The 72,089-nt window shown below is 37.4% G+C and overlaps 1 long non-coding RNA gene and 1 pseudogene across 1 annotated transcript; one reads left to right on the forward strand and one right to left on the reverse strand.

Annotated features, from left to right (window-relative positions):
- Positions 1 to 3,618: 3,618 nt before the first annotated feature.
- LOC118351981 (uncharacterized) lies at positions 3,619 to 12,041 on the forward strand. The gene is made up of 3 exons (XR_004808321.1): positions 3,619 to 3,954; positions 6,753 to 6,845; positions 9,920 to 12,041. It is a non-coding gene; the product is annotated as an uncharacterized LOC118351981 (long non-coding RNA).
- Positions 12,042 to 37,737: 25,696 nt separating this feature from the next.
- LOC125753371 (60S ribosomal protein L31-like) lies at positions 37,738 to 38,152 on the reverse strand (annotated as a pseudogene).
- Positions 38,153 to 72,089: the final 33,937 nt, after the last annotated feature.

Here is a 72,089-nt window from a genome sequence, read left to right on the forward strand (position 1 = left end):
AAAGCTTTTCAAATTATTTTAATTTTCAGCCATGGTTCAAAATCACTGATACCAATAGGGCTGTCATCCAGTTTCCAGAGGCCAAACAAAACTTCATATATCCTTTTAAAATCCAAAAGAATCACTTTTCAAATACCTTGTGTATATGAGCATTAATGATATAGGGATGACTAGTAAACAGCCCTGGCCCTAAATAACCAATTTGGTGCAATTGCTGCTCTTAGAAAGATGTATGCCAAGTGACTGAGCAGTGGAGAGTAAATCAGCATTAAAGGGAACAAAGTGGAGTTTTTTAAACCTGAATTTTGACTAAGAAAAAAAAGCACAACTACACTGTTTCTTGTATTCATTCATTCATTGATTTATTTAAATTCTTATCCCCACCAAAATGTATTAAATGACTATCATTTTTTAAATATTATCTTCCATGGACTGTGGAAGGTTTTTGAAAATAAGGAGTGTGTATCAGCTAGCTATTGCTGCATAACAGACTACAACAAACTTCAAATGACTTTAAACTAGAATTATTTATTTCCTCATGTTTCTGCAGATTAGCAATCTAGGTGAGGCTCAGCAGTTTAATCAGAAAAGCATGTCTGAGTTACCTCTTATGATCTTTAAAGAAAGTGAGGTTTAACAACAATGCCTACACTTGCTGGAGAAATTAAATCTGTTTAGTAGAGTGAATTGATTCTTAAAAAAAAAAAAAAATCCAATCTATATACTGCAGAAAGCTTTGGGTGGGGGGGACATACAAGTAAACTACCAAAGTTGGGATACCAATTTTCTGCTCAGTCTTTATCCATTATTGTTTCCCAGCCCTGTAAGTAAGAGGCAGGGATCAGTTATCCCTTTTTGCCTAAGACCCTCCCAATTGCAGACCCCTTCTTGCTTTCAACAACAAGCAAGGACCAGGGTTAAAGAGTCTTACAAACTAATATTGGTCTCCAACTTCTACTAAACAGAGTCCCGAAGAAGGAACAGGAGCCCTATGAGGTGTGGATTCTCACAGCTTTCCCACTCTCCTCTGGAGTCCTAACACTTCCACAGGTAGACTGAAGATTGGGGAGGAGATGGAAAAGCACTGTACTTCAACACAGGATTACTGAGGACAGCGCGCTGAAATTTGAGGCCATGGGTTTTTGTTTTGTTTCATTAGTATTTAGCCTTACTATCCTTTTTATTTGTTTGCTCATTTGTTTCTTTTACAGATAAGAAAACTGAACTTAGAAAAATTTTGCTATACCATAGACTCATTTGTATGTTAGGAAGTTATTCAAAATAAGACAAGTACTAAGTACATTCAAGTAATTCTCCTCATCTTGGCTTTCTCTTCATTTGTTCATTTGTTTGGTTGGTTAGTTGGTTGGTTGTGGTAAGAACGAGTAGCATGAGATCTATATTCTTAAATTTTTAAGTGTACAATAAAGTATTATTAACCAGGGATGCTTGGTGGCTGAGGTGGTTAAGCATCTGTCTTCGGCTCAGGTCATGATCTTGAGGTCCTGGGATGGAGCCCCACATTGGGCTCCCTGCTCAGCAGGGAGTCTCCTTCTCCCTCCTCCTCTGCCCCTCCCTCTCTGCCTCTCCCCACCCTTGCTCATGCTCACTCTCTCTCAAATAAATAAAATTTTTTTATAAAAGTATTATTCATCATAGCTACAATGTTGTAAAGCAGATCTCTAGAATTTGTTCATCTTGCATGAATGAAATTGCATACTCATTGAATAGCAACTCCCCATTTCCCCCTTCTCCAGTCCCTGGCAACCACTATTCTGCATTTTGCTTCTATGAGTTGGACTATTTAAATACCTCATATATGTGAAATCACCCAGTATTTGTCCTGTTATCAGCTTATTTCACTTAACATAATGTCCTCGAGGTTCATCCATGTTGTCACATATGGCAGGATTTCCTTCTTTTTTAATGCTGAATAATACAGTTCATTGCACCTGTATACTACATTTTCTTTATCCATTCATCCGTCAATGGATGTTTGTTTATGTTGTTTCCATATCTTGCCTACTGTGAATAATGCTACAGTGAATATGAGAATGCAGGTATCTCTTCAAGGGCCCAATTTCAATTGTTTTGAGTAAATATCCAGAAGTAAAATTGATAGATTAAATGGCAGTTCTACTTTTAATTTTTTTGAGGAACTTTCATACTATTTTCCATAGTGGCTGCACCAATTTACATTTCCACCAATAAAGTACAAGGGTTACATTTTCTCCACATCCTAACCAACATTATGATATTTTTAATCTGAACTCAAAACTATGGAAAACAATATACCTTGAAATAATCTCAGTGAAGAAAATTCCCAAACAGCTTAAAAGAAAAAAGAAGGCTTGCATAATTGACATGAGCAATCATGTGTTTAATGGAAGACTAAAAAAAAAGCCACTAAACACTACAATTCTCCCCAAATCTATTCTACATTAATGCATTTCCAGTCCCAGTAGGAACTGTTAGGAAAATAATTTCATAAAAAACAAATTTGACAAACTATTCTGAAATTCTTCTGGGCAAGTGTTTCAAATACTGCTAAAAGAAAAAGAAAACTGGGAATAAGAATTTTTTTCTCTATTTTTTGAAAGCTTTTGTGCTTTAAAAAAAATTTTAGGATAAAATTGTATTTTAATTTGTGAATATTTGATCATTATATGTTCAAAATAATATCAAAGACTTAATACATGCAAATCTACTGTTGAACTAAAAATAATATTTCCTATTCATTAGTTTTTTTAAATGGATTCACTGAGTGTCAATCTTGAAACAGGAATTGTGCTAGTTTCTGAGGATTCAGAGATAAATGAGATACAGCCCCTGCTCTCAAGGGAGTTCACAGTCCTGTGAAAAGAGAGGACAGTAAATATACAATTACCATGTAGTGTCCTCTATGCCGAGATGGAGACACTCACAGGGTCCTGTGGGAGGATACAGGAGGGACCCTTGGGGACAGGACATTGAGAGGGATTTAGCAGCTAAGGAGGCAAGTTGCAGGAGGGAACACTGACCCATAAGGCTGCAGAAGTAGACGACAGCAACATCATACCAAGCACTCAGCATCTCTTCTCCATTTAAGCATCAGAACTTGACACAGGACACTGGCAGCCCAACAAGGTCCCTAACCCTCAACAGCTCTAGTTCCAGGATGACTGTCTACCTCTAATAGAGATCTACACAGGTGAACATTCCTCAGGGGCATTTTCATCTAGGACAGATAGAGTTTGATCCAAAATACCATTTAAAACTTAGGGCATCAAAAAATAAAAAAATAAAAAAATAAAACTTAGGGCATCAATCTTAAAAAAAAAAAAAAATCAATATTGAGGCACCTGGGTGGCTCAGTGGTTGAGAGTCTGCCTTTGGCTCAGGTCCTGATCCCAGGGTCCTGGGATTGAGTCCTGCATCAGGCTCCCTGCAGGGAGCTTGCTTCTCCCTCTGTCTATTTCTCTGCCTCTTTCTCTCTCTCTCTCTTTCTGTCTCTCTCTCTGTGTCTCCCATGAATAAATAAATAAAATCTTTTGAAAAATCAGTATTCACTGCTGAAATCTTATTTCATAAAAGTGCTGACTCATTCACCTTTCTTTTAACCACCCAGTCATCACATTGAAGACACCTAACAACTACCGCGGGCCTGAAATGAGGAAGTGCATACCAAGGTGAACTGATGCAAGTGCCAGTTCAAACATCGCTTTGGAGCTGTCACAAAGAACCCCCTTGCTCACCTTGCCCAGAGCCATGAAGCATTACAAGCAGACACACAGAACTGCAAGTAAGCTGCCTGAACAGAACAAGAGAGAACTAACCACGGCACCTGAAGTTGGGGTGTTATTTCTTACAAAGATGGCAAACCTGCCTTATACAGAGCAGCTATTCCTCCATATAATGACTGGAGATCACCAGGGAAAGGAAGAAAAGAATGGAAGAAAAGAATGGAAGACAGGGGTAAGTGTTATAGAGTGGGGGTGCTGGTTATGATAGGAAGGGAAACCGAAGAGCAAAGCAAAGTGTGCAGCAGGCAGCAGAACTAGGACCTGGGCCAGCAGGCATGACCTGTCTGGGTGTGATAATCCAGATCAGCTCAGAGAGTAAGTGCATCAAACACCAATGGCTGAAGGGAGATCTCTTTGTTCTGGTAAACGGGTCTCTTTATCATGTACATGTCACACTGATCCCAAACTAGGTCCTCTAATTCATTTTCTAGGTGCTCTCAGAATCCCTTATAGTCAATAAAAAAACCTGTCTGTCCTCCCCCCCGCCCCTCACTTGGATCTAGAAAAATTCATAGCTAGTACTTTTCTGATTTATTGGAGTAAGAGGAGGCTTCCTAAGGCCTAGCTAAAGTCAAGAAGCCCTGTGGAGGAACGCCTGGGTGGTTCAGCTGTTGAATGTATGCCTTTGGCTCACGGTGCGATCCCAGGTCCTGGGATCGAGTCCCGCATCAGGCTCCCCATGGGGCCCTCCCTCTGCCTATGTCTCTGCCTCTCTTTCTGTGTCTCTCATGAATAAATAAAATCTTAAAAAAAAAAGCCCTGTGGAGATTGTTACTCTTATTGTTACTGCTGCTAGCATTTGATATTAATTTTGTATATTATGTGCTAGCACTAGATGCAGACCCATCTTTCTCTTCAGTTTGTAAACTCAGCCTGAGTTCTTTTTTTTTTTTTTTTTCTCAGCCTGAGTTCTTGACAATGACTTTAGAAAATATTATCTATATTTCTCCTGGGTCAGACAATTCTGCTGGGGACACAGAGAATATACAAGGCAGAGTCCTTGCCCCAGTAGGGCATACAGATGAATAAAATGGCAATAATGATATATTTCATAAGTCTCATGCCATGGAGATATAAACAGGATAGTTTGAGGGCACTAGAAGGGGACCCTAACCCTGTTCTATAAGGAGGGGAGGCTTTCTAGAGGATGAGCTAGGTTAGCCAGGTGAAGAACAATGAAAGAGCCTTTGAGAGAGGGCTAAAAGCAAATGCAGTCATGTGGGAAGAGCACATGGGCTGTCCAGAGAATTTGAAACAGGTCAAAACGGTTGAATCACAAGGCATGAGAAGGGGAGCAGCAGGACATAAAAATGGAGAGATAGAGACAAGACTATGAAGCCATTTTAAGAAGGCTGCATGATATCCTTAAGTCAAAGGGAAATTATCAGAAATTCTAGGGAAACTTAAGTTATATCAGAGAACAGATGGTGGTTGCCAGAGATGGGGGGTAAGGGGTGGCTGAAATAGGTGAAGGTGGCCAAAGGTACAAATTTCCATTATAAGATAGATAAATCCTGGGGATATAATGTATAATATGGTGACTATAGTTAACTATACTGTATTGTATATTTGAAAGTTGCTAAGAGTAGATCTAAAAGTTCTAATCATAAGAAAAACATTACAACTATGTGAGGTGGTGGATGTTTACTGACTTTAACAAGGTGATCATTTCTCAGTTTGTACATGTACAAAATCATTATGTTGTGCTTCTAAAACTAATATTGTACATTAATTATAACTCAATAAAAGGAACTTATTATTTCAGCCAGAAATTGGATCTGAAAAAATGATAAAAACAAATTGGTAAAATCAATTATCTAACTAATTTCCAGAATTCTCTGAGCCCAACATGGTAAAAATACCAAAATGTCCTGCCTTCAGTTCCACCTCAGAATTTCTGAGTCTCAATTATTTAACTCTCTTAGAGTAGAATGCTTTTAGAAAATATCAGTCAAGCTTTCACTTGAGGAAGTTAAGGAGTATTAATTCTATATTGGCTACCTGCATGGTGCTGGGGCTTCATCCTGAGACCTGTCACCACCATCTTCAGTGCACATTAAAGCCAAGCAATCCACACCCTATTCATAATTGATCAAGAACTTCAGCATTAGCTTTGGGCATTATGAGACCTGTCTAATTTTAATAGGTACAATGCCCACTTCAATGATAGCCAGTAAATTCACAGAGTGAGTCTTCACCTCCCCCTTTTTAATTCATATAACTGTAAAAGAAAAATTGTACCAGACATTTGTAATAAATGGTGAGGATGACTTTATTCAAGACTATTGCAATAGGGAAGAGAGATTGAACTCAACTCTACTGAAATGAAAGATGGGAAGATTTTTTAACCCTGAGATGGGCTAATGGAAAAGTACTGGAGAGCTTTTAGTGGGGAGCTTGGTCAATGTGGTTAGGCTACCTGCATTTGCTAACTGGCCAGTAGTGAAGTGAGGCTCTGTCCCATAAAGCCTGGGACACAGGGGTGTCTCCTCCAGTGACTACATTCCAAAGAGATGGATCTCAGTCCTTAAGAATTTTCTGGGTTGTGGAAGATTTACATCTCAAAGGGGTAGAGAAAGAATTTACAACTATAATTTTTTGTAATACATTTTTTAATTTGAGTATAGTTGACACACAATGTTACATTAGTTTCAGGTGTACAACACAGTGATTGGACAAGTCTATACATTATGTTATAGTCACCATCAGTGTGGCTACCATCTGTCACCATGCAAGACTAGTACAATACCACCCAGTGGATTTCATATGCTGTACCTTTTATTCCCCTGACATATTCATTCCATAACTGGAAGCCTATTCTCTCCCACTGTTCTTCATTCGTTTGATCATCCCCTCACCCCATCCCCCATCCCCTCTGGCAACTATCAGTTTGTTCTCTGTATTCTTAGGTTCTACTTTTCGTTTGCTTGTTTATTCATTTGTTCTTTTTTTTTTTTTTTTTTTTTTTAGATTCCACATATAAACAACCGCAAGGTTTCTAAAGTACATGCTGTAAGAAAAGAGAGATCAAGGGCCAAAAGTCAGGAAGGAGCCTGTCTAAAGGTTAGTCAAGCTAAACAGAATATTAGGCCATCTCAGTTAAAAATCACTTCAAATTTTATGTCCAATGTTATTCTTAAGGCAGCATATTTAGAGGGAATTATTGCATTTCTTAGATGAGTAAAATAACTCAGCCTCTCAGACTGTGGGATTGTAACACAGCATGAGCTATGTTATAATTGCCAAGTCCTGTATTGCCCCACGTCCTTTTTACTTATGAGGAGCCCCACCTCTGTCCTGGTTTCACCCAAGATATCGCTGGAAATGAAAAAAACAAAGGTGATATTGGCTGATGTGCATGTTAACAAACTACCACCCTTTAAAAGGACAATAGCCATTTATTTTTGCCTTATTTTGATATTTACAAGATATCTTGCCTATAAAGCTTATTAAAGCTTATAGGACAAAATGTCATCAAATTGCCCTAGATCAGCTCACCTCTTCTTCCAAGACTTATTCATCTGTCCATTTATTCATCAAATGTTTGTGTGGCAGGACCTGTGCTAAGCAATAGATAAACATTCTCCCAAAGCAGACACAAACTTTCAGTGGTCATAGCTAGCATGATATTAGTATGATAATAATAAATATTTACTAAATATTTCTGACAAGCCCTATGCAAAGTACTCTGCATCATTTGTATTATCTCATGGTCATAAGAGGCTCGTGAGTTCAGTGCTTTTATTTGCAGATCTCTACTTTACAGATGAGGACCTGAGTCTCAGAGTGGTTACATGAATTATCCAAGATTAAGTGGCTATTAACAGGTAGAGTAGGGACTCTAAACCTGTGCTCTTGATCATTTATTATAATTCCCTGCTGAATACTATTCAGAGCATTATGCACCTTCTTCATGAATTCAATGTAAATTCAGCAAGTACATATTAAGAATTTAGAATTCACATTGTTAGTGGAAATGCCTCTGTTTCAGGGCAGGGAGAGCAAGAAATGATCTCTAAGATGCCAGTAGCACACAGGGCTTGATGCTAAAACTCAATCAAAGTGCTCCCAGAGCACCAGCAGGACACTTGGTTTGGTGAAACAAATAGGTCCCTGCCCTGGAGAAAGCCACATTCATTAGTGCCACATGCCCCCAACGTTAAACCATACTCACAATTTTTGCTAGATTCATGTGCCACTTGCACTGTTATTTATGTAATATTTATCTTTAAATAGACCCACTTGATACCATCACAAGTGAATGGAAGTGAAAGAGGTGGATTTAATTATTGTTGTTAAAATAAATACAGCATTATTAAAAGGTAAAGATTCACCTGTGTCCCAAGACCTCCTCAAATGCCACTTTGGGAAGGACTACTTGCCCTCAATCAACCTTTGGTTTCCTCTTTCTCATCCCACTCTGGGCATCATTCTACAGAATTCAGACCCAACTTTCACTCTGGGAAAATGCTTTAGACTTTTCTTGTTTTTCTCTACCCTCCATCCACCTGCCACCCCACTGCACACGTCAGTGAGTGTCCAAACCCCATTTACTCAGCGCCTTCCCAGGTATCTCATGAGATAGTCTGATAAAGTAACTCTCTAGAGGGTGTTCACAGGGTAATAGCCATCAATAATTAGGAATTTGCAATGACAAGCATGGGACAAATGCATTGCATGGACTATGTTATCCAGTCTTCGCAAGAATGTGATGAACATATTATTAACCTCTTTTTGTGTATGAAGAAACTGAATGCAGGCTATGCATTTGGACTATGTGAAGGGTGACCAAATGGTTTGCCCGAGGTCCCACAGCTAGTATGTCACAGGCCTGTGTACCTCCCAAATCTAAATACCCTTCCATACTAAGGATTAACATTTCTATACTGCTGCTAATGGAAGGCCTCTGCTTAGGCCAATGTTATATCTCATGGAAGGATCGCCTCCCCCCCTCCCCATCCCACACAACGGCCACCCACTGCCCTCTGTTCATCCAGCACATGGTCACTGCGCGCACACACACGCACACACACATACACACACACACACACACACACACACGATTCAAACTTCCATGGCTGGTTTCCCATTGTTTAGGGGATACATGGTGAAGTTCAGACTTCTTAGAGCATTCACGGCTCAGCACACTCTGGCCACAACTTGGCTTGCCTGAGCCCTTTCCCTCCCACCTCACAGCCGTATTGGATCTCAGCCTACTTCAGCAGTCCATGTCCCCTTACAGCTGTGCAAAAGGACAGCCATGAATGCTGCAAGAACAAAGCAAGGGCATGAGCTTAGGAATATATAGACCTGTTTGAATCCCCAAATTGGGCAAGCTATTTAACCTCCTCTGTTTTTTCACATAAAAACAGTGATACTATGTTTCCCGTGTTAGAATTGGGCTAGATGATATATCTAAAGCATGCCACACAGTGCCTGGTACTTTATACAGCAACTGGCACCTGGAAGGCCTTCCAATACAAATTGCTATTATACCTGAGCCCATGTTGGTTCCTTGAAAACTACCTGGAAAAAAAAAAAAAGAAAACTACCTGCAAATATTTTTTCTTCTCATTTTGGTAAGCATGTATCCATTATTTAAGCTCGAATATCACTTCCTTTATGAACGCTCTCCTGATTTCTTCAGGCAATGTTAATTCCTCTTTCCTTTACATTTCCCTAGTACTCAGAACCCACCTCAACTATAGTACTTTCATTTGGCTTATAATTGTCTATCACTTGTTTATCTCCTCCATTAAATCATGAATTCTTCAGGAGCCTATATATCTACCAAGTGAAATACTCAGCACATGGTAAGCTGACCAATGTTTGTTGAATGACTTAATGTGTTTTCCCTTCCCAGATATCATTTGTATATGAATAATGCTATAAAATTAGACTGAAATTTTAGGCACTGAAGCAGAAGCAGTGAGGTAGGTGGGTGAAAAGTGAGATATTTCTCCAAAATCCCTAAACAAATCTATTCTCTATGCATAAAGGCATTTCAGCTCCAGAATCATTGCCTGTAAATTATATTGGTCTTCCCTTAGAAGCATGAGGGAATTTTTGTGACAGGAAAAGATAATGCTTACAAAACCTTTTCATTGTAAACGTTGATTATTTATGAACTCTTATAGGAAAGGGACCCTCTGGATGCTGGCACATGGGAGAAGCCATACCCCCCCCAAATTTATAATAAATGAATGTTGGAGTAAATCTCTTCATTAACCAGATAGAGAAAGGAATTTATGCTCCAAAGTAATCACTCGTCTCTTCAGCCACAAAAGCCCCAAAGACTTCGCTTCCTGAACGTTCTGTCTAATGGGACAGACCTTTGGTGACCTGCTTAACACAAAGATGACTTCAGCAGGTAGATTCTACAGAGCTAGCAGCCCAAAGCAAACACACAACAACACTGCCTGGAAACCAGTGGGTGGCCTTGGCTGGTGAAAGCCCGTCCTTCAAGCAACTGAGGCAGGAGCCCATTAAAGGTGTTAATTTTACATGATGTGGCACGGCAAGTTTATAAATAAATAACAAATGAACATTCCCCACGGTTCCTCTCCTCTGAATTTCTGTGTACCTGCTACAGGCCTGGCAACAGCAGGAGCTGCTCAGATGCCAGATCCGGAATTGCTCTTCAAAAAGTGAGGGGGGGAGGCATTTCTGTCACCAAGACTTGATAAGTTTTGACTCTTACATCACTGGATCCAGACACCTTTAAAAAAATAACCAACTAATCCGTCCTCTGTGGTTGGATGTGCTCAATTTAAGATTATTATCATGAGCTACAAGAACAAAACACAGATGTTAGAGTTTCAGAAAAATGTACTGTGGGGGACTATTAGTAAAAAATACTGTTTAAAATATATAACATATGTAACTATTAAATACATAAAAATCCCATGTACCAAGAGGCAAAACATGATGAAAGTTGTTGAATATTTTAAGTACCTATATTGCTGCATAAAATGGTTCTGTGCGGTAGAATTTTCTATTGCAGGAGATTTATGAAATTTTGTCAAAGTGGTAGATCATGCTGAAGTCAGGGGAAATACTAGCACACTTTAGGTTGCTTTCTATTTTTAATTAAGTTTGAAACTGCATCTTTGCACTTGTGAGTGTGCATATAAATATATGTAAGTGCAGATGTGATTAACAATAATGCTGATCTATGCAGACATTCAAATTCACTCACAAAATGACCCCCTCCCATTACAGAGCAAATTACTTAATTGAGGCTGGGTCTGTGTAATCAGAACAAACTGGAAAGAGAATGGTCAAATTTGACCAGCGTGGTTCACTCTCACTTATTTTAGCAGCCAAAGGAGGCAGGAATTAAACAAGCCCTATAGGGTGTTGACCTGGATTTCCAATCAGAGATGAGCCATGAAGACTAAATATTATGGTGCTTGTCCTGTTTACCCATGTCCATAAAGATGGAGACCACTGAGCTTGGGTGGTTGACTAAAGGCCATCTAATGCTTATTTGGAGGGAAAAGTTTCAAAGGGACCCTTAAGAATTAACTGGGGTCTAATTTATTCAGGATCCAAACTATCAAGCTAGTATTATCAACAATGGAGTCAAAGGCAAATAACCAGATCAAATGCACAGCAGTGAAAGTCTACAATGGAGAAAGCAAAGAAATAAAGAGAAATAAACACAACACAAGCAGTAAACTCTAGACAAAACCCGGTTCACCTTAAGCTCTCCTCTATCTCTGCCCCACCTCCATTTCTCTGGACCAACCTCTTCCAATTTCCACTGCACCTGCAGCCTATAACCTAGCACATATAACCTAGCATGTCATTATATACTTTTCTGTCCTGTTCATGTTGTTTTATATGTAACTGTTCTCATCCTAACTAGATTTAAATTCTATTTGGAGGTGGTAATTATATCTCATATCTGTATTTCCCTCAGGGCCTAGCACAGCTTTATGCACATTAAAAGTTTCAGCAATTGCTCATTGGTTTAGTCAATATGAAGTCGTTCTTGCTCTCCAGCAAGGATTGATAGCAAATGCCTTCAATTCTTCCTCCATCATATTGCATTGACACCTGTTGCAGTGTTCCTACAAAATCCATAAATGTATATACTAAAATATATGAGGATATTTTTCTATTTATTATGCACTTTGTTCTATAACCTTTTTTACACACCATACCTATAGATTCAACTCATGCTTTCTAATAGCTGGTAAAATTCCATCGTGTGGTTGTATCACAATTAATTTAGTCATTTCCCTTGTTGCCATTTATTCCAGCATGATAACCAATATTACAATAAATAAATTTATTCATGTCATTTTGCATTTATGTTTTTATTTCTGTAGATTCCCAGAGTAGGACTGTGGAGTTAAAGGTTATTTTGCAAAATTGAATTACTAAAGGTAGCTCCGGTTTACTTTTCCAAAATATTTAGTAAGTCATGCTCCTACTATTTGCATATTTCAATGTCTACTTCCCCTACACTCTTAGCAACACTGGATATTATCAACCTTTTTAATATTTACCAAGACAAAGGGGTTAGGATCAGGATTAGAGTAAAAAAATGGCATCTCACACTTTTGTTTTGCATTTACCTGACTCCTAGTGAAGGTTGATCTCTTCATTGCCACCTTGTAAGGATTGCCTTTCATAGTCTCTACCCATTAGTATATTTAATATACAAGAATTGTTTGTATATTAGGGATATTTTTCATTAGCAAATGACACACATATTGTTCTCCCAGGTAAATCCTATATGATTATATTTTGTGAACTCCTTATGGATAATGACCATGTCTTAGACCTATCTCCCAATCCCTTCTTGCTAACAACGAGACATAGTATATAATATGTCCATTGAGAGGATTCAATAAATATAATCAACAACTTCAACCAACATCAGTCAAAAGCAATTGGGTCATATGCTTAGACTGACCAGACAAATACTCACTGCAGAAGGGAGCATTCAGTTCCCTAAATGTCTACTGGATCAAGAGAGGCATTTCCATTTTAGTCCAAACTTGACCTCCAGGTTAAATGCCTATCCTTGGCTCCAGCCAACCTCACCCCTGCTTAGTTCCAACACAGAGAAGACTTCATATAATGTTTTTGAGACCAAAAAAATTTGTGAAAACTGTAAAGGATATGAGGGGGAAAAATTGAGGAAAGGAATTAAAAGAGAGCTTTTGGTATGCAAACAAGTATATACACACATAGCAGTGCAGACCAGTGTTTTAATGCTAGCACAAATTGACTCACTTTATGGTATGTAGGCCCTGTCTTTGCTTATGCAACAAAGGCAGTACATTAAGATGCACACAAATGAAGACACATTAGATCATATGTAAATATAGCAAATGTTTACACTGTGAATATCAAGAGGAAACCGATTTTTTGTGGTGACAAGAAAAGTCACAATATCCTCATTCTTAGAAAAATTCATTACTATTTCAGGATTTGGGGAACCATCTAGATTAAGGTAGTATGTGAGGAACTTGTGTGAATGAGGTAAAAAAGTAAACCAGGAAACTTAGAGTGTGGGTGTAAGGGATATTTCATCATGTTTTGAAAAGGAAAAGAACTGGTAGATCAATAACCCAGAGTGATCTTAAAAAGATTCTGAAGTTTGAGATGGGACAGATAAGGCTTATGCATCCATTCAGAGAGAATTAAAGTTTGAATCACCATTCTGGAGGCTTGGTTATTTTCATCCCTAGCTGATGGAGCCACCTGCATCTCTACCACCAACTCCCCTTCTGAGTGGATTTATAGGGACCTTGTGAACCCTGCTACAGAAAACCAATCCTTCAGTGAAGTAATTTTGTTAATTGGATGCCACTGAGGAATCAAGGTACTCTAAATGGAAAATTCCCTTTAACTGATAAGTTATATGTGCAGAAAAGTGTTGAGTTATAGAAGTCCATAAAACAATAATATATAGAAAATAAAAATCATTTTCAAAAAATGTTTGATGACACAGGGAAAATGCTCATGATAGGTGTACTGAAAAAAAACAAGATATAAAACTGTATACAGACACTGGCTTCATTTCAGTAAAGGATGCACACATATATTTTGTATATAAAAATGTAGCTAAAAGATGGAAAGAAAATACCAAAAAATGTCAATAGTGCTTATCTCAATGGGACTTGCCAGTGATTTTTATTTTCTTCTCTATGCTTCTTTGTACTTTAAAAATAATTTTAGGATATGCATTGTTATTTTTTAATCATCAAAATCTATTTTAATATAAATATTCTTTTACAATATTACATTTTTAACTGATTTTTGGCTCCTATGATTCTCCATAATACTTTGCCCTTTATTTTCTCTGAGCTAATTAATCTGAAGTCAAACTTCTCCTCATCCCACTTCCCACTGCTATAGTTTCCAATCCTTCACAATCCTTTTAACCACTTCGGGAGGTCTAAGCGATGGGGGCCCAGAAATGGAGTGCCCACCAGTCCTTGCTCCCAAAGCTCCTGCACTGCCTCACATGTGGTAAAGATATAAGGAAAGAGGAGGGAAAGATTATGAAAGTTGCTTTTTGGATTCAAGTTTAACTACTATACATCTGTCTTTTCCCACAAGAAAGTTTCATATGAGAAAGGTCATTTATGAGATTTCTAAGCAATAACACACAAACTTGGTTTTGACAGTTTTGAGTTTATTTTTTTTTTGAAAAAGAGAGACAGTGCTACAAACTCAAGCATATTTCAAAATGCCCTTCTATGTCTTAATACTGTATTGAATAAAAAAGTGAGCAAAAGCTTTATGAAGAAATATATGAAGGGATTTCATCACATGTAAAATTTGTGCTGTGTGGATATTCTCCATGTGATTTTGTGACAATTTATTATTATTGTTATTATTTAGGTATGGGCAACATAGTAAAATTCATCTCCTTATAAAATTGAATTCACTTACAGGTGTTTCTGCTTATTTTTCATTCTTACATGACACGGGGAAAATGGACGGATTATTGACTATAGCTCCACCAACAAGAATATTAAATTTTTACATATACAGTTATGACAAAGTCACTAGTGGGAAGGAAAGGAAGATGGGATGAAATCGTGGTTCCTTATTCATCCACAACAACAACAACAACAAAGGGTCTTGCCATCATACATTTTGCTTATGTGGGAGAATTTTCAAACACACAAGAGCAAATCTGGGTCTTCTTGGCTCTTTCTCAGTCATCAGCATGTGTGTGTTTTGAAATACTGGAATATCTAGTAAACAGTGGAACCAGAATGTGAGCCAGGCATTCTGATTATGCAATGATGAGCTAACTCCAAATAATCTGTGATGCTTTCTACCAGTATTTGCATATAACAGGATCCTGTCTTAACTACAAGAGCTGATTTTCTGATGGTGAAATTTCTCATCATTGGAGGTGTTGATCTCAAGGTAGAGAAAGTTAGAAATAAATTCTTGCTTTTCTTTGCCTTCAACTTTTACCTCTGGTGTGAACTGGGTTTGAATGATAAGAGACAGAGATAAATAAAACTCAACTGGGAGTCAGGATCCCTGGGTCTTGTCTTAGTTCTGCCCCTGGGTAACTGACTACTTTTACACAATTCTGACTTCACACTTCAGATTTCCATGAACAAAATGACAGAACAAATTATTTCTGGTTTGATGTCTACAACTAGCCCCGATCTTCCCTTATCCCTGCATCTCCACAGCCAGTGGTGAGAACAAGTAAGTGTGTGTGAGTGTGGGTACTTGATCACACAGGTGTATCATCCATTATTCATTCACTTGGTGTAGGATCTGCTCCAAAGGATGGGAAAAGTTGAAAATAATTCAGTAAGTATTTATAAAACTGTGTCCAAATTTCTTGGGAAGGTAAAAGAGCTTCTTTTTTTCTCCTTCTATTGCTAAAATTATAGATATTCACTTCACATCTGTTTTTTCCAATATTATTTTTTCTTTTTTCTTTTAACCTCTAATACCTAGGACCTTAAATTGTATGTGATAGCACTAATTTGAGCAACAAAGGCAAGGAGAAGGGTTTCCTGAATTATCTTATGTCATAGAAGTCATATTACTTGTGATTCTCTATAGCTGCAGGTATAAACACACCAGTTGCTGGTCTGATCCAACCCTGTGAAAACTGAATTGATAAAAGTGGTCCAATTTGCCTCTAATTATTCAAATCTGGGACGTGTCTTTCTTTTCCCAAGCCTCGGAAAGTGCAGAATGAGACTTTGACTTAGAAAAACAAGACAGGGGATCCCTGGGTGGCGCAGCGGTTTGGCGCTTGCCTTTGGCCCGGGGCGTGATCCTGGAGACCCGGGATCGAATCCCACATCGGGCTCCCGGTGCATGGAGCCTGCTTCTCCCTCTGCCTGTGTCTCTGCCTCTCTCTCTCTCTGTAACTATCATAAATAAATAAAAATTTAAAAAAAAAAAAAGAAAGAAAAACAAGACAACAAAACACATAGTTGCCTTGACCATAGTTTGTGCTCAATAAGTATTTACTAATAAGTTATTTGATGGCAGTAGATCCTTTGGCCTGACTAGTGATATTGCTTTAAATCTCCACTTTGTGCTGTTAGAACACAAGAGCTACCATGAATCAAAGAGAAACACTTCAAAAAGGCAGGGTTGGCCAATGATTAGGAGTTCAGCCATTGGTGGAAAACACAGAATAAAACCCTTGAAATCCAGCTCTCCCAAGAAGGCATGTTTGCTTTTTAGCTGACATAATATACCTCCAACCCAATGACATTTCCCCCCCATCGTGATAGCTAACATTTTTTAATCCTTTTTTTCACTATAAATTGCCTATATGTGTTTGTTTAAGGCCACTTGACTTCATACTCCATTCAAAATGCAGTTTAAAGACACTCACCTAATCCATTTCTTCTAAACAATGAGCCTAGTTTGATTGTAGAAAAAGAAATATTGAAGAATCTTCTCGGGAAGCTTTGAACACTCCCAGGGAAAGGGCACTTACAGGGAATGGTTAAATACTTTGAAAACCCTAAGGAGCTTTGTAGCTAGGAATGACTTTATAACCTCTCAACAGCTTTTTGCAAACAAAATCTTTCAAGCTGCATCTAAAAGACTGGTGAGTAACAATTTGAAGAATGAGGTTTTCTTTTGTGTCTGATTACAGAGCTCAGCAGTTCTAACCTTTTTGTTCCATTATATTTCTGATCTAAATAAGGAATTATTTATTACCAGAAAATGGTGGTATTCAGATCATAAGCTTCCTCAGAGCCCTGACTTTGATCCTCAACTATATGTAGGGATTTAGGGAGAAGTCTACTTATTTGAAGAAAATCCTAAAATCCACTCTGAGAACCTGCCTCTCGGACAGGAGATACTCAGGGCTCCGGTCATTGAAAATGAACGTGTTGTACAACTTCCTAATTTCAAGTTGTAGAACTTCTTAATTTCAATTTGTTATTGTAATGCACTTTTCCCAGTACCTCGAAGTTTTAATTTCCCATGTATATGAAATTTCTTCTCCATGCCAACAAGCAAATGGATTTATTAAACACTTAATTCATTGTGAAGTTTTGACAAAATCACCAAAGGATTAGTTCATATTCCTCCATTAATGTTTCCTGGTAATAGTGGAGGGAATATTCATGATACAACAGAAGACAGGCCCCTGAGAATATACATGCTATACAATGTTTTGCTCTGCCCCATGTGGAATTCGGATGCCATTGCTAAAACTGAACTCTAAAGATGTTTAAAGGGATCCCTGGGTGGCGCAGAGGTTTAGCGCCTGCCTTTGGCCCAGGGCACGATCCTGGAGACCCGGGATCAAATCCCACGTCGGGCTCCTGGTGCATGGAGCCTGCTTCTCCCTCTGCCTATGACTCTGCCTCTCTCTCTCTCTCTGTCTCTCTCTCTCTGTGTGACTATCATAAATAAATAAAAATTAAAAAAAGAAATTATAAAAAAAATAAATAAAGATGTTTAAAATCTTAAATACAGTAGTTGGGAAAATTATCATTTATTTTTTTTATTTTTTTTTTATTTATTTATGATAGTCACAGAGAGAGAGAGAGAGAGAGAGAGGCAGAGACACAGGCAGAGGGAGAAGCAGGCTCCATGCACCGGGAGCCTGACGTGGGATTCGATCCCGGGTCTCCAGGATCACGCCCTGGGCCAAAGGCAGGCGCCAAACTGCTGCGCCACCCAGGGATCCCCGAAAATTATCATTTAAAAGCCATGTTTAATACTCTTTGATACAGTTTGGGGGGCAAACTATTCCTTGAGTTCTAGGAAAATCATTCAATTTTCAGTTTTTCAAACATAAAGTATAGGTGCTCTTCTGAAATGGAGATATTTGAGACTAGCATCTACAAAGAGCTAAACTGCTCTGGGTGGCAATATATAGTTGCCTTTAGTAGAGACAGTGTTGGATCTTTGCAAGTTATATTCTCTTCAGAGAAATGTTCATTTTCCTAGTATGGGTTGAGTTTCCCTATGCCTGTTCTGGGAGTCTGGGAGGGATAGAAGTAAGATGGGAGAAGTGGGGAGGGAAGGGAAGCAGGCAAGAAGGTTCGGAGATAGGTAGCTATTGAGCAACCTGTACCTACAGGCGCAGGCTGAAGAAGAAAACTGTTTTCAGAGGAAACTGTGAGGCATGGAAAATGTGGAAATGTTTTGAGTATCTGTATTGGGAAGCTGGGATCCAAAGTCATTACAATTTCCAGACTAATGGAAATATGATCTCATTTAAATATGCCCACATTTTATTCTCACAAGTTGAGAAAATTTAGACATACACATTACATACTAAAAAGAATGAAAGATTTTTAAGTGCAAAATACCTTTTAAAAATTGCTTGAGGGGCACATGGGTGGTTCAGTCAGTTAAGCATCTGACTTTTGATTTCATTTCAGGTCATGATCTCAAGGTTGTGAGATGGAGCCCCACGTCCCACTCTGTGCTGGGCATGGAGCCTGCTTAAGATGCTCTCTCTCTCCCTCTCCCCCTCCCTCTCTAAAACAAACAAACAAAAACAAAAAAACAAACAAAAAATTGCTCGAGTGAAGGTTCTTAATACCTAATGATAAGTCTATAATTTGTGATTTGTTTATAAATCACAATTGTTGATAAAAACAATATACTTTTATTGTAATGACTCAAGCAGTTCAATAAGTATTTGTTGATTCTCTACTGTGTGTCAGGAAATACACCAAGTAAGTCCTGCCTTCTAGGGGCCCATACTTTCTTTGACAAATAGAAATGTGTACAGATAATGCAGGACAGAATGAAAAATATTATAGTTGAGATAATCACATATGTTCTGAAAGTCCTGAGGAGAGTGACTTCCAATGGCCCTGGTGTTGCTGGAGCTTGGGTAGGGGTGGGAGGTGGGGGGTGAGAGGTCTTCCAGAGGTAAGAGTGGTGGAGTAGCATTAACAATGACAAGAAGCAGTAGTAAGGTATTCCATGGTTGATATAGGAAGTTGTAAATATGCAAGGCACATGTAGAAACTAGAAGTACTTGGCTCAATGAGAACATACTACTATTTGAAGTAGGAGCCAGTGGATAGGGAGGTAAGTAGGCTAAGCAGAGGCCAATATGTCTGAAAACTTGGAAATAAAGATAAAATTCTGCATAGCCAAGTAGATGCTGCAAAACCCAAAAATGAATCTAAAATGGTTAATTTGCTTCTAATATAAAAAATGTCTAACATAAAAAATGTCTAACATATTTCGTTACTCTTTTTTAAATCCATAGGGGTTTAAGTCAATGAGTAAGTTATTATATGTAGGAACTCTGATAACAATGAAGAGACACTTCTTGCTAACAAGGGGAGTAAGGAGAAGGATAAAAAGTAGACATAAGAATGTAAACACTCTGCAGTTTGGGTCACAGAGTATAACCTACTCTGTAAATTGACAAACTTTTTCTGTAAAGGCCAAATAGAAAATATTCTAGGCTTTGTAGGTGTAGGATATCTGTCACAACTACTCAATTTCTACCACTGTAGCATAAGGCAAGCACACACTATACACAAATGAATGGGCATGACTATGTTCCAATGTGGCTTTATTTACAGAGCAGATAAAGGGCCACACTGGCTCCAGCTGTAGGTGACCAACTCTTGGTCTAATACCCCCTGAAGGGAGTGCTATATCAAGACACAATACCATGATTGACATTTATAATTATGACCTTAGCTCAGCAAGAAGCATTTTGATTATGTTCAGTGTTATTCATTTAGTAAGTCAGGAAATATGTAAAGTGTATTATAAAAAGCCTATAGAATAAGAAAGAATTTTGATACTTAAGGGATAAATACTAAACAAATGAGAAAAAATAATCTAAAAAGAATAGCATATTTCCTATATGTTTGCATAGTTGAAGTTTTTAACTCCTATGGATTTCTGTGCCAGCATGTATGTAAGATTTACACATTTGGGCTAGACCTATACTGTCTAATACAGCAGCCACTATGCACATGTGACTGATGAGCACTTGAAATGTGGTTAGTATGACTACGGAAATGAATCTTTAGTTCTATTTATTTTGTGGTGAAATTTAAATCTAAAAGCAGATAGTTCAGTGATTGGAACACTTTAAAATATGTTTGATACAACTTGGATAAACTGTTTCAGCATACCTTTTGGAAACCTAACTACAGATCAACTATTTTTCATGAATACTTAGCATCTGACTTGAGCTGTATATTGCATTATATTTTTCTTGGACAAAATGACCAGTGTTTCTATTTCTATTGTCATCATATGTATCATATGAAGGAAGCCAACATTTTCCATCTGTATTTGAAGAGTCAAGCAAGATTAGACCACAGAGAGTTTGTGTCCCAGTGAGTTAATGGGAGAGAGGCAATTAAATCCATAGTCCTGTTATTTCAGCTCTTGGCTCATCCTGTTGAACTGTGATACCTTACAAAGTTTTAATGGAATCAAATCCCCCCTGAGATATCTTTAAATCCACATTATTTGGCTAATGTGAATTTTGATGTTTGTGAATGGACCAGCAGCTGAAGTGATCAATTGTAAACCCCAAGAGATAGGACCCCTTGTCCTCAGGGTTCGAAACTGAAGGGATGGCCCACCACCTGCAGTTCCATCAAACACACACATCCTGATGACCCTTTAAGAAAGAGCTAATAAGAGCCAAATTTGCTCTTTGTCTGCCACATAAGCTAAATATGGCAGAAGTAAAGTAAAACCAGACCCAGGTACCTTAACCAGACTCACGGTTAAGTTTTCTTTCTTTCTTTCTTTCTTTCTTTCTTTCTTTCTTTCTTTCTTTCTTTCTTTCTTCTTTCTTCTTTCTTTCTTTCTTTCTTTCTTTCTTTCTTTCTTTTCTTTCTTTCTTTCTTTTTTTTTTTCACTTGTCATTTAAACTCAATAACACCAAAGGTAAAAATCAAAGGCAAAGGAAAAGCAATGATTTATTTCTACTGTTCTTCAATTTGAAATCTCAACAAGAACATTTTGGATAAGTTTAGAACAATAGTTATAATTGTTACCTGTACTTCGCCCAAAGCCAAAAGAATGATAATCAAAACATTAACAGGGTGTACACACTGAGGACCTACCAATCAGAATGAATGCTGGAAGGAGCTGGGAAGGAAGTTTAGGCAGCCCCGTCATTCCAGGGTCCCCGTTATTCCTTAACTCCCAACACGTTTGCTTTGTATTCCCTGCGTGAAGTTCCAGATGCCCTCTAGAGGGCTGCACTGAGCTTGCAGCCACCTTGACAAAGACTCTGGAATCCTTTCTAGCTTTCCCCAGATCTCCCTGTTTATGGTATTGGAGCTGGTAGTCAATGCCCAGATCTGCAATTTCTGCCATGGGTCTTACACTAAACTGCTCATCACCCAGAACTAGCAGTACCTAACAGCAGTACCACCCATCCTGAGGCCTCTGCTGAAGACCTGCCCCATCTCTTCCATTGAATTCCATCTTCCACCTTCACAGTAGCTGCAAATCTACCTTTGGATGCAGGACTTGACTACTCCATTTCCCTCTTGGAGGCCTGCCCCATTTCCCCCCATATATACTCTCTATCCTCCCCAGCCCTGTAAGCCGGTCAGGCCAAATCTCAGCCTTCCTCCAAGATCTAAAGTCCTCTTGATGTGTGAAGACTCCCTCTGTGCTCATGTAACTTTATTCTCATTTGCCTCTGGGACATAAACTGTTGGAGGTTTTATTTTATTTGGTGGTTATTTCTCACATGTTATGTTCCTTCTATATGTGTAACTTGACAAAGAGCTTTAAAAAAACAATATTAACTAACTGGAATTTGAGTAAAAATTTAAAAAAGAAAAAAACTAATGTGTTGTGTTGTGTTTTTTTTTTTTTCCTAACCTAAGTATCTAGTAGACTGGATAAACAAAGACTGGATCATGATATATTCATTCCATGTGTATTTCATGGAATAGACACTAAGAAAAGTTATTTACCTTCGCCAACATGGGTCAATTTCACAAACATTGTGATGAAGTATGGCTGCATCTACAAGAAGTTCAAAAGTAGCCTACACTACTTTATGACTTCAGAAATCAGGGTAGTGGCTACCTCTGAGGAAGAGGAAAAGAATTTTAAGGTGGCTCAAGGGAAGATTCTAGAGGCTAGCAATATTCTAGATCCTGCCTTGGATAGTCATTACATGGGGGAGTTCACTTTATGACAGTTTATAAACCGTACACTTATGTTTTGTGCATTATTCTGTATGTGTGTTGCACTCCACCAAAAACGTTGAGAACTTATTTTCCAAAAGACAGCAAATAAAAATAAAATAAATTATGTTCAGTATTCAGTGATGAAGGCTGTTTCTCAAGTGTGCAATGAGTAATGAGTAGTTTGATTTGATTTGAGGAACCTCACTGACATTTCTAATGGTGCCAGAAATTTCACCATTAAAAATCAGCCTTTGGGGTTAAGACAGGTTCCTGTTATATGCAAATACTGATAGAAAGTGTATCACATGTTACTGGGGGTTAGTTCATCCTTATAGCTTAGAGCTTAAGTGTGAAAACTCTGGAGTCAGAAGGGGCAGCTCACATACCGTGTCTACCATTTATTAGCTATTCCAAATACTTTTGTTATATTAAAAGTACTTCAAAAAATAAAAATAAAAAAAAAAGTACTTCAAAACTTGGACTGAAAACACCAACCATTTTATTTTCTCACAGATTGTGTGGGTCAGGAATTTTGGGAAGTGCTCATCTCAGTGATCCTTTTGCTCCCTGTAGCATTGACTAAGATCACTCAGTAGATCACTCAGTGATTCTCAGCTGGCAGATGAGCTGGTCTGGAGGGTTCGAAACAGTTTCATTCACAAGTCTGTTACTGGACATGAAATGACTCAAAAGCTCCAATTCCCAACCAGAGCATCCACACACAACCTCTCTGTGTAGCTTAGTTTCTTCACATTATGGAAGCCTCAGGGTTATCAGGCCTCTCACATGGCAGCTCAGGGCTCCAAGCACAAGCATTCCAGTGATCAAGGCAGAAGTCACATTTCCTTTTTTGTCCCAGATGCTGAAGCCAAGTAGTGAAACATCAACCATACTCTGTCAGGTGAAGTAGTCATAAGTAGCCCAGATTCAAAGAGAAGAGATATAGGTCTGATTTTTTAACAGGAGAAGTCACAAAGCCCTATTTATTTTTTCTTTCTTTCTCTTTCTTTCTTTCTTTCTTTCTTTCTTTCTTTCTTTCTTTCTTTCTTCTTTCTTCTTTCTTTCTTTCTTTTCTTTCTTTCTTCTTTCTTTCTTTCTTTCTTTCTTTCTTTCTTCTTTCTTTCTTTCTTTCTTTCTTTCTTCTTTCTTTCTTTCTTTCTTTCTTTCTGATTTTATTTATTTATTCATGAGAGACACACACAGAGAGAGGCAGAGATAGGCAGAGGGAGAAACAGGCTCCCTGAAGGAAGCCTGATGTGGGACTCAATTCCAGGACCCCAGGATCACAACCTGAGCCAAAGGCAGATGCTTAACCACTGACCTACCCAGGTGCCCTACAAGGCCACATCTTCAAAGAACATGCAGAATGGGAGATATTGGTGCAGACAGCTGTGGAAATAACCATCTATCATACTTGCTATGTGAGCTTTGATAAATCTTTTAAACTCACAAAGATTGTTACTTTGTGATTTGTTACTTTGTGATTGTTACCATGTGATTACTTTGGGGACAAATAAGAAAATACACATTAGGTGCTTAGCACAGTGCCATGGTAAGAGATCAGAATACATTATTTATTTACCTCCATAGTAAGGTAGCTGGAACTGAGAAAAGTCAAGGACTGAGAGATGGCTCCAGAAAAAGAGCCAGAGGGTAGGCCTGGGCAGATGGCCAGAGAGGGAAGGAACAAGTTAAGTTCCACAATAAGAGATGTTTTCCAAGAAGGCTCAGAAAATAATGCTGGGCAAGAACAAAAACCGAACTTTCTCAGCTTCCCAATTTTTCTTAGGATTGCCTTGGTATTTTGTCAGGCAAGCAGGGGGAGACGACTTGTTTATAGAAGTCACTTTCATTAGAAACACCAGATTGTCTTCATTCTTGGGGTTGCCAAGGAAAAATAAAAGAGGGACCCTGCTTTTGACACATTCTGACACTGATAGCAAAGACTAATCTTTCTTAAGTCTCTAAACAAATGAACACCAACCTTTCCAGGCCATGGTGGTGCCCTGGGACTTGCCACGGAAATGGAAGAAGGTAACAAACTTTAAGTGAAATAAATGGATCTCTTCCAAACAACTCCCAGATGAGCCAGAATGAAGGGAATCTGTATTACAGGATGTTTTATTAATACTTAATGGAAAGTATTAATACTTTTGCCACTTGGCAGTTGTGAAATAAGCCTTTTTAGCCAATGATAAGAACAGGATGCTATGTAAATTAACACTTTGCACAGAATTAATGTAAGATTTTCAATCATAGAACTGGCTCAGTAAGCACAATGCATCGGTTGGCACTAGTTAAATGGTGTTTTATGCCATTTTTTAAATTAAAAAAAAAAACAGAATTACAGGAAAGACAGAGTAGATAATAAATGTTATTGCAAGTTCTCTACACAGATGTAAGGCCACTCTTACAGTTTGTCCATCAAGAATACTTATCAAACACCCACTGGATACTAAATTTGAGCTGTGTGGAAGCCATAGTTTCTACAGTTTCATAATGAACATACAAATTTGGGAATGGCAAAGTCATGTTGATTGTGATTCTATACTGAAGGATATGATGGTATTATTGGCCTTTGAGCTTTCTATCAGACAAACAAAATTTTTTAAAAACTACAAATATTCACTCAGTTCCTACCATGGGCACAGGCCTTACTATGTACAGTGAGACATACAAAGTTGAATAAGATCCAACTGCTATTGTCATAAGTGTCATAATATAGTGCAGGAGACAGGGACATACATCAATAACCCTTTTATGAAGCTCATAAAAATCAAATATCATAATAGAAATAAAAAACATCATTCTTTGGGGATATTTGAAACAGAGTGATTCATTCCAACAGGGATATAGTGAACAGAGAAGGCTCATTAAAGAAAGTGGAATCTGTATGAGAGCCTTAAAGAGTAGGTAGTGCTTTGGAACAATGTCTCCGGTCTAAGAATATCCAAACAGAATGAGCAAATTAAGCAGGCTCTAGGAATGGGAAACTATGGGAATATTCCAGGAAGAAGGAACTGAATGAGCTGTGAGATCCTTTTGTTTATTTTCAACACCTTGCTGGCACATTGTAAAAGCTCAAGAAATGGTAAGTAAATGAATAAGGCATTGGGGGATATATATAGAATTAAAAGGGTAGATTGAGGCAGGGGAAAAAAAAAAACAGGAAAAGAAAAAAAAAAAAGAAAAGGAAAAAAAAAAAAGAAATACCTCAAGGTCCAGTCCAAAAGCTCAGACTTTGTATAGGGGATAGTGACAGAGATGAACTTGTCTTCTGTTTATTTCCCACCGACTGGGTTTATTCTCATGAGTATACAGAAGGGGTCCCTGCCTAATTTATTAAATTATAAGAATAGTGTGGCAGACAGAGAGCTAAGTTATCATGATTTTATTTCCAACTCTATAGTTAGTCTTTCTTCATAACATTTTCAAAATTCTCAGGACTTGATCTAATCCATCTCTAAAATGAGATAACTGTGGGAATAAAAGGCACAGCATAAGGAATATAGTCCATGTTCTTGTAACAGTGTTGCATGATGACAGATGGTAGTACACTTGTGGTGAGCATAATATAACATATACATTTGTCAAATCATTATGTTTCCACTTGAAACTAATGTAACATTGTGTGTCAACTATACTCAAATTAAAAAAAATTAAAGGAAAATGGGATATTTATAATAATGTGCTAAGCCTTGAAGATGCAAGGAAAAAAAAAAACACTAGAACAAGATCAACTCATTTGACTACTAAAAAATGAAAACTTTTATACAAGTAAAAAAAAAGGCTAAAAGACAAATGCAAACTATATACACTAAAAAAAAGTCACAGTAAATGAGACAGATCAAATATGATACATTTGTTATATAAAAAGATTACTCAGTTTGGTAAGAAAAATACCAAGAACTCAATAGGTAAATGGTAAAAAGATTAATTTTTTAAATGATTTTTTATTTATCTATTTATGAGAGCCACACAGAGAGAGAAGACAGAGGCATAGGCAGAGAGAGAAGCAGGCTCCATGCAGGGAGCCTGATGTGGGACTCGATCCTGGGACTCCAGGATCACACCCTGGGCTGAAGGCAGAAGCTCAACCGCTGAGCCATCCAGGTGCCCAAAAAGACTAAATTAACTGAGAAGTTACTCAATTAATTCAATTACTAAACTAACTGAGAAATATAAAGCAAAACAGGAAGTACTCAACTTGGACAGTAAGAAAAATAATGCATGTTAAAATAGCGAGATACCATTTTCTAAACAAAGAAAAACCATGCTTTAATGCTAAAAGCCAATTCTGCCAGGATTGCAATAAAACTTATATTTTTACATTGTTGTGGTAGTATTATTAATTCGTGCAACTCTTAGAAATCTACTTGACAGGGCAGCCCGGGTGGCTCAGCGGTTTAGCGCCGCCTTCAGCCCAGAGCGTGATCCTGGAGACTCAGGATCGAGTCCCGCGTGGGGCTCCCTGCATGGAGCCTGCTTCTCCCTCTGCCTGTGTCTCTGCCTCTCTCTGTCTGTGTCTCTCATGAATAAATAAATAAAATCTTTGAAAAAAAAAGAAATCTACTTGACAAGATGTACCAAGACCCCTGTGAATCCCACTCATAGGACTTGGCCTAGAGAAAAATCCCGAAGATGGGAAATTTATAGATTGAAGAAATTAATTTCTGTGTAATTATAACAGTGAAAATGTGGGAAGGTCAGAGTAAACTTCCTAGGCGTGTATTGAATGACTCTCTACATTGTGCCCTGTGATAACAGTGAAGGAAGCCAGGAAGTTCTAGCTGCTGCCATCAGAAGCTCAACCAAGGCAAAACCCACTGTGCATATTCAAAAACCAGTTTCAAGGGATCCCTGGGTGGCGCAGCGGTTTGGCGCCTGCCTTTGGCCCAGGGCGCGATCCTGGAGCCACGGGATCGAGTCCCACGTTGGGCTCCCGGTGCATGGAGCCTGCTTCTCCCTCTGCCTATGTCTCTGCCTCTCTCTTTCTCTCTCTTTGACTGTGACTATCATAATATAAATAAAAATTAAAAAAAAAAACAGTTTCAAAACATTTACAAAAAGTAGGCTATGAGCCTGCCATGAGCCACACACAACCTCTGACCTCTTAAGGCTGAGGCTCTGATGATGGGAAGCCCCTCAGAATTATTTGCAGAGCTCTTAAAATATATACCTGTCGCCTAAGCTCCACCATCAGGAGATTTTGCCTCAGGATCTACAGATTTTAGTTGTGGTTTTTTTTTTTTTGGTCCAGTTTCCCACACTGAGAAAATGTAAAGAAATACCCTCGCATACAGATATGTTTGACATTGCTGATCAGATCATTCTGTTTGTCAGATGCTCCATAAAGGCATCATAATGCAAAAAAAAAAAAAAAGCATCATAATGCACAAACATGAACAATTAAAAATTGTTATAAAATATGGCTTCCATTCACAGGGTGCTGGGGACTCTAAATGGATGTTTTGTTTGTATGAATGTTAAACCTTTAAGTGACTGAGAAAGTGTTATCATAAATATAAGTGATAAATTTTGTACTAGCCACCGTAGAAATAACTGACTAAAGTCTAAATGGATTTTTATGGTCCATCTTTGCTCATACCACTTTAAAAAACTTAGTGTCCATTGTTAAAGGTATTCATAAAAGTAGATAATTCATCTGGAACTCACTAGCATCCCTTCCTTCTCTCTCTCTCTCTGCCCATGACATACTGTCCCCAAATGGAAATTCCACTCTGTCTATATTGTGTAAGAGTACGGTCTTAACTGTTCCGTTTTTCCATGCTATAATTCTCAAGTTGTTTCCGATGCGTGCGATATTAACAAATCCTAATTGGTTCCATAATAGGAGCAGACAGCCTATATAGTATGAAGCCACTTCTACACCACCTATTTTCTGTATGCAAATCAGACAGAAACAAATGTTTGGCCCCAGCTGGGCAAAATGTCCCATTTAGAATTCTTTTCCTCTTCTTTGTTCTTTGATGTTCTGCAAATGAGCTTTAGAACTCCACTCTTCACACAATTCAATTTTACAGACCCATTATCTGAGATATAATGTGGAGGTTAAATATATCAGGGCAGCCATTATGTGAAAATAATTAACAGTAATGAATAATGCACTAATTCCACTGATGAGAGATGGTTATATGTGTAATGAAGTGTTGGGGCAGCCCTGACAAATGAAATTAAAATATTTAAACACTGTTTTATGATATTACTTTGCTCATATAATTTCCTTTACCTACAATGAGCCACTTGGATTATCGTCATTATCTTGACAGCTCTGAAGGATGAAATAGTGCGGGTTAATGTGACAGCGATTAGTCAGCGGGAAAATCCATCACCCAGGGCAGAACAGGCTGAGGCAGAAAAGGCCTCTACGCTGTCCTGTTTCCAACACGAGAAGAATGATACTATCAACATCACTTCAATATTAAATGGATAGAATTATCTTGTCATTCAGTTACAGCCTCTGAAGAACTACCTATTTGTACCTGCAGAGGAAAGGTCAGCCTTTCTTAATCACCCATAAAAATATGTTGATGGATTCTTTATATCAATAATAGTGACGGGAACAGAGACAAGAAAGAAGCATGACAATTTAAAAGCAAGAAGTTTCTCCCTCAAATCCTTACGGGTCTTGTCCCATAATTTCTACTTACATTAAAATCGAATTTCAAAGTCCAATTTGTTGAGAAGGACACTGGTGCTGGCTTCCTCTCCTTCCTCAGATTATTACACCCGACTCTGGTTTTGAAAGTAAATTCTACCTTTGCCAAACTGTTCAATGAATACTCCTCGGAGTAATTATTCCTAAGCCTGTTTGTAAACTGCCTTTCCAGATGCAGCAAGTTTGAATTTTTTTTAAAACCTGGTGATGTGCTAATAATCTATCTGCTCTTCATTAAAGCTGTTAGTAGAGTTCACTTTAAAGTATGTGAGGGGAGAGGAAGTCATTGGTGACATGGGCGGGTGCAACTATTACATCACCGATATCCATTCACATAGTCATCATTCTAGTTTCTCAACTGACAGGAGGGATATAGAGAAATCTTTTCTCTATGTAAAATACGTAAAAAACATAAAATCCTACTTTTTACTCTTTTTAAAATTTTGCTTCAAAACAATTGTGAATGAGTGGAGAAATTGTTGTAATTAGAACAGATTTCCAGAGACTTGTGGTCTAGTTTTCTCTTTGCCTTTGGTTACAAAATGACTTGCTTTGATTCTGCTCCCATGAGAGTAAAAAAAGGACATGCTCATTAAAGAATAAGGCCCAAGTTCTGCTCCACTTTCCTTTAACTAGTTCCGATATATTGGAAATCCTCCTGTGCAACAATGCATCATTATTCAGAGTGTGAAAAACAGCATGTTTCATATGTTAATATTTAAAGTTAAGTTTGAAAGTTCATTTCCTTTATTTCAAACCAAAATCTATTTCCAGAATAATAAGGGCTTTGGCTCTGCTAGCAAACCTTTGCTGGCCTGGCCCTGTTAACATCAGGACACAAAAACACAACTAGGAAAGACTGGTATGCTCATAACCACTTTTCAAAACATAAAATATATAGCTCAGTATCTCCTCTAATGCACAGGTATAACAATAGTATAGCTGTCCCTACATCAATGGGATAAGTATACAAATACCAAGAAAGCCTCATTTAGGGTTGAAATGCTCATTATTATCTGAATGGACAAAGTTTTCGGAGAACCAAAAACACAATATGATAAAACACTTGTCAACACCAATACTAGGGGAATAAGATAATACTTATGTAAAGGTTAAGATTAACTATATAACATCAGCCTATTCATAATAGAACCTGCAGTTAAATCAAAATATCAAGAACTATTATGTAAGGGGTGGTATTGTAGTTACTTGATAATTTATGTGGATATCTAATTTGCCACGTCATACTTGAATGCTAATTCATTACCAGCTCCTATTGCTAGCTCAGCTATACTTAAGAAAAAAATTTAAAAAAAAGAGAAAATGTATGAACCATTCAAAGAAGATCTATGTATGCAAATTTGAAAAGTGTATAATACCATGTATAACATACATCTCTATGGCAATAGGAAATAACCCTTGAAAAAAAATATTATCCCTTTCCCGTACTTCTTGCATTGGGTTTGGAAAAAAAAAAATCACAATTTGCTTCAATTATCTGACAATGAAGTGCCCCAGTAATAAATCTAACATTAAAAAATCATTTCCAAAAAAAAAAAAAAAAAAAAAAAAAAAAAAAATAAAAAATAAAAATCATTTCCAGCAAATTACTCCCATAAAATCAATGAAGGTCAGGCTCAGCTGTAGCAACAAATAAATGACATGCTATTGACAGACTAGATGGACTTAATTGTCATTTATAAAGGTTAAGAGGATAAAACAATCTAACAGAAAGCAGATGTTTACTAAACAAAAACAAAAGGAGACAAAATAAAAAAGGAGACGTGAGAGATAAAGTGAATTAGGCATGGACAGCCTCAACGTTCTTCTGGCCTCGTCCCAGGGCAAAAACCCCAGTCATTTCAAGTCTCGGCAGCATGTCTGTTTGATTAGGTCAATATTTATCTGCTTCAGGGCTGCTTTGTGATCTTTCTACCTTTTATACATTGAAGTCATGAAACAGATTTTCTGCTAATAGAAAATGAGGAATTGATAAAATTGAGTAACAGTAGCCAGGTTAAAAGCGGTTTGACCCACTTCAAAATTCCAGTGGCTGGATCTTTGAGAATAGCAAACACTGAGAGAAGACAGCTTGCCGTTTCTCTGATAGAAAAGAAAGCAGCTTGCTGATTGTGACAGTGGTCTTCACCAGACAGAAATCTAGATTTTAAACATTAGGGTTTTGTTCAAAAAATAATTTTAAAAAATATCCTGTTTGTAAACAGTGTGGAACATAACCAAATAAATCTGGAAGGATCTTTCTAACTAATAATTTCTCCTTCTCGTAAATTTTAGCCATGTTTACCATGGGATAGATGGGTCAAACTGCTTTGCCTGTGCAGATTTCTCAGAATTGACTCCAAACCTTATCTTACCTGGAAATGTCCAGGGTCTTTCCTCTGAATCATACGTAGGCTCCCAGCTACTGCTTTAATGGAAAAGGAAGCATACTAAAAAGATCCAGGTCTCTGGAAACATATCTTCATAGAATTTCTAAAAGTGAAAAGGACCATAGATCATTGAACTCAACAGCTTGGCTTCAAATTTCCGAGGAAGAAACCCAGAAACAGAGTAAGAGAATCTTCCTCTAAGGGCCTGGGTCAGATCTAGCTTCCCTGTCACCTGACTCTCAGGGCAATGTTCTTACCACACTCAGCCTTGACCTAAAATGTTAAAAGAGCAGAAGTATTGTCTGCTTTCTACAGAAAACTGTTTATCAAAATATATCATCTGGTACTCTTAAGCGTGCCCACAATTACGTTCTCATTGCTTGAAAGAGCAAGGACCAAGTTTCTCGAATGAAAAACTTTCCACTCCTCCCCAAAGTGAGCAACTCCCTAAAAATCTGGTCCTTCCTCACATGGACACCCCAATCACTCCCAAGCCTTAAAATAAAAAAGAAAGAAGACAAGGAAGGAAGAAAAGAACAAGGTAGGGAGGAAGAAGAGGGGAGCGAGGGAGGAAGAAAACTTCAGTTAACTTTATTCCCTGAAATTGACCTAGCTATCTCAAATCCTTTGTAGAAAGTTAAAAAGCAAATAAAAATCTTCACATTATTAAAGGAAATAAATGTGAATTTTATGTGTATTTTAGTAATACGAGAAAACTATTAATTCTTATCTCTCAGGACATTTCCCAGAGAAAAATATAAGAAGGAAATTTTTGAACTTTATTTGAAGCAACAAATAAAAACAGGAAGATTATTATGTTATAAGTTAATTGGTATAATATGGATCAATATTTGATTTTCTTTCTTTTTTTTTATTTTAAAGAGAGAGAATGGGGGAGGGGCAAGCATATGTGTGTGAGTGGGGGAGGGAGAGAGAATCCCAAGCAGGCTCCATAGTCAGCATTGAACCTGATGGGGGGCTCAATCCCACGACCCTGAGATCATGACCTGAGCTGAAATCAAGAGTCAGTTGCTCAACGAACTGTGCCACCCAGGTGCTCCAATATCTCATTTTCTTCTTAATGAGTTCTTCAATGTTGAGAAGCTGAAATCACTAAGCCTTCCCTGAATTGCTCATAAAAGAACATGTGTTCAAACTTCAAGCATTAATTCTCAATCCACATTCTTTTGCTAGTACATTTCATATATTATTTCATTTATTTTTTTATTTTTTTGCTTAAGATTTTAAATTTTTTTTTAATTTTTTTTTTATTTATGATAGTTACAGAGAGAGAGAGAGGCAGAGACACAGGCAGAGGGAGAAGCAGGCTCCATGCACCGGGAGCCCGACGTGGGACTCGATCCCGGGTCTCCAGGACCGCGCCCTGGGCCAAAGACAGGCGCCAAACCGCTGCGCCACCCAGGGATCCCAAGATTTTATTTATTTATTCGTGAGAGACAGACAGAGAGAGAGGCAGAGACATAGGCAGAGGGAGAAACTGGCTCCGTGCAGGGAGCCTGATGTGGGACTTGATCCCAGGACTCCAGGATCACCCTGAGCCGAAGGCAGATGCTCAACAGCTAAGCCACCCAGGCATCTCTACTATTTCATTTATAATCACAATATTTTTTTTTTAAAAGTACATCAAAAATAGCTGTATGCACCAAAGGCACAACTTACAACAGTCCCAAAATTTCTGCTGAAACAATTGTTTAAGAGAACTATACCTTATATAAATGCCTGAAGAATATTTTCCTGGAGACCCCCAAAGTGGCAAAAGAGAATTTGTTCTTAAAAGGTGAGCTTTATAATAATATAATTTCAAAGTAATACAACTTCCTCATTTGTGGAAAACTTGAATCGGGAGGCTATGGCTCAAGGAAATGTTAGTAGCCTTGTTAATCCCATCTCTAAAGTGGAAATAAAAATTATTTTTTAAATCTCTTTATTCTTGTTGGACTTTATAAAGATGGATAAGTCCAAGTTTGGCACCCCAGCATATAAAGGGGGTAAAGACATGCGGAGAAGCTTGGACAAAGTCCAGGAGCAATCACAAATGACATCGTTGCTCCCACTTTACACCTCCAATTCACATTCCATTCTCAGGCACACCCACCCTGAGAACCCAGTGTATGCACAGAGAGCATTTAGCTGTGTGCAATTCAATTGTGATATCAGGATAAAAGATTTTCAAAACTACAATTCAAATATAGATTTCTCTCTCAAGATCATCACCACTTTTCTTGATTTCCACAAAGATGGCTTCAAAATCAACCCTGGAAACAGAAATTATCATCTTCCACTGAACATGTATCTGTTGGCAAATTTGCTATTTGTCCTAATAGCACTATCACCCTTACTTCAGCTTCTCCATCCTCTTCTCCTTGCCTAAGCAATCACATACTACCAATTCCTATTTGGGCTTCATGATCATTGCCACATTTCCCTTTCCTTTTACTTCCAACAAACCAAAATGGCTCAGTCCTCATTACTTCATAAAGAAGCAATATCCCAAGAGACAGGTCTTCCATCTTTTCCCCACCTCCAAGGATCAAGTTTCTCAAATGAAAAAACTGCAAGATTTGATCCTGACTACAAAATCCAAACACTTCAGTCTCCACTCCAAACCCTTGCAATCTGACACCCATCTTTCCCAACGAATATAGAACACTTTCCTTCCAGTTTTATCCATGGGATTCTGAGTCTCATCACGTACCATTTCCTTAGATGCACTTTACAAATTCCCTCCCAAGTACTTGACCCACATGAAAGATGGAGATTCCTGCACTTTGCACCTCCATCAGTTCTGAAATGTCCCATCTCCATCTCTCCCACCCAAATCCCACCGATTCCTCAAGGCTGATTAACTAGTCTCCCTGCTTTCTGCTCAGAGATGATTATTTATTCTTGCATTTATTCATATTTACTTAGTAAGTGTCCACTAAGGCAATACTACTACGTTAGGGACCAAGAAGAGATGAAATGGGAGAACTGGGAAAAGTCTCTTAAGGGAACCAAGCTATGAAGTAAACAAGGCTTGTTCTTAAAGATCTCTCTAGCATAAGGTGGAGAGTAAGAGGCACCCCCAGGAAAGAGCTGCTAAGTGCCACAGAGGCTGAGGAAGGAGAGAGCTCTTTTGCTGAATAAAGTGGTAATGACAGGTGCCTTGGAAATGAGGGATGGGCATGGTTGGGCAGGTGGATGGAGGGGAATAGATGTTTTCTGTGGAGAAAATTAGACACAAGAGGGCTCCAGTGAATGAAGGAAAGTGGTTTTCTGTAATCACCTTGGCACTGGGCCTCTGATGTTGATTCCTTTGTAAAGGCAACAACTGCCAGAAAGCTTCCTTTAGGAAGTCCTTTCATGCCTAATATTGGTAGGCTATGCAGTCACAACTTAAAAAAGAAAGATCTGACAATCAATTTTTTAAACCCTCAAATATAAGCATCTGCAAAACTGTATAATTTTAAAACCTAATTGGTTGGAGAAATTAATATAAATGCTGTGTTCAAAATTCAAGATCCTTCAGATATGCAAGATACAGGAAATGTGACAAAATCTTCAAAGAAGATGCTATACCCTGTACTTGATGCTTCTTGATTGATGCAGAAGCAGTTTATGGTAGGGTAAGCATGATTATGATAACTTGCCTGGAGAAAGAAACTGATAACTGTCATAAAATACAACATGCTAGGAAACATGTGGCACAGGATGATACAGATAATCTTAGACATGACCCTGAATCCCACTGAAGCCAGGGTTTTTTAAATACTAATTACATAGGCCGAGGGATCCTGGTAGCTAGAAGTATAGTTCAGTGCAGATTACAAAAAAGTCATTCTAGTTCTCATTGTTTTCAAGTCTAGTCTTCTTCAGCAAAACCTAACTTGGTGATGGGCAATTTGAGCCAATTGAAAGAGATAGTTGGCAGAGAAACGCAATGGCTCAACTCTATAATCAAGTTTCTTGGAGGGAGGTATTTGGTCCACATAGACCTCACTGACCAGACATACTACCTCAAAGGCAAACTGGTATGGACTATATCCTCCCCACACCATAAGTTGATTGGAATCCTGGCTCTGGAGCATTTTCTGTGCATTTCAACACATTTTTATACTTAAAATATTTTTTTAATAATAGAAAGATTTGAGAAAAAATTAATCTCTGAGATTTAAATCTTTTTTCAATTTATTCAGAGCCAAATAATTTCATTCAAGGTCCTCAATGCATTCCAGAAACTCAATATGATTATGCTATTTGATTAAAAAAGGCTCTGGTACAATGATGGCACATTTCACTCTACCAAGTACCAAATTGAGAAGTCAGACTTGCTCATCAATTTTTCTCAATGCCCAGATTTATACGCAAACAAATTAGAAAGTTTTTAAACAAAGAGTCTAAAAATGCATTCAGAAGGCCAAAAAAAAAAGTGCACATAAACTTCAATGATAAAATTAGGATTTGCCACATACATTGTGTTAAAGATGCATTTGGCCACAAATATCAGAAAGCCCAACTAATGGAGGCTAAAATAATGAAAGCTGTTTAATTGTCTCACATAGCAGTCAGTCTAGAGTGGTACCAAAACTGGCTCAAAAGCTCAATGAGGTGAGGGAGCTGCATCAGTGTCAACATCACTAATGGCTTCGCACTTGTAGTAGAAGGAGAACTATTTGAGTTCCAAGAATCTTATACACAAAGAGCAGTGATCTGAACAAGACAACAGCCTGGGATTATCAATATGGCTGCACAAGTAAAACTAGAATTCTGCTAGCAAGAAAGAAGGGAGGATGGCTATTGTACTGTAGGACTCACAGAAGTTAGGGATATTTCATCTTCTTCGAGTGTTCTCACAAACTTACACTTGAAATCAATAAACTCTTCATGTCTGACACTACAACTCTCCAGTTCACACAGCTCTTTGAAAAAGCACAGTAGAATATTGCCCCATCAGTCTAGTTCCTTCTTTCTAGAAGAAAAAGAAAAGATAAACTATCAATGTGATTTTTTTTTTTTTGTCAGATGTAATGTTAGGAGGAAGTAGCAAGTCCAAAATAAGCAACAGGTAGTCTGGTTATGGGAGAAGCTGAGAATTGAGGGTTCACTGTGCGGGAGGGGATAACATGGTTTTACTAAGATTATAGAGATAATTACAGGCAAAGCTGGTAGCCACGCTAAAATAGCTAAATGTCTGCTCTATACTCACACTGCCATCAGTCACCAACTCATGTATTTCTACTCACACTTCATCATCAATTCAAGCATCAGCAATTAACTTGTTAAAGTTTCTACAATTTTGAAGATGTAAATAGTAATATGTGTGTGCATGTGTGTATCAGACCCAGTGATAAATCGGCAATTCTGCATTTATTTTTGCTGGAGTTGTAAAACTGTCAGATGACATTTGCTTACCGAGGGTATTTCCAACAAGGTACACACTGAGAACACAGAGAATATGTTATAATTTAGTGCTCAGAAAATTACTTAAAATTTTTTTAAATATATTTTTGGCATCTGAAAACATTTGAAGCTCTAAGGTTCCAGGACATCCTGAACTAAAAATAGATTACATTTGAAAACTGTTAAGCTAGGTTTTTAGGAGAACATATAAACAGAAGTACAAATATTCAATAAGATGACAATATTGCTAAAATAATATAAAGGTGATAGTGGCAATAAACTGATATTACTTTGAAAATGCTATAGGAAAGGTAAGTAGTTAATTCAATTCTAACCAATTTATCTCATTTATCAAACAGAGATTCTGTACCTTTTTAATCCCTCTCTTGTTAAAGAAAACACAGCCCTCTAAAAAACAAATTGTCTTCATATCAGGTGTTTTTTGTTTTGTTTTGTTTTGTTTTGTTTTTCCAATCAGAGCTCAAAACTCTTCCCTGAGAAGCAGCTTTAGAATTGTATTGGTGAAAAGATAGCATGGATTATTTCAAGGGTGGATCAGCCAGGCTGTTAGGTTGCATAGAGAATTCATAAGGCATGAACTTTGGATTCAGAAAGAATTGAATTTGGAGACATACCCTACCACTTACTAGCCATTTGACTTACAGCCAGGTACTTAGTCTGAGTCACTATTTTAATTGGAAAGTAAAGATGAATAAAATAGTTATTTTGTTGGGCTGTTGTAATAATTGACTTTAATACTGTATATCAATCACGTACACAAGGTAGGCACTCAAAAAAGAGTAACCATTCATAATAATAAGAGAAGACTATAGTTTTGTGTTTGTTTGTTTGCAGTTTTATACCTTTATTTGACAATCAGCGATTAGTTCTCATCCACATTAACAGTCTGTAGATTTTTGAAAGTGGTGACAGGTGCATAGGTAACCAGTGTGTAGAGCTTGTTTGGTGAAACTTCATCCTTGTTACGTTTTCTGGACAACCGCACAGGGATATGGTATGGAACACTGCTTATTCCTTTGGCCCAGACAGCCTGGTGTCAATGCGCACATCTGAAGTTCCCATCTTCTTCATGGCAGATTTCCAGATCTCTTTGAGTGCCGGAGGGGCACACTTCTTGAAACCCACTCCATGGATACGTTTGTGAATGTTGATGGTGTATTCTCTGGTCACTACCTTGTTAATGGCGGAACAGCCCTTCTTCTTCTCCCCACCCTTCTTTGTGGGAGCCATTCTGCCGGGCCCTAGTTGGAAAGGGACTATAGATTTTTAAAAGGAGAGTTTCATACTTCCTATAATAGTGGATAAATGCCTCCAAAAGTAGGAACCCTTTAAATAGGAAATTACTTTGGAGAAGCAGACATTAGTATGCTTTGAATCTCTACCACATGAAATAGATTGGATTGCTGTTCAGAAAAATTCCCTTCCCCTTACTTCCATAGGAGACATATCCTTCTCATTTCATTAGTCCTGAGCCTGACCTTGTTTCTTGTTTTGGCCAATGTGATATTAAAGGGTATGAGGCAAATAGAGGCTTGAAATACTCTTGAGCAGTTGGTCTGCTCTCCCTGCCTCTGCCACTTATCTCAAAAGAACATGTCTAGATTAGCCCACTGATCCCAATAGATCCAAGAGACACACTTGGAGCACAGACAAGCTGTGACAAGTGAACCCAGACTAGATTTTCAATGTTCTACACATAGACATGAATTAGCCCAGCTGAACCTAGCCTATAGAAGCCAAACAACATTGTAAGAATTTAAACCACTGAGTTGTAGGGACAGTTATTCAGTAGTACTTCTCTGGTACTAACTAGTTTATATATCCATATTTGCTATTGCACCTGGAGAGCTACTGTGGGCACATTGATCTGGTCCTACCATGGAATTTATTTAAGATATATGACTTGAGTATTTACCATGTGGCAGGACTGCGCTAGGCATGGAATTACAGTGGCATAAAAACCAACACAAATCTGAGTTGAGGCATGTATTTAGGATCCCTGGCCTAAGTTAAAAAATAGATTCTTTGAATGATCTTGTAGGTAAATGTTGCCAAGGATTTTAAACACCAATTAAAAAGCAAAACCAAAAAAAAAAAAAAAAAGCAAAAATAAAACAAAATAAAAAGCATTGCATATTCTTCTGTTTTCCCTGGATGGAATATAGAGTAACAGCAAATTCCTCTCAATTAGGCCCTTTGTACCTGCAAAGACAGCAAATATTTTTTGTCTTCCAGGTTAATTTGAGGGAAGTAATTGTATAAATGGACAAAAGCAAACAATTTGAGCAAGTACTCAAAGCAAGACAAATTGCTGATAAAAAGAAAACAAAAAAGTGGAATCAAAAAATAAATCTTTGGAGTCTCACTTCTTAACATATTTTTTTAAGATTTTATTTATTTATTCATAAGCCACAGAGAGACAGAGAGAGGGGCAGAGACACAGGCAGAGGGAGAAGCAGGCTCCACGCAGGGAGCCCCACACGGGACTCGATTCTGGGTCTCCAGGATCACACCCTGGGCCGAAGACGGCGCTAAACCGCTGAGCCACCCCGGCTGCCCTCTTAACATATTTTTAATAAAATATTTTTACATAATAAGTTTTATTTTATTTAAAGAACATTTTAATTCCAGTGTTGGTGTTGGCATTATAACAAATTGAGTTAACAGGCATTCATCTCTAATGGTAACCCATGGATGCAATAATATTTAACATGTTAGATTAAAGATTCTAAAATTATGTTTGAATACATAGTCAAACTAGAAAAGAAAAGCTAACTCCTCCAGATTTAAGAACGAAGGGAGAACTAAAAGTTAGGGCAGCAATCTCACCAAAACACAGCCACTTCCATACATTTTAAAGCCAGATATGATCCTAGGATTTGTGGGACTATTTTTAATGCCAATGTAGGAACAAGCCAGGTAGTATCAGGAGAGAAGCTTAGATGAAGACCTTTCATAAAGTCAAGATCTTTAAAGTCCCACCTAGTTAGTGAAGTGGACTGGAAAAACTCTTACTTGCTACTTGACATAGTGTAGAGGATTGCTTCTAGGATTATGTCTCTTGGAAGGAAAAAAAAAAGTTGTTTATAAAAATTAAAATTATTACCTTGTATCTGTGCAAATGTTGAGGGCTAGATTTACATTATCCCTATGTTGTGAGAGTCTGAAGCTGAGAAATTAAAGCCCTTAGGATCCTGGCAAAAAAAAAAAAAGTACCATTGCGGCATAGAAAAAATATATTCAACCCAAGATACATGGAATCTTCCAAGAAAACAAAACAAACAAAATCCCATGTCAAAAAATCAAGGGAACAAACCACTACAAGGGAACATCAGAAGATGTAAATAAGTGAGAAATGGTACTGCAAGTAAAAAAATAACTTGAAAGAAAAATAATAATAAAGGTCTGTCTAAAATAAGCATAAGACAAAAAGAAATCATGATGATGAATTAGGGTAAAAAATGATTTAAAAATAGGTAGACCTAAATAACAGGAAAGTAGAACTTCTAGAAGCAAACTGCACAAGCTAACACAGGAAGGAAAAAGATAACCCATTAAAAAAGTCAAGAAAAAAATTGAGTCATAGAAGCTAAAAGACATTGAAATACATTCAAATAGTTGGTGAAAATAACCAACTATTTTTTTGAGGGGCACAGACACTGTTTATTGAGTGGCAGGTGTAGGAGAGATAGCTGGCTCCAGTGTAGAAGCAGAGGCGGTAGGTCATGCCAAGGTTCTGTGGGCATCTGGGAGCCAGGCCATGCCCCGCAGCCTAGGGACAGCACAAGCTCACTACTACAGGAGAAGCAAAGACTCCATTGGGGGAGAGGCGGCTACCGACTCCCATGATCCTGGGCAAGAAGCTGCGGATGAACTTGGCAGAGGGGCCCGGGACAGGAGAACTAGGGTATAGGTGTTCTAGGGGGAGAATAGAAGAGGATTGTGTCTGAGGGGTGGAGCAGAGACTGTGATGGTGGCCACCTGGTCCCAGCACCTGGGAGAAGAGCAGAAGAGTGGTCCATGTCTGGTCCATGTCTATTAGAATTCAATGGAAAGCAAAAATCACAGTTTTCAAATGAATAAAATTATAATATTAATCAAGTACATTGAAAGTATAAGCAAAGTGAAAGTAAAATATTGAATGACAATAACATATGCAGTTGATTAGAATCAAAATATTCTAAGAACCGGGCAGCCCGGGTGGCTCAGCGGTTTAGTGCCACCTTCAGCCCAGGGTGTGATCCTGGAGACCCAGGATTGAGTCCCATGTCAGGCTCCCTGCATGGAGCCTGCTTCTCCCTCTGCCTGTGTCTGTGCCTCTCTCTCTCTCTCTCTCTCTCTGTGTCCCTCATGAATAAATAAATACGATCTTTAAAAAAAATATTCTAAGAATCTTTTGTTCAATTGGAAAATAGAAATATTCATTGTTTCTCAATATTATTTTTTAAAAATTTAATTTATTTATTCATGAGAGACACAGAGATAGGGAGAGACATAAGCAGATGGAAAGGCAGACTCCCTGCAGGAAGCCTGATGCAGGACTTGATCCTGGAACCCTGGAACCCCCAGGATCACAGCATCATGGGATTACACCCTGGGCTGAAGGCAGACACTCAACCAGTGAGCCACAAAGGCATCCCTGCTTCTTGATATTATTAAATCAACTATGCTTGGTAAAAATTTAAGGTTAATTGCAAGAATAGGCATTAAATGCATACATTCCATATTATAAGATAAATAGAAATAAAAGCAACAATAAAAATTCAATGAATTAAAAGGAGAAAAGAGAAGAAGGAAGTAATGAAAAGCATGGTAAAAATAAACCACAAATGGATGTCTGGATGGCCCCGTGGTTGAGTGTCTGACTTCAGCTCAGGGCATGATCCCAGTGTCCTAGCCTTGAGTCCCTAATGGGGCTCTCCCCAGGGAGCTTTCTTCTTCCCTGCCTATGTCTTTGCCTCTTTCTATGTCTCTCATGAATAAATAAATAAATCTTAAAAAAAAACATAAAAGAATACTTTATAAATTAGTCCCCCTAAATTAGTAATCACACTTAATATAAATGAACTAAACTTCTTTGTTGAAAGATAGAGATGTTCAGATTAATATTAAATAAGACAAAAATCAAAATCCAGGTCCATTTACAAAAGAAATATCAAAATGCAATGAAACAAAAATAATATTTAAAGTAATAAAAAGTAAAACTAACCAAAACAAAGCTGTCCAGGCAATATTAATACAAAACAGAATAAACATTAAAATAAAACCAATTCTTTTTCTTTTTCTTTTTCTTTTTCCTTTGGAGAGATCGAGCAGCAAGCATGAAAGGGCTATGGGCAGGAGGGGCAGGGAGAGAGGGAGAGAGAGAATCTTAAGCAGGCTCCACACCCAGTGCAGAGCCCAATGCGCTCTATCATATGACTCTGAGATCATGACCTGAGTGAAAATCAAGAGCGAGATGCTTAACTGACAGCCTCCCAGGCACCTCAAGGTAAAACCAAATCTTATGGTTAAAGCAGTACATTTCCTAAAAATAAAAGAAAAATTCACCTGATAGAACTCAATCCTAGATATTTATACATTAAACAATGGAGCCTCAAAATACATAAAGCATAAATTTCCTGACTGTATGTAGCAATAGTCAAATCTACCATCAGATTAAGTTTTTAAAAAGATCTCCCAGGTATATCTAGATAAGTCATTCAAGAAACAGTTGGAGAAGATTTGAACACCAAATTAAAAATCTGAAACTGACAGAAATATATACAACCTTATATCCAACAATTAGTGGACACATATTTTTTAAGGCATATCTGGAGCATTTTTAAAGATTGCCTGTGTTAAAGATCAAAAAGAAAATATCAACAAACAAAAAAGAATTCATTTCCCTGATGCCATATGATGTGGACCATCTTTTAACCCTAAAATCCGTTTGTCAATATCCACAAAATATTTTGTTGGGCATTTGACTGGAATTGCACTGAATCTATAGATCAACTATTGTTTTAATTTGAATTTCCCCTATGATATATTTCTTTGATTCTAAAGTTTACATGAGGGATGCCTAGGTGGCTCAGTCCATTAAGCATCTGTCTTTGGTTCAGGTCATGATCCCAGGGTCCTGGGATTGAGCCCCACATCAGGAAGAGCTTGCTCAGTGGAGAGCCTGCTTCTCCTTCTCCCTTTCCCTCCTGCTCCCCCTGCTTGTACACTCTCATCAAATAAATAAATAAAATCTTTTAAAAAATAGATAAAATTTACATGAGAGATAAAAGACCAAGAAGAGCCAATACAATATTGAAGGAGAAGAATGAAGTTGGAAAACTAACACTACCTGACTTCAAAACTTACTACATACAGTAATCAAGATAGTTTGGTATTTGCAAAACAATAGACAAATAGGTGATGGAACAGAACAGAGAGCCCAGAAATAGCCTCACATGAATATAGTCAACTGGTCTTTGATAAAGGAGCAAAGACAATAGAGAAAAGATAGTCTTTTCTACAAATGGTTCTAAAACATTTGAACATCCACATGCCAAAAAAAAAAAAAAAGTATTCAGACACAAATCTTATACCATTCACAAAAATTAAGCCTAATTAGATCATAAATTGACATGTAAAGTGCAAAACTATAAAACTCCTAGAAGATAGCATAGGAGAAAATATAAATGGCCTTAGATCTGGTGATAACTTTTTAGATTCAATATCAAAGTCATGATCCATGAAAGAAATAATTGATAAGCTGGACTTCATTAAAATTAAAAACTTTTGCTCTACAAAAGACCATGTCAAGAGAATGAGAAGACAAGCCACAGACTTGGAGAAAATATTTGCAAAAGACATATCTAAGAAAGGACTGCTATCCAAAATATACAAACAAGTCTTAGAATTCAACAATGATAAAACAAACATCCTGACTGAAAAATGAGCTCAAAGCCTGAACACTCAGCAAAGAAGATATACAGATGGCAAATAAGCATATGAAAAAAAAAGTTCGACATGGTAAGTCATTAGGGAACTGCAAATGAAAACAACAATGAGGTATGACTGATAGATATCACATCCAACAGAATGATCAAAATCCTAAACACTGACAACATCCCAATGCTGGCAAAGATATGCAGCAACAGGAACTCTTATTCATCACTGATAGGACAGCCACTTTGGAAGACAGTTTTACAGTTTCTTACAGAGCTAGATGCTCTCTTACCATACATTCCAGCAATCAAATTCCTTGGTATTTACCCAAAGGAGTTGAAAACTTATGTCTATGTGAAAAACATGCACACAGATGTTTACAGTAGCTTTAGTTATAATTGCTAAAACTTAGAGGCAACCAATATGTTCTTCAGTGGGTGAATGGGTAAACAAACTGTGGTACATTCAGAAAATGGAATATTATTCAGGAGTTAAAAATAAATGGGCTGTCAAGCCATAAAAAGACATGGAGGAAACTTAAATTCACATTACTAAGTGAAAGAAGCTAGCCAGGACAGACTGCAATCATGTGATTCCAATTATATGACATTCCAAAAAAAGTAAAATTATGGAGACAGTAAGAAGATTAGTGGTCGACAGGGATCAGCAGCGAGAAAAGGATGAATAGGTGGAGAACAGAGGATTTTTAGGACAGTAAACCTATCTGGTGTGATTCTATAATGGTGGATATATGTCATTTCACATTTGTCCAAGCCTATGGAAGGTACAACATCAAGTGTGAACTCTAAAGTAAACTATGGACTTTGGGTGATAATGATGTGTTAATGTAGGTTCATCAGCTGTAAGGAATGGGCCTCTGTGTTGGGGGATGTTGATGACGGGGAGGTTATGTATGTGGGGGCAGGGGTATATTGGAAATCTCTGTACCTGCTATTCAATTTTGCTATGAACCTAAAAGTGCTCTTAAGAAAAAGTTTTATTTTTAAAGTTTTCTATCATAAAAACCTACTAATTTAGTTCTATTTAAAAAAGAATCCAAAAAATAAAAAATAAAAAAATAAAAAAAGAATCCATATCACATGGATGATATTCTCTGACAGCAATAGCAACAGTGATACCAATAACAAAAGATAGTTTAAACAAAAAATCATTGATAGAATTTTTAAAATTCTGACTAGTTCATCAGTCATTACAAAAAAATAATAGAAATTGGAAAATATCTAAAACTGAATATAAATAAGCATACTTGGCTTCCAAAGATGGTAGCAACCACCAAAGGTCCACAGTAGAGGTGCTTCTAAGTAAAATCCTTTGCAAATTTATATAGCAAGTTCTAGAATTTCATTTTCATGACTAAAAATTATTGTAAAACAAATTGTCTCACCAGAGAAATTTTTTTGATCAACAAATTCAGCATATAAACCAAGGAGAGGAGAATGAGCAAATCTAAGACAAACAGTCTCGCAAAAACCTCAGTATTTGTAGTCAAAATGCAATTTTACCTTTTAAGTAAAACCTACTTCAAAACAAATGGAGGGAAATGTAGTTATACCTCTACCCTCTGCCTCCATTTCCTTTCTGTTAAACATTTTTTAAGGGCCTATGATGTACAAGACACCAAAAAAGGGGGTACACTGATGAATCAGACCCATTCATCACACGCATGAATTTCACCCTCAAAGAGCTTTCAGACTATCAAGAGAGATCAGCTCAGAAAGGTATCCATTGTATAAAATGCAGCAAGTGCACAGAGGCTTTTTCCGGTGTGTTATGTGACCACAGAGAATGGATACTCACCCCATTTGTGGTTCAAGCATGGCATTTGAAAGAAAAGGCCATGCAGGTTTCCCAAGGCATCAAAATGGTTTTTTGTATGCACAATGTAGCCCTCACAATTTAAGCAAAATGTACTAGAGAATTTAAATGTCTCTGAATTTTCCTGAGATACCTAAAACAGGCTCACAAGTAATTCATCAGCTTCTCAATTGTATTGCCTGAGGTAACTCAAAAGAAGGACAGAAAAAAACAACTGTTAACTTATTAGTAGCCCTGAGCAGATAATAGGGACTGAACTGGGACCTCTCTTGCAAGATCCTTGCAAAAACTGAGCTGAGCTTTTGGAAAAAGTTCCTTAGGGTAAGTAAGCACCAGCATATGACAGCACAATATTACCTCTTTGTAGTCCAATGTAAAAATTAACATTCCAACGATCAGACTGGAAAGAAGACAAGGACCTGAGCTACCATTACAATGTCTGTCTCTAGGTACTTGGGAAGGACAAACAGAAAGTAATAGGAGAGAACATGGCTCAACCTAATAGGACTGACTGTTACAGGGCGAAAGAAAAAGTGACTAAATCATTTGAATTTTTTATTTAATTGTATATATTTTTTAAAGCAAAACTGATTAAACTCACTCAAGTTAAAGTTCAGTGTCCTATGTTATTCACATCTGCCCATACATGAGGCTTCTTGAACTTTCCCCTGGCTCCAAGACCAGGATGAAAAATTATAAATAAGGGAAGGAGCAGACAGTACTTTGTTCAACAGATTCCAATCACCTTGCTGCCATGTGGTTGTCCTGGGACATCCCAGTTCTGAAAATGATTGTAGCACGTCAGGAAAAATATCACCTAACCCACAATATTTTCAGTGGCCAAGCCTCACTCAATCCAACCACCTGGTACACTGGGAGTTTCCATAGCTGCCACTCCACAAAGGGCTTCTCCATTACCCATTCCTGCCAAAGTTACTGGCTCTGTTTACTTTACTTCCTCTCAGGCTTTTCTTCCTTGAAGACAGGTATTTGTGCCAATCTAATACCCGGTTCATTGTATTTATTTTATGTATTTTCCACTTCAAATGTGTCAGGCTAGCTTGAGGCAGATCAAGCTGCATTGGGGGCCTAGCTACAAGATAGGTTATCACACTTTGAAATGTTTGTGTGTATGCATGAGAGCATGTGTGCACTCACAAGTGTGATTTGGAATTTGAGTGTTGCAAATAGTAAGTCCTTCAGAGTGTGTTTTGTTTCTTTGCCAGAGCACACTCAGGGCCTTTCGAGTTTGACTAATTTCCATGGCAAGAGCTCTGAGGAGTCAAGAGGCAGCATGTCCTCTGGGAAGCCAGTGGAGTTCTCTTCAAGGATGCTCAGTGAAAGACGAAATAAAAATATGTGCAGTGCATTGAAACTCACCAGGACCTTGCCAAACCAGATCCAGCAACTTGCCACTTGATTCTTGGAACTTAGATTATATTGGGCTTTGGGGGCTTTCTGTTTCTTTGCCTAGATTTCTTTTGCAATTATTGAAAATTAAATCTGATTTTGCTTGGTTTCCCTTGGTTTTCAAGCATGGTCACAGTTATTATTTTAAACAAAGGTCAAGGGCAGCCCCGGTGGTACAGCGGTTTAGCGCCGCCTACAGCACGCAGTGTGCTCCTGGGCACCTGGGTTCGTGTCCCACGTCGGCCTCCCTGCATGGAGCCTGCTTCTCCCTCTACCTGTGTTTCTGCCTCTCTCTCTCTCTCTCTGTATGTCTCTATGAATGAATAAATAAAATTTAAAAAATTGTTTAAAAAAAATAAGCAAAGGTCAATTCTCCCACTGATTAGGGAAAAGAGAGAAGCATTTGTTTTTCTGGTCACCACCAATATGATGCTCAGTTCAATTTCTATAGTTAGTGTGGAGGAACGGGAAAATGGAAGGCAAAAAGCCACATTTAAGTATTTCTGTAATGTGAACTTAATGTTAGAAGAGGTTTCTTTAACCATAGTAGAGACATTTGAGTGAGGATTTTTATTTTATGGCTTAATTTATTCTATGGCTCAGCTTTTACTTCTTCTTAAAGGAGAACTTTCCAATCCAGTGTCACCTTAGTAGATGTCATGGAGTCAGAACTGTATCATACACACACAAACACACACACACAGACACACACATGAGGGGTGTGTGTGTGTGTGTGTGTGTGTGTATCCCAAGGAAAGAAAATATAAAATGCCTCTTCTTTTTAGCTTGGCTAATAACTTCCAATCAAAACAGTTTTAAAGTAAAGGAGATGACCTCACTAATCTTGATTCTATAATTACAGACTCCTCTAGAGTCACAAATAAATTACTTTTAAAAATCAAATTCTAGTAGTTAAGCCACTTAGAAAATTACTATACTGGAATTTAATTCCAGTATGAAATTTACTACTATAGTGGAATTTAATTAAAATGGTAAATAACATGATGCATGTAAAATTCTATACTAAAGAGTATGTCAAAATAGAAAGTTCATCATCAGTCCACCCAGGTGTAACTGAGCATTTCCATGTGTGGAGAGAGAAGCAGCGAGGGAAGGGAAGGATTAAGAAAGAACTAGAGGAGTAAAGCAAAAAGAAAAGAGGTTAGGTTGATTGTTTGGAGACTTTGTAGGGATATTGGGTAATGGAATATTTATATAATTACTTAGGGCTAGACACAACAAATGCATGTGTTTGTAGCAGCCCCAATATTCAAGAAAATATATAGTGGTCTCACTTGAGCTTTGGAGTGAAAAAGCCAAAGGTCTGAACTCACACTCAGTCATTTACCAGCTATGAAGCCGGGCCAGTCCCATAACTTCTAGGAGCCTGCATTTCTTCATGTGAAACACATGAGATGAGCATTTCTTCCTTGAAGCTTTGTCATAAAAATTAAATAACCGAACTAGCAAACAAGTGAGCACAGTGCCTGGCACATAGTAACTGGTAGTCATTGCATATTTTTCCTTTCAGCTTTCTCTGCCCCATTCACCACCATCACCACTTGGGTCAAATGTAAGAGTTTGGAAATGTGATCATCTGAAATTAACATTCCATAAAGACGGGTACATTTTTACAGTAAGTTATGCAGCCACCCAGCTGTTCCTGTCATCACCAGCTTAATGAAACAATTTTGAATCGAACCCTTGCTAAGAACGATGTAAGTGAGCTAGAGTATGTCTAATCAGTGCTCCTGCTTAGACGAGGTTTCTGGAATGCACAGGGAACTGTAAAAGCTGGAGTTGGTTCCATTCAGTGGAAGAACAACTGTGACATCTAAAGGCAGACGGCTAGCTGAAACAGCGTTGGCTCAGAAACATGGAAAAAGCTGTCATGCAAATGGCAAATGCCATTGCTGTGTACTGAAATAGAGATGAAATATTCTTTCCTGCTATTTTTTAATGCACTTCCCTATTCGATACAGATCCCTTTTGCAATAAAACCATGAAGTCTTTCTGAAAAGTAAATATGTCCTTTCATTAATCACCATTTTCCACTTGCTTTTTTCAACTTCACGGCTGAAAGTCTGCAGGACCACAAACCTTCAACTAGTGTGCTACCTTGATTAAGGCACAAAACGTTAAAAGCAAATTACTATGAAAGTATGAAACAATTTGCACTTAATGTTTCAGTCATATCTGTAAAAAATATGACTTAAATATAGTTTTATTAATAATACATATTTTAATTAAACGGCTGGAGGTGCATCTAGCAGGAAAAATTGAATCTTCTCTGGATTTCACATACTGATATGATTCATGGGCAGTAAATATGCAAAGCTTTATGCCCATAAGGCAATCAAACTCCAAAGCTGATATGCATGTTTTTATCTAAAAGAATGAAATCTAGTAAGGGCTAGAAATAATAATAATAATAACAGACTGCCAGAGCAGTGTAATGAATTGGCTCCGGCCAATAGTATCCTTTACCGTATCATAAAAATCATCCTTTCAGTCACAATTACACCCACTCCAACATTTATTATTACTTCCATTATCTCATTACACAAGGAAATCCTGTATATGTATTTATGCATATTGAAAAACTTCACAAATATTAACAATAAAATCCTGTGATAGGAGTGACTGCCTTCATGAAGCAGGAATACTTTCCTCTGCAGGCTCTTTAAGTGTTGCTTAGTTCCAGAAGGACAACACTTTACTTTGCTACTTCCCTAACATTTGCCTAAATTATTAGTTTGCTAGTACCAAATAATAAAGTACCAAAGACTGGGCCTTAAAAGTCATTTAACAACAGAAATTGATTTGCTCACAGCTCTGGAGCCTAGAAGTCTGAGATCAAGTGTTAGTTTTTTTCTGAGGCCTCTCGCCTTGGCTGGTAGATAGATGGTTGTCTTCTCCATGTGTATCCCTGTGGTTTTCTTTGTATGTGTGTGTCTGTGTCCCAATTTCCTCTTACAAAAGATAGCAGTCGTATTGGATTAGGCCCTACTCTAGTGATGTCATTTTAAACTTAATTAACTCTTTAAATATTACCTCTATCTTAAAATACCCACTTTTTGAGATACTGTGGGTTAGGACATCAACATGTGAATCTCAGGGATGAAGGGAACACAATTCAGTCCATAACACCTGGAAGTTATTTTTGAGCTGCAAATGTTATATTACCCACTCCTATGCCACTAGGCACTATATTTTGCTAAAAAGAAGAGCTTGGTAAATTTATAAGACAACACAGAGGAGACTCAAATAAAAACTAAGGTTTTCATTTATTTATTTAGCTTTACTTTGGATTTCTCTGAAAAAAAATCTTCATTCTATTTGTAGTCATGACTGTAAAACACTTGCAAAATTAAAAATAAAAAGTTGGCTACCTCTTACAAGCTTTCCATTTGTTCTCCCACTGAGAAGAAAAGATGAACTTCTGGAAGTGACTGTCTAGAAGCTAATGAGCTTTGCATGGATAAAATGTTTTAGCTGTCCTCAGTTGATGGAATTGACCATAGTATGTTTACATGACCACAGTGAAACAAAAATTCACTTACTTATGTGGAAGTCCCCTTTGGGACATGGCAAGGGAGACAAGTTGTGAGGTCTCTTCCTGTGTAGCTACCTTCACTCTACCTGTGTCACAAGAAGCCCAGGACTTACCTACAATTAGGTATGAATATGGAGCAAGGTTGCCCGATAGCCTGGCATTCACCTAAAGACTGAGGCCATCACTTAGGTTTGGGAGTAGTTGATTCCCAGTGGCTTATTTTAATGGCCAAATGTATGCATTCAAGTAACTTTTTTTAATATTGTAGATTTAAATTGTCTACTCTTGGGACGCCTGGGTGGCTCAGCAGTTTACCACCGCCTTCAGCTCAGGGCATGATCCTGGAGTCCCCGGGGTCGAGTCCCACGTCAAGCTCCCTGCATGGAGCCTGCTTCTCCCTCTGCCCATGTCTCTGCCTCTCTCTCCCTCTCTGTGTTTCTCATGAATAAATAAATAAATAAAGTCTTTGAAAAAAATAATAAATTGTCTACTCTGATAATCAGGCTAATTTTAAACAAATCTACCAAACAAAAAGAAAAGCAAATAAAGACACAAAAACCAAGCATCCTGAGGAATAAACTTATTCCCCAAGATCAAGCCACGCAGCCCAAAACCAGGCTCACAAATGAGGGGTCAGGGCATCTGGGTGGCTCAATGAGGGGTCTTCTTGAGAATCTTTCCCCTTCCTTCTCCCTCCTTTGCTCCTTCCTCCCCCCAATCCCTGCACACAGGTGCACTCTCTCTTTGTCTCTCAAATAAATAAATCAAATCTATAAAAACAAATGAGGAGTTCATTTTCATGAGTCTGTTATTACTCCAAAGAAGTAATTATAATTATTAATTTGTATAAAGTCATGGAATGAGTATTGACAGGGCCTGAAAATTCATTCATTCATTCAGCAAATATTTATTGAGCAGTTAAGTATCCCAGGCCCTGTTCTAGGCATCACAATTTTCTTGAGAGCAAAGCAAGTTTAAGACTCCAAAGTTTGTTGTAAACTTCTGAATAAGCAACGGTCTCTCCCTCTTTCTCATACAGTTACATGATTACTTATGCAGTTCATCTTTTGATTTACGGCAATGCAGTTTTCTGATTTGATTAATGCACTTTTAGATGAGGTAGCAGGGCAGTTATGAATATTCCAAAGAGTACAGAAAGTCACTGATTTGATGTTAGGATGATGTCTCGGTACATGTATGACTCTTAACTGAATGCTGTTCCTATGTGACAGCTATTAGTAATTAAAAATACAGTGAACATGTGCAGAAGACTTAAGGAAACCAATGAAGCCAAGTCACCATTCCTTCTACCAAAACCAAAAAAGGAACCGATATGTTCAACCCATCTTTCTCAGCAGTCCTCCCCCTTTCCCACTACCTGGAGTGCAGGAAAAGTTGGGTATTGGTGTGTCTCCTGGGCAGCAGCCCATGGGAGCCTCTTTGCAAGATCAGTAATTTGCCAGCAGCCATGCTGACTCATCAGCCTGCTCTCCCCACTCAAGTGATCAAGCTGGGTTTTCTAGATCTCCAGAAACTACCATGCATACACACTGCTGAGAAAGGATAGGGACCCACCCATTCACCTGAGCATTAAGCCAAACATGCATTTGACAGTGTACAGCTTGCCAGGAAGCTGAGGGCCAATTTGGATGCTCAGTGATTTATAACCACTGTACTGGCCCTCCTGTTTGGCAATTTTGGTCTTTCTCTATTCTTTCCAAGGTCCTCATTGTCTATTGATATGAGTTCTTGGTTTTAAGCCATTCAAAGATAGTCTCAGGTGCCAACACTCATTCAGTAAACACATTTTGCAAACTAGTTTTGTGCCATGCACTGTACCAGGCCTAGAGATAAATAACAGAGAGAGACATGAAGATCCCAGGACCCAAAGAGATTTAGCCTTAGGTCACCAACAGCCATGCTTGAGACCCTGGGTCTTCTGCACTCTGTCTTCTCCACAGACCTGCCATCCCCTGAGGATGTCGTGGGGGAATTATTGGCTGCCTGACTCAATCCTCCTGTCCTTCCTGCCACCCTTCTCTGCCTCAGGAAGGAGAGACTGCTGCTGAGTCCTGCCAAAATCTCTTCTTGTCACTACGTTCATTAAAAAGATATTAAGTCCAAGACTCAATTCCCACTCCTTCAAAGCCTAGAGCATAACAAAGAGCTTATTCCACAGAAATTAAAATCGCAGAAGTTACAAAAGTACCAAGTTCAGATTTTTCATGTTTCTTAGATCAATGAAAGCAAGATGCTCTCCCCATGGAAATTAATTCAATTTTAATTATATTTGTATTAATAGTCTATTTTTCTTAAGGAAGGAAGATAACACTTTTGGAGGAGAAGTCTCTAAAAACCATCTCCCTTTCCCCCCTTCCTTGACCCCACTAGAAGGTACTGAGTTAATCTCTGCTGATAAAATGTAGAATTCCTTTAGCTTGCCCTGACTCTGATAACCAGGGGACAAGCTCCTGTACTGGGAATAACACCATGTACCTCCCCTTCTTAATATATCACAGTTGATATTTAGATTTTATTGTGTGAATCTTTCATTAATATGTTTCCCCCTCCAAATCTGTAAGTCACATGAGGCCAGGGGATACATTGTTTTTTTCTTTTTCTTTCCTCTTTTTTCTTCTTTTTTTTCTTTCCCCTAATCATTATATCTCTGATACCATGCACAAGGATGGTACATTGTAGATGCTTAGTAAAGTATCCAGCAATTATCCACAAATGAACTAACCAATTAATGTCCATGTCTCTGCCTTGGGGATACATTAGATGGCCAATAGCTGCACAGATACAGACAGCAAGGAAATCCACATGTGCCTTTTAGACCATGACAGAATGCTGGATATTCTAGGTGTTCAATAAATGTTTAATAAGCAATTGTATGATTCATTGACTAATTCGTTGGTTAACCTTGGCTTGTTAGGAGAAAATCACAACCTCAAAAAAACCTTCTGTGATATTTAGTTCCGGAATATAAAGGCCTGGACTTGTCGGTCTCAGCAGTTTTCTCTGAATTTGAAGCAACTTTCAATCCCCGAGATTCCAGGGGGAAGATGAAGCCCTGGGACCCGGAGAGGTGAGGCTCCAGGGCTAGGGCGAGCCCAGGGCTTCTGCTTTATGCAGAAGGTCCTTTTAGTTCATCCTCAGAGTTTCTCTAAACCTCCAAAACCGGACTGGATTTAGGAGATAATATGTAACCTTAGAAAGCCAGGTCATTCCTAGATATGATAAAGTCCTGCAGGTACCTTAAACCACAAACCAAATGTCAATTCACTAGTTAAAATTGCCTGGTCCCATGTAGTACTCAGGACTGTGATCTTAAGTTCGAATAGAAAATTTTCTTCCCTGCTGCACATGGGCTCTTGGTCTTCCTGTTGTCTCTCCTAACTGAAGTTGATTGCACATAGGCTCCCTGCCCCTTTCAGATGGGGTTGGTAGCTCTATCTCCCTCCTCACCCCCTCCTCTTCTTCTCCCTCTCTCTTACTTAACCTCCTACCCAGTTTCTTCTCTCACTTATCTCCTCCACTTGCCAGACTTGTTTTTGAAAGAAAGAAGAAATGAATGGGGATAGGGGCAGTAATTACCTGACTGGCACCATCAGCGATGGCTTCTCAATCTAGCCTGGAGAAGTGTTTAAATGGGACTTTTCCTGATGGCAGTACTTCCACACATTCTACAGAAATCCCAAGCATCAGATACCTCTATGGAAGTTCTTTTGACAAGAACAATGTGTTCTACTCCTCCAACCACTGTGCTTTCTCAGTCCGTAGTATGCTGGGAGGTATGTGCCAAACACACTTCCTCTCTTGGAATCCTATTGCCTTTCCATAGAGGTCCTTGAGCAGAATATTATAAACTTTATGGTATGGACATTTGCAAGCATTTTCAAAGTAGAGAGAATGATATGATGAACCTCCATATACCAATATTCCAGCTTCAACAATAATCAGCACGTTTCAACCCACTCCTGGAGGATATTATATTTAATTTTTTAAAAAGATTTATTTATTTATGTGACAGAGAGAGAGAGCACGCGCACAAACAGGGGAAATAACAGAGGGAGAAGGAGAAGCAGGATTCTCGCTGAGCAGGGAGCCCAATGTAGGACTTGATCCCAGGACCCCAGGATGCCGACACGAGCAGAAGGCAGACACTTAACAGACCGAGCCACACCCTGGAGGATATTTTAAAGCAATTCCCAGATTATCTGTATTTCACTGAGTAGCATTTAAAATGGTTCTAGGGGGGATCCCTGGGTGGCGCAGCGGTTTGGCGCCTGCCTTTGGCCCAGGGAGCGATCCTGGAGACCCGGGATCGAATCCCACGTCGGGCTCCGGTGCATGGAGCCTGCTTCTCCCTCTGCCTGTGTCTCTGCCTCTCTCTCTCTCTCTCTCTCTCATTCTCTCTGTGTGTGACTATCATAAATTAAAAAAAAAAAATTAAAATAAATAAATAAATAAAATGGTTCTAGGCCATTTTTTTTTTTCTCCAGGTGACCCTCATCTTGCTCAAAGGAAACATTCATTTACCCCATGTCCTGACCAACTCTGGGGGTCAGATTAGCTCTGCCCAGCAGCTATGTTCCTTCACTCTGCTGCAATAACAGTGCAGTGATCCATCTCTGCTGCCATCTGAACTTCCAAAGCAGTATGTCAGAGTGCACAGCCAACTCTAAAGACCTACACAGTAAGCATTATGGGTAGACCTAAGGAAGCCCCTTTCCTTAGGCCCTGGTATAACCATCATCTATGCCCCCTCCTCTGTAGTGTACAAGATACACTCTCTCAAAAAAGAAAAAGAATTCTCACAAATAGCTCTATCTCTACTCTCTCAACAATTTTATATCTTCAACGGATAAGACAGTTCAAAAGACTTCTAATCAATTTTATGATGTCTCCTTGGTAAAATCTGCATATGGTCCAATATATCCATCAGGACGCAGCAATTATTCTAACTCAGTATCCTCCCCAAAACTTAAATTTAATAGTCTGATTTAACTCACTTCCAAAAGAGTCTCACACAGTACATGCCTAGTTGTATTTGTTCCAATGATGTTAAAGTTACGATAATATTATCTTCCAGTATTTTTATTTTCCTAAATTGTAGGTATTTGTAATTTTTTTCCTCTTACAGCTACCAACTCACTGTATTCTGACACTAATCTGTTGGCTATAAACTATTACTGGTTTCCCTTTTTTTAAAGATTTTTTTTTATTCATTCATGAGAGACAGACAGAGAGAGAGAGAGAGAGAGAGAGGCAGAGACACAGGCAGAGGGAGAAGCAGGCTCCATGCAGGGAGCTCGATGTGGGACTTGATCCTGGGTCTCCAAGATCAGGCCCTGGGCTGAAGGCAGCACTAAACCGCTGAGCCACCCGGGCTGCCCTGGTTTCCCATTTAATTCTGTTAGCATTCTCACTTTTGAAATTAAACTATGATTATCTGCAGAAAGGACTATGCTTATTGATATTAAATATGATTAGTTTCTGAGAAAGTGATTAGTTACGATTATGTTCTTTTTTTAAAAAAAGATTTTCTGTATTTATCCATGAGAGACACAGAGAAGGAGAGGCAGACACATAGGCAGAGGGAGAAATAGGCTCCCTATGGGGAGCCCAATGTGGACTCAATCCCAAGACCGCAGGATCACAACCTGAGCCAAAGGCAGACGCTCAACCACTGTGCCTACCAGGTGTCCCAGTTATAATGATGTTCTATTGCCACCATTCCACTGAGATTTTCAACTTATCAACTCATGATACAGGAAAAATTAACTGCGTCATTGTATAACAATGAATAAATTCACATGTCATTGATTAATTTCCTTCAAGTATAGAGAAGCATAATCTGCAGATGTGAGAGGTATAAAAGACCACCTTAGCCTGCCTACATTTCACTCCCATACAAATTTAGACTAAGGTGGCTAGTCATTGAAACCATTTCTTTCCCACAAGCAATATTGCCAAAGTCCTGCCAGGGACTTGAGAGATTTCACCAGTTACTTTTTCCTTGCCAAAGGTTTTCGAATCTATATAAGGTGACAGGCTCCCCAGACCAGAAGCAGTGCTTACTTACCCTTCTATGTAATCGGCCTAGCTTAGTACCCAATACTTGATAGGTCCTCACTAAATATGTGTTGGATGAATGTGTATATTGAACAATCAGGACATTGTTCTGATTATTCAGGACAATCAGGAATTTAATCATAATGAAAGTTAATTTTGTCTCCTATCAGCCCTTTAAAATATATGCTGCAAGTAAAGATTTTCCCCTCTTCTGGATAAAAAATGTGAGCAGTCCCATAACTATGCTAGTTACATTAGATAATTCAAACTCCTTTACTGAATTTGAGTCACCAAAAGTGCTCTCAGAATGTGTAGTCTCATGTAACTGTCAAATTTCCATCTTTATCTCATATTATATTTTCATTCTCCCCACTGCAGTGGGAAGAAAGTTGGGACAGGTAAGGAGTTAGGTCATCTTTTTAAACTCTCTTTGCTTGTCCTTTCCCACTTTGTTACCCAAGACTTCTAACCAGTAGAAAGAAAGGAGAGACTTGGAGCAACAATAAAGTTCTTATTTTGCAAGCCAAAAACTGGGAGACAACACATACAATTGACAAAGGATTCATATCCAGGTACATTTTATTTTAATTCTGGGAAAAAATAAATAATAATTAAATAAAGACTAACAACTACTAGAAAAATGAGGAACAGAAAAGAATAGTTATTTTAGCAGAATCTAAACATAGATGGCCAAAAATCATATAAAAAAGAGAATGAAAACTAGTATAACCACTTTAGAAAATAATTCAGTATGGTCTGCTAAATTAAAAGTCTTACATCTAATATAACTTACCAATTGCATTCCTAGACAAATACTCTGAATAAATTCTTGTATATGTGCATCAGAAGAACATGTACAAAATATTCATTGCAACCAAATATGGAATAGCAAAAGCATTTGAAAAATCCAGATGCCTATTGATAATAGATTTGTTGTCATATATTAATATCAAACATAGTATAAATAAAATACTATGCAGTAAAAATGAAAAACTACAATTAAAAGCATTATAATGGATGGATCTAGAAGCCTAATGTTGAGCTCTAAATTAAAACAACACAATAAATATCTAAGAACACCTACATATAGAGTTAAATCATGAAGAAAAGCAAGGGAGTGTTAAGTGTACAATTTAGGATAATGGTTCACTGAGGGAAGGGGTAAGAGAAACATTCCAGAGAGAGCAAACAGGAGATTCAAGCTATTGGTATTGTCCTATTTGGTAACCTGGGTTAGGGAGTATATGGATGTTTCTCTTCTTAATTCTTTTAAATCACATGTACATATTATTCATAATGTTTTACATATATATTTATCAATTTTTTGAAGCTTTAAAAAAGTATAACAAGGAAAGGAGATAACCTAAATAATCCAAGTTGATCAAGTTTATTAAATCAATAATGACTTAATTCTCCACTTTTATGAGTGTAGGCACAAATTCTCAAGTAAGGTCAAGGGAAATGATAAAGTAAAAGAACAAAGGTTGTTGCATTTTGTCCAAGATTTAGATATTTATGAAGTACATAATGACCTTCTGGGTCATATAATACAAAAACACATAAAATACATCATATAACATAGAAAGAAACTATGCAGAGTCCTCATCAGGATTTTTGGTGAACACTCCAGTGGAAAAAAGCTACCATCTTACTATGAGGTAAATGGAGTCACTCTCTACCTCTGTTCATACTCAGTGTTCTTTTATGACTAATGTCCTGTGGTCAACGGAAGAGCATAGCTTTTGGCAACAGGCAGAAGTTTTACTCCTAGTTCTGCTGCACGCTTGTATGACCTTGGGCAAGTACCTCTCTCTCTGTGCCTCCTTTCCTTCATCTGTAAAGTAGGAGTAATGCCTAAATTGCAGGGCTGGGAAGGTTAAATGACACAGAGCATATATGGCAGAAAGTGCCAAAGTGCTTGCTAGGTACACAGAACTGACAGCTGTTATCATCATCACCACCAGTATCATCACACACTACATGTGATTGGCAGAGAGAAAGAAGTGGATGTATCTATTAAGTAATTTTCATAAACATGATTTAACATGAACTCAAAAGGCTTCCCAGGGCATCTTCATAGTTCTGTAAATCTTAAAAACCTCATATATATACACACACACACATGCATATATATGCATGTGTGTGTGTGTGTGTATACTGAATTACTAATTACTAATGCAGACTCCATAAATCCTGCTATATTTATACGTTCATACCTTGAATACCTGAACTAATAAAATGGTATTAATGGCTATTTATATAAATTCACAATTCTAAATTAGACCTTAACTTTTGTAATAAAAAAGAAAGTGGCTTGTACAATTTCCCATTTTTATTTTACTACATGGAATTCAGTAGCTCTAACATAATGTATGACTCTGTGAATATTTCCAGGATTGCTAATATTTTATCTAATATTATATCTTATGTTTTCTGATCTCTGACCCTTGTTGATACTCCCAGAACCTTTATGAGCATTGCTTACTATGATAACCCTTGGTAGAAGCAGGATTAAATCGAAGTTAAATCATCTATGGCTAGAATCTTTCAAAGAGGACTCTCGGTCAGTAGTGATTTTTTCCAGGTATATTTCTCCACTTAAATAATGTTTCTTAAATATTTGATTCATCAGGACTGAAATATGGGTCTTATTTTGAAATAGATCACTAGTAAACACTATATAATATGAATACAACCCTAAATTCTTTTTTTTTTATTTCTACATTGTTCATTATATCAATATATATTCTTACATCCTCTGGGGAACAACAAAACGGAACAACAAGAGCACAGGAAAAAAATATGAGACAATACAGCTTTAAAAGATGACAAAAGTAATTTATTGACAGAAGAAAAAGAAAAACATTATTTTTTAAATTAAATTGAATCGTTCCCTTAATATTTACAAAAGGTGATGAGCATTTGAAACCAAAAATGGATATACTTTCCTCAAGGGAGGAAAAAGAAATATTAGAGAGAGTCAGAATCAGGTGAAGACCAGATGATGAAGAATTATAACACATTAGGAGCAAACACAGGACAGTTATAATAGAAATGGTAAATGAGAGAAAGAATTTAATAGTCAATGGAAGCAAATAAGGAAAAGGCATTACTTAGCAAAAAGTAACTTCACTATCTTAGCACAAAGAAGGCCATAAAATCACTTAGGTAAGCTTTAGTTTAGAAAAAAGAGCAACTAGAATTGCAACTCAGTGATGACTTTAAAATACTAAATGTACCAACTTTCCTGTGTTCACTATCCAAATAAAATGATTGAGTAAGTCTAATAATGTAGGATCTTCCACTTATCTGCCAATGGAAAAGTGGCCTCAGCTTCCAACTCATAGTAAGAGTTATGTCTCCATTCTTTCTCCCACCCCTACTACCTATCCGTGATCCATTTTCCTCTTCAATACACATACACTGTTTCTAAAATTCAATTTCAATCCTAAGGGTCTCTTGTTTAAAATTCTTTGTCGGTTCTCTATTGTCTACAGGTAAAGCCAAATTTCCCAACTCAAGATTCTCCTTGATTCTGTATCTATCTGTCTTTCTACTCTTGTGCTTTCGCTTCTGTGATGGCCCTTGGCCCTCCAGCTAGACTGAAACACTGGCAACCCTTAAATGCACAGACCTACCTACTGGCTGTGTATGGACCTGCTTTTCAGTCTACCTGAAATGCCTTCCCTTGTCCACCTGAGCATCTTCTCACTCTTTATGACCCAGAATCCCCTGAACGACAGAGAGCTTGTTTCTCTCTTCTTTTTATGCCCCTGGGACACAGCACAGTGCCCTGCACAGAAAAAAAGGTTCTGTAAATGCACATTAGATGCATAGCTATAGGTAATGTTCAAAGGTTTTATGAACAGGTTTCTCATTGTCAGCTGACACTTTAGAGTAATTTTGTTTTCCTTTTCCTAAGGAACTGGGATGTCATAGCTTTAGGCATTCTACCACAAACATTTCAAAACTGAGAAAGTGACAATGAATAATGGGTTAATGAGGAGGGCGGGATGGGAAGGGAGAAAACACTAAACCAGAAATGGCCACCTTTTACTAGTTACATGATTTGGCTCAAATTACTTAAAATTTTTCAACCTCAATGTCCTTATCAGCAAAATGGTGATACTCTCAGAGGGAAGTGTTATGATTACAAAATGTGATTGTGAAACTGCTTGTTTGCTTCTTTGCTTGCTTGTTTGTTTCTAAAGATCTCACCTCTCCTCTACTACTGATTAATTCTGGCCAATGAGTTCCCTCATTTGTGGCCTATTTTTATCCCTTCAAATAGGTCAGGGTTATTATATTATCCTCCCCAGGATTTTGGTATTGCAGTAGCCCTTGAGATCAGAGTCATAGGTAACTGGTAGCATTAAAAGGTTAAGAATTTGTTCTTAATCAAACAGTGAGACAGTAATGGCACTACAAATAGAACCACATTTTTTATATTCTCATTTCCTTCCATGGAAATGAGGATACTTTTCATTTGCTAATGAACTACACGAAGGTCATAGCCATCGTCATGTTGAAATAGACACTCATCAGGTAATGTACTACAGAAGTGTTTATAGGTGGAATAATTATTCAATCAATCAACTCACTATTAAGTGAGTGCCTACTCTGCACAAGACATTTTGCTAAATCATGTGGCAGGCATGAAGAGTATAGGACACATTCCCCCATCTCAGAGCCCACAATAATAACATATACTTTGAAAAAACAAACAATTTTCTCTTGTAACACAGTACCTGAAGGATAGCTAAATAGAATTTACCCATGAAAATATGTTTTTACTAGATGTGGTATATCATTATATTCAATCATCCAGCCTCCAAGAAAGTTTTGTGAGATGGCTTAAAATTATAGAACATAGGTCTAAGTTCAAATTTTCAACCTAAATTTATTCACTCATTTACACATTCATTCATTCATTCATTCATTCAACTGTAATGGGACGACAAAATATTTATTGATAGGATTCCAGGAAGTCATATGAAGTCATACCTACCTGGATGTTGAACATGGCAGGGAGAGTCATGGGTTAGGGATTCAAGACAGCAAGCATTAAGAGGGAAACCAGAAAGAAGGAGGATGGGAGGCTGTGAGGGATAAGCATTATCCCTCCCTAAAGTCCTCAAGAATTCAGTGAAATTAACAAACTTGTAACATCATAAGTGAGCTAGAAGTTTTTGAGAGAAAAAAGCTAAAGATAGGACTTAGGGTTAACCAAGATGGCAAGCTGTAATGCAGAAGGAGAGAGAAGGGACCATGAGTAAATAGTGCTAGAATTAGAATTGGAGGAGAAATGCTAGACTTCCAAAGACTATGGATGGCTAAAGGACAGTGAAGCCCTAAGATATCTGGGTTATATGTCAAATAGTTATTAAGCACCTGCTATGTGCAGGTCACTGTGCTCAGAACTGAGTTATACAAGGACAAACAGTCTCTTGTTTGATTTTACAGTGGTTACAAACTAGTTGGAGGCACATAGAATGGAGCAAATGATAACACTATAGTATGGTAAGTGTGTTAGATGATCTCTATGTCCCTGCAAAATTCATATGTTGAAATTCTAACTCCAAAGGTAACAGTATCAGGAGGTGGGACCTTAGGAAGTGTTTAGGAAGTCATGGAAGCCCTGGAGAATGGGATTAGTACCCTTATAAAAGAGATCTCACAGAGGTTCCCAGCCCCTTCAGCTACATGAAGACACTAAAAGATAGCCATCTATGAACCAGGAATCCCTCATCAGACACCAAATCTGCCAACACCATGATCTTAGATATCTGAGCCTCCAGAACCTTAAGAAATAAATGTGGTTTTCATGCCACCCAGTCCAGGGTATTTTGTTATTGCAGCCCAGGTGGACTAAGACAAATGGAGACAGTGTGATGAGTACATGTACATAAAGGAGAAATGACCTAGTCCTTACTAGATGCTATCTAAAGAGAATAGGCTCTGGAGGCAGTGAGAGAGAACTAGGTTGAAATTTTAACTCCTCCATGTACAGGCTCCATTGCTTTGGAGAAAATTATTTAAACTCTTTAGGTGTGAGAATTATGAAGCCTCCACCGACTTGTGAAGATGAAGAGGGATGATGTGTTTAAAGCATTTATCATGTGCCTGGCACATAGCAAGTATACATTAACTGTTTGCTATCATTATCATTGCCTTCATTGATATTATTGTTGGTATTGCTTTTGTTAAGCAGATACCTGAAAGATAAAGAACAGTAGGTTAGTCAACAAACAATAATAAACTATTCCAGTTAAGGAATTCCAGTATGTAAAGACATAAAACCAAGAGAGAGTATGATGTGTTCAAGTAACTAAAAGAAATTCATTACAGCTGGAGTAAAAAGTGGGAGGGTTGAGGCAAAATGATTCTAAAATAGCAAGATTGAACCATCAGATTTGCATTTTCAAAAATCTGTCTCATTACTAAAAGGGGGGTCCTATTAAAACTTTCCAAAGCTAGAGAGGTGTCACTAAAGGTGGAGAGTGATATACTCCTTTAAAGAATATTTTAAAACTTGGGAACTAGAGGCGGGGTGGGGAGAGAGGGTGAAGTGGTCAAGGAGAACTCAGATTTCTGGTCTGAACAAGGATAGTGCCATCATTGCTTGAGAGAGGTAACATTGGAGGAAAAGAATCTCAGGGGAACATCTTAGGAAATATGGTGGGTTAGTTCTGATTGTATTTCAGTGGCAGAGCCTGTGGGATCTCCAGATGGGAACAACTAGTAGGCAGGTTAGATATATAGGCCTGAAGCTCAGGAAAAAGAGATGTTTGAGAGTCATCAGCAAATAGATGATAATTAAAGCCAAGAGAGCGTTTGAAACCACCCAGAGAATATGTGCAGAGGAGGAAAAGCATCCAAAGTAGACAATGAAAAATAACACCATTTAAGAAACAGGTAGATTTTTTTTAGAAAAAGACTAAGGATTATATGAAGGAAGACACTGTCTAGAATACCATAAGATCAAAAGAGTAATTTTCTTTCGTATACAAACCACATCTTAAAAGTAAATGAAGAAAAAAAGAAGTAAATCAAGAGTACTCTTTCTGACAACTTGGTGGAAAGGTTCCACCCCCTTGAAAGTACTTGGTAATTATTTACAGAGTGTATATTGTGCACCAAACACTGCACCAAATACCTTATGTAGACTTTTTCATTTGATTCTTACTGTTGGAAAAATGAAGAAACTTAGGCTTAGTATAGATACTTAAATTGCCACAACTAGTAAGTCTTAGAGCTCAAATCCAAACCCAGGAATCTGACTCTAGAGGCCACACTCTTAACACCTATGTAATTCAGTAATTGTCAATGTTAGGGTTGAATGGGACCTCACAAGTCATCTGGCTCAAATCTCCAAATCAGAGGAATGTTCTCTCTGCAATAAATTCAGATAATTAAATTTATGATAACAAACACAATACCTCAAAAGACATCTTATTTGCTGTTAAAGAAATCTGGTTCCTATCAAGGAATAATAATTTTAGATCATTTGCCAAAATAGCAATCAATGTGTTTCCTACAATTTGACATCTAGGGTGGTAAAAAAAATTGGATCCCAAAGATTACAGGTGGGGAACTGAAGTATGTCCATATTCAAGTGTAAAGCAAAGAAGCCCAGCTGAAAGAACTCTGGACTGACAGTGACAAATGTAGATTGAACAAAAATTCTTTTTAAAAGGGCTATTCTGAAGATTATGATCCTTACTTTGGAGGAATTGCAATGATGGGCAGTGGAAGGAATCACATGTAAAATTCCTTAAATAAAAATATATTGATTTAAAAAAAAACTCAGGTTTCCTTTTCTAGAAACAAAATTGCCCTCTATCTACTCTTCGGAACTGGAGAACAAAGGAAATTCAGTATGACAAATGAGGAAAACAATCATAAAGTCACTAACAGGATATCAATGCTTGATAAAATAGTACAAAATAGAAAATATAGATAAAACTTTGACTTGTGATACAAATAAAAATTCTAAATAAAATACTAATTAACTGAATCTATAAGACCTATGACAAGAAGTAGGGGTTAAGTTCAGGAATACATAAATGATTCAACAACATAATCACATCAAAAATTAAGTAAGAAAACCCATATGATTATATTGATAGATGTTGAATAAATACTTGAAAAAATCAATTATTTCATTAATTTTAAATATAAAGGAAATAGAAGGAAGTTACTTAAATGTGGTAGAGACTATTATAAAAGCCACTACAAAAATCATAAGTTATACGTTTAAATCATTTTTTACCAAAATTAACAATAAGACAGATAACCCCAATGTCTACCAAATTTTACATTGCTTAGAAGATTTTTCACTCACTCAACAAAATAAAAAATATCAAATAATTAGCATAAATATTAGAAAAGAAACAACAAAAATTCCTTTACTGGACCCATGAAACTGTACTATCAAGCCATGACAATAAGAGAAGTTGGGAAGCTGTCTTTATGCAGGATAAATAGACTGAAATCTGTAGCTTTTGTCTATGTTACTAGTCACTAATTACTATTTGAAATAGTAGAGTATTCCTTTCACAATAGGAATAAAAACTACAACTTACCTAAGTAAGAATTAATCAAGAAAGATACATGACTATATGAAGAGAGCTACAAAATCTTATTAAAAGATGTAAGAAAATAACTAAATAGAAAGACCATGCTCTTGGGTGGGAAGATTTGGTCTTCCCATTGACTATAATGTGGTCAATTCTTACCAAATTTTTTTAAAAGATTTATTTATTTATTTATGAAAGACACACACAAAGAGGTAGAGATATAGGCAGAGGGAGAAGAACTTATAGGAGTTCGATCCCAGATGCAGGACTCGATCCCAGAACCCTGAGATCACACCCTGAGATGAAGGCAGAAACTCAACCACCGAGCCACCAGATGGCCCGATCCTTACCAAATTTAATGAAAATTTAATCAGAGTACCAATTTTTTTTCTAAGAACTGAGCAAAATTATTTTGTATAAAAATAAATGTTTGATATAGCAATAAAATCTCTACTATAAAACCGTCATTAAAATAAAGCATATAGTATCTATCAAAACTATGAAAAAACTATTATAATCAAATATATGAATGCACTGTAATACAAAATTGGCATTACTATTCAATGGAGGAAAGGGGAAGAGTTTCTTGGTGCTCATGTTAATCTGAAAAAGAAACTAATTTAGAGTCCAATTCGCATACAATAATAAATTTCATATGAATTGAGATTAAAATGTAAAAAGTAAAATTGCACTACATTTTAAAATTTTTGTATAACTTTGGAATGGTAGAGAACTTCTTTAGCAAGACAAAACCTAGAAGCCATAAAGGAAGAGAAACCTAATTTGCTTATATCTTTTTTTTTGTAATTATATGACAAGAGATATCATAAACAAAAAGCCAAAATAAAGGCTAGAGAAAAAGATTTGCAATTTGTATAACAGATATGGGGTGCAGTGGGCATCTATCATTTGTGGTGCCCAAGTCCTTTTGAATACTTACCTACATTTGATAGCTTACCAGGTTCTGAACCCATTATATTGGTAAAAATCACAAAGAATAATAGGATCCTGTGTTGATGAAGTCATCCTTATACATTGATGATCAATAGTTCCGTAACCTTGAAATAATCTAGCCATTGCTATAAAGGTTTCTTAGTCTTAGACATATTTATCCAGGGGAATTTATTCTCCAGAAATAAAAGCTGTAGCACATAGGACATATGTAGAAAGACGTTTGTTGCAAGGTTTTCTTGTAATGTTACATGTTAGAAGCGCAAACTCTTCTCTCTGTAGCATTCCAGCTGTTCTCTCTTTAAATCTCAGGCCGAATTCTTAGGTTTTCAGGATGATTTGAAAGTTATCTAGGTAAGTTGGTGGGGACAGGTGACTTGGGGACGCTACTTTTTTTGCCACCCCCTCTTGTAATGTTACAAAGCAACTGGATTGCCCACCCACAGAGAAATAGTTGAATGAATTTGACTTTTCCATTACAGAGTTTTATGTTACTTCTATGATCAAATTTTCATAAAATTTACAACAACAAAAATGTAATGCATTTAAATACATATATTAGGATGCATAACAAGTTGACTAGTATGTGCACAGAGAGAAGTGTGGGTGGATGGGTAAGATGAGGAAGGGCAGGAAAAGTACTTACCATTCAATGGAATTCATGTGGTATAATGCTAACTGATAATATAAGAAATGGACAGAAACAAGAAAAGGAAAACATTAGTAATTTTTATTGGGGTCTTCTAATATTTTAATGAGCTCTCACAAAGTTTTCAAAGAAAAAGCAAGTTATAGAGTACTGTATAGTACTATGTATTTCCCATTTTTGGAAAAAAGTATATAGATATAATATCACCTTTTCTAGTTAACCTCAGAAAATTATCATTATCTGGAATAATAAGGAGCTTATTTTATTTTTTTATTATTTGAGTATAGTTGACACACAATGTTACATTAGTTTCAGGTGTAAACATAGTGAAACAACAACTCTATATGTTATACCATGCTCACCACAAGGGTAGCTACCATCTGTTACCATACAACACTATCACAATTATCATTGACTGTAGTCCTTATGCTGTACCTTTTATTCTCATGGCTTATTCATTCCATAAGTGGAAGCTTATATCCTCCACTCCCCTTTACCTATTTTGTTTATTCTCCAACCCTCCCTCCCCTCTGGAAACCATCAGTTTGTTCTCTGTAGATCTGAATCTAGGGTGGAGTTTTTTTGTCTGTTCATTTTGTCTTTTAGATTCCATATGCAAGTGAAATCATATGGTATTTTTCTTTCTCTAACTTAATAGAGTATCCTCTAGGTCTATTCATGTTATCCAAATGGCAAAATCCCATCCTTATCCTTTGTTATGGCTAAGTAATAGTCCCATATATATGTGTGTGTGTATGTATATATATCTTCTTTATCTATTCAAAAATGGACACTTGGGTTGCTTCCATATCTTGGCTATTGTAAATAATGCTGCAATATGGAAATGGGGTGCATATATCTTTTCAAATTAGTGTTTTAGTTTTCTCTGGGTAAATACCCAGTAATGGTATATTGGATCATATGGTATTTCTGTTTTTAATTTTGAGGGGGAACCCCCATACTATTTTCCATAGTGGCCATTCCCATTTTCATTCCTCCTGACAGTACATGAAGGTGGAAATGAGATTATTAACCTTTGCTTTCTATATGTCTCTGCATTGTTAGATATGTTACAAGAATCAGATAATGCTTTTGTAGCTTTTTAAAATCTATAAAAGTGAAAAAGGAAGGAGGCAGGGAAGAATGGAAAGAGGGATAGAGGATAGAAAGTGAAGGGAAGGTTTCTAAACAGAAGGCAGACCTCCACACTTTGTATGGCCTTTCCTAATCCAGGTGGACCAGATAAGTCCCCTATGTGTTTCTATAACACTCTGTACTCACCACTTCTGTATCAAGTAGATCTTTATATAAGAAGAGGTTGCTCATTTCTCTGTATTCCCTTGAATGCATGGAACATTACCTTATGCACCCTTATATCCTCTGTAGTAAGCACAGTTCCCTTCACAGATTAAATGCTTAATTAATATCTTTAGAAGAGTGGGTAACATATTTAAAGTACTAGAGTCAAACAATAGGCAGCCAATAAATCTTCATCATTCTTTTTTCATTTTTATAAAGACTTCTTTTTTATAAAATACAGTATCTTTATTGCCCAAAATAACTTTTATTTATCCTCCAATTTTACCTGAATGAAATAATATAATTATTTTTTAAAACAAAATGCTATGAGGCTAATCAAAGCATGAGTCAAATTATATTCAAATAGACAAAAACTTATTTATTCTACTTTCCAGGTGATTAGAAAGAATGCAATGAGTAGAATAGAATTTGGCTTCTAATAGCACTCAGTGAGTCTTTAGTCTGAATCTAAAACATAGCAGATTGCATAGGTAGTTTAGCTTGAGCATTGTACATGGTGGACACACTTGGGGGTTTCCTGATTAGGGCTGGCAATGTTAATGCAGCATAAATAGCACTCAAACTCTAAAGGGATGTCAGTGAAGTTGAGAATTTTTAAAAACTAAAAGAATTTCTATGACTTTTGAATGTAATTAAAACAAAAAAAATTCCAATATGGATTCTAAAGTTCTGCAGAAAACTCTAGAGAAAACTGCAGTAAGTAGGCAAATCCAGAAGTTCCCTTACCAAAGGAATTTTATCCTTTGCACTGAAATGAGCTGCTGGTGAACAAGAGAAATTAAAACAAATCTCCTTTCGAAAGAACATAAGCCTAACAATTATTAATAATGTAAAATAATAATAGTAATAATAATGAGCTATAATTTCAAGACACTAAGATTTTAAGGAGACACCAAATGCTTTGCAAGCCTTCAAAGCAATGTTATCCTAATACAAGCTGCCTTTGAAACCCACACCTTATGAGTGAGGAATGAATACAGGGATTCGGTTCCATGGGAAATAGGTAGGTGAGTGGACAGATAAGACTTCTTAACTTCTGCGTCATCTGTGAAGAAACAGAAGAGGGAAGTCCAGTTCCAGGTGGAAGGTGTACGGTAGATAAAACGCAGCCCATTATTTAAAATTGAACATCTTGATCTTTATCACTCTTACTTCTACTGGAGCAGGTCACTAACATCGTTAATAGCCAGGTCATGCAAAACTTCCTTATCAATAGTACATTAAAACCAGATTTGCTTTTGCAAAACTCCAATATGGCAATACCTTTAGTTATTTAATATACACTGAGTTTTGTCACAGCTTGTTCACCATCCTCAACAAACACAAGACTTAAATAATGTATAATAAAATGAAGGTAGCAAATGAATAAATACTGTTGATTGTCTTCATCCCAAAATTGGACCTATGAACTTAATGCTTTCCCTATCAAACTGTACCATGTTGAAAGTCAAAGTGAGATGCTATCAGTACCCATATGGCTTTTAAGTGCGTTGATAAGGCTTTATTGATGTCATTTATTTTTCTTAGAAGGAAGCTGTTACTTTAGCAATGCAGAAAGCACCACTTCATTCCTGTATTATACACACACAAATGGAAATACAACTTGGTTCCTCTTCTTCCAGAATTTGCAAACATGATGCTGTCAAATCAAAGAAGGCAGCTACCCTCCTTCAGGAGTTGCAACTATTCTGTGCTAAGGCAGGTCATGTGACATATCCCACTTATTTATGTTTTTACCTAATGAAAGAATGCCACTTTCTGCTGCAATAGATAGTTTAGATTTTTTAATATTGTTAGTGTTGAGAGATAAACACTTTGGTACATATTGGAGAGTAATAAATTGTGTTGAACATTGATAAACTAACGCAATTACCAGCAAGGTCAGAGAGTCAGCTAATTTAGAAATATCAGTCCTAGGATTTTGAGTTGTCCCCTGGAGAGCTGCAGCCACTTTATTACAGCAGGAGGGTGAGGAGAAAATGGTACATTAGGATTGATCTTTTGATCTAATTGTGGAACTCTGCCATTCCTTGTTTGACCAAAAATGCTTACCAAGCAAGAGAAAACATAGCACAACTAATTGAGGACTATCCCTTATACACCAGACAAAGTAACAGAATTCTGGGAAAGAAGGGACAAATCCTGCAATATTATTGGCATGAGCTTGTTGTCACTGATGTGCATATTTGCGTTTCTTTTCTACAATGTCTTTAAATAATAATTCCAGATCAAATTCAGCAGTTTAAGAAAAAAATTTATTTTCATATTCACATTTGAGCTGGTAAAAGTATAACAAAATATGAATAGATGAAATGTTCGGTGCCCCTCTTTTGATATGGCACTTAAAATCAGCCATAGATATACTTAGTTTTCAAAAGATTTTCAGTCCCAGGAAAAGTTTAATTAGCTTCATACATTTATCAATATTTCTTGTTTTGCCTACCAATAACACAAATAATGTGCATTGCCTAACACATCTGAAGATAATTTATTCTAGAATATCTAAATTCATTCTAGAACTGTAAGTCTAATTTCCTGTTTTCATTAATACGTTACTCTTAACATGATTTGGTTTAGCTCACCCAGCATCTATCAGGTCCTGGGCCTTTAGGAATAGGGCAATTTGACTTATTGTGTTAAAGTCAAAGTGAACGTTCTGATTTGAGAGCCTAAATAGAGTTCAATTGAAATAAGATTCCTGTTTCGCTGCCAGGCACATCATAGGCACCATCAAATTGTATTATTTGGGAAAGCTATTTCAAATATAATCCCTTTTAATATGTAATCCCATTTGACATTTCATTTTCAGGAAGCACTAATACTGAAAAATGATTAAAGGGTTTATATGCAGCACGGAAAGGCACGGAATTGACAGCATTTCGGAAGTTCACATTTTCCAACAGGGCAATAGCCAAAGTATCTTAAATGCTACTTTCAAAGTTGCACACAAGCATGTAAATGAGTTTCAGCTAGTGAATTCTAATAATATAATAAGGTTTGATTATATCTGAAAACTTTCCCCTGGGTATTATATTTTCCACACAGAAATTCTTTAATACATGACTTTTGTTCAAATAGTTATCAGACAACCAGGAAATACAAGAATAAGTAGTGACATTGTTTACTGTAATTCCAATTTCAAATGGAATCAAGTTTTCCAAAGTGTAAGATAATTCACAGAAGGAAAAAGTTCTTAAGAAGCTAAGCAGTGGGAAACAGCATCACTAAGAGCTCATGAATGACACTTTCAGGTCTTGCCAAGGTTCATCTCAGTGCCTGTGATTTTCAAGGCTCTCAAACATACCTTGCAAAATCCAGAGCCTTTCCCGCTTCATTAAGTTTTCCTTCTATATCTTCAGTTGCTGTAAATTTAACTCTATTATTGAGTATTTAAAGCCCACTGAAGGATGTTAATATTTTAAACACAGGGTCTTGAGAATACAGCTAGAATGTTTACAATTCTGTGGTAGCAGATTGTACTAATGTACATAGCAAATAACCGATGTCAAATTGATGCCGGCAGACCAGCTGTCTGCCCTTTGTCTGTAGATTTAATTCCCAGAAAGGGACTGGGGTAATTCCTTTGTGATACAATCAGCTCTAGGGGTTTAGCAACTTATATTACATTATTGAAAGGATGAGGAGCTGATGATGGGCTGATAACATGAAGATTGCATTAGGCAGAATATTAGCCCAAACACCACTGAGCTGCCAAGGAACCTCCTTGCTGGGACATTACACATGGTGTTTGTATTTGTTCCTGTTTTTAAAAACAAGTTGAAATTCTCTTTGGACAAGTCTTATGTAGCTTAGCTGGAAAGGGAGCCCATATTTAAACACCATAAAGATGAATTATCTCCCATAAAGAAGTTATCCTGCACTATA

This window comes from Canis lupus, chromosome 22 (assembly GCF_003254725.2).
Source record: "Canis lupus dingo isolate Sandy chromosome 22, ASM325472v2, whole genome shotgun sequence".
NCBI classification, from domain to species: Eukaryota; Metazoa; Chordata; class Mammalia; order Carnivora; family Canidae; genus Canis; species Canis lupus.